At 51.0% G+C, this 59639-nt stretch overlaps 2 protein-coding genes and 1 long non-coding RNA gene across 11 annotated transcripts; 1 reads left to right on the forward strand and 2 right to left on the reverse strand.

Moving 5' to 3' along the window:
* Positions 1-858: 858 nt before the first annotated feature.
* Positions 859-6934, reverse strand: NAIF1 (nuclear apoptosis inducing factor 1). 3 transcript variants are annotated; one of them, XR_004178012.1, is made up of 3 exons: positions 5924-6934; positions 3001-3527; positions 859-1448 (listed from the first exon to the last, which is right to left on the reverse strand). XR_004178012.1 is itself a non-coding variant. In XM_031654548.1 (2 exons), exons 1-2 carry the CDS (start codon positions 6432-6434, stop codon positions 3055-3057), a joined length of 984 nt encoding a protein of 327 aa, XP_031510408.1. In that variant the 5' UTR covers positions 6435-6934; the 3' UTR covers positions 860-3054. The 3 variants fall into 3 exon arrangements, 1 of the variants encoding a protein (XP_031510408.1); XR_004178011.1 differs by having other exon boundaries at positions 860-1448; positions 1537-3527; XM_031654548.1 differs by having other exon boundaries at positions 860-3527.
* A 594-nt stretch (positions 6935-7528) lies between these two features.
* On the forward strand, positions 7529-51390 carry SLC25A25 (solute carrier family 25 member 25). Of its 7 annotated transcripts, none has more exons than XM_009189098.3 (11): positions 7536-7907; positions 42913-43039; positions 43126-43213; positions 44204-44239; positions 44487-44598; positions 45845-46003; positions 47828-47980; positions 48280-48387; positions 48483-48650; positions 49172-49322; positions 49403-51390. In XM_009189098.3, exons 1-11 carry the CDS (start codon positions 7650-7652, stop codon positions 49585-49587), a joined length of 1545 nt encoding a protein of 514 aa, XP_009187362.1. In that variant the 5' UTR covers positions 7536-7649; the 3' UTR covers positions 49588-51390. The 7 variants fall into 7 exon arrangements, with proteins under 7 accessions (XP_003911951.1, XP_009187362.1, XP_031510407.1 ...); XM_031654547.1 differs by having other exon boundaries at positions 7634-7652; XM_003911904.5 differs by lacking the exon at positions 7536-7907 and adding an exon at positions 31802-33156.
* On the reverse strand, positions 32615-35525 carry LOC103878495. Its single transcript, XR_638719.3, has 2 exons — positions 35385-35525; positions 32615-32658 (listed from the first exon to the last, which is right to left on the reverse strand). It is a non-coding gene; the product is annotated as an uncharacterized LOC103878495 (long non-coding RNA).
* Positions 51391-59639: the final 8249 nt, after the last annotated feature.

Genomic DNA, 59639 nt, shown 5'->3' on the forward strand with positions numbered 1-59639 from the left:
TCTTGAACTCCTGACCTCGTGATCTGCCTGCCTCGGCCTCCCAAAATGCTGGGATTATAAGCATGAGCCACCACGCCCGGCCAGATCCTGTGTTTAAAAAAAAAAAGAAAAAAAAATTTCTTAACCTACAGAAAGTATCAGGATTACTGAGGGCTTGTTTACAATGCATAGTCTTAGAGACCTCCCTCCAGGTTTTGAGTGAGACCTGGGATTGGGTACACTTAACAAATGCCTCAAGTAATTCTATTTTTTTCTTTTTTTGAGATTGAGTCTTGCTCTGTCACCCAGGCTGGAGTGCAATGGCATGATCTCGGCTCACTGCAACCTCCGTCTCCCAGGTTCAAGCGATTCTCCTCCTGCAGCCTCCTGAGTAGCTGGGATTACAGGTGTGTGCCACCACACCCAGCTCATTTTTGTATCTTTAAGAGAGATAGGGTTTCACCATGTTGGTCAGGCTGGCCTCATAAAACTCCTGACCTCGTGATCTGCCCACCTCAGCCTCCCAAAGTGCTGGGATTACAGGCATGAGCCACGGTGTCTGCCTCAGGTAATTCTTCAAAGTCCCAAACACTGCCTTAAACCAGGAATAGACTGATTTCTACTGTAAATGGGCCAGAGAGTAAACACCTTTGGCTTTGTGGGCCAGATGTCTCTGTAACTACTCAACTCTTGCTTTGGTGGTGGGAAAAAAAAAAAAAAAAAAAAAAAAAAAAAAGCCATAGGTTCATAAATGAATGGGTGTGTTCCAATAAAACTTTATTTATAAAAATAGGTGGTGAGCCTGATTCAGTGTGTGGGCCATCGTCTGCCAGTCCCTGTTCTCTTCTATATATAACCAATAAAGACACAGAGATGTACGTATAAAAAAGTGATATGTCTTTAATTTAAAATTATGACCTGGAAATAACTAGTCAGTTTAAGTGATCCAGACTTCCTCCTCATACCCAAATGGAACAGACACAATATTGGCTCAGATTTCCAACCCCAGAACAAAACCAAACCGAATCCTTGGGAAGTCCCTGCAGTGACCTTGCTGGGGCCATCAGACTGCACAGAGTGGAGGCGTCCAAGCTGCTGGGCTGCTGTTCTCCAGCCACACTGAGAAGAGCTTTCCTTCTTCCAGCAACTCCCTTGCTGGGTCCGATATCCCCCTTCACCTCCCTTTTAGCTGGCACTGCACGAATGCCTCCACAGAGAGGCTGACAGTACAGCAGTCACTTCCAAACTGTCTTCGGTGCATCTTCAGGGCCACCTTCCTGTGGTCACAATAGAGGAGCTGAGCATTCTAAACGTTTGTGCCCAGGAGGGCGGCGTCTTCACTTTTTAGCTGAGGTCTGGAGCCCTGAGTTGTAACCATTGGTCACGTGTGGCTGAGGCACCGGCAGCAAATCGGCAAACTTGGGAAACGATCTGGGGAGATGTAAGGGCCTTGGTAATTGATGGTAAGTCTGAAAATGAAACAGACAAATGGCATCTGGGTAAAATCCTTACAGACATGTCAGAAGAGAAAGTGTAAAATGGAACAGGGAACAGCACCTCCTTCAGCACTCCAAGGCTCTGCCTGCTCTTCCCTGAGCACAGAATCCAAAGGGTCCCATTTCTGGTGTGTGTGTGTGTTTTGTTTTTTTTTTTTCTTTTTGAGATGGAGTCTCGCTCTGTCGCCAGGCTGGAGTGCAGTGGCGCGATCTCGGCTCACTGCAACCTCCGCCTCCTGGGTTCAAGCGATTCTCCTGCCTCAGCCTCCTGAGTAGCTGGGATTACAGATGCACACCACCACGCCCAGCTAATTTTTGTATTTTTCGTAGAGACGGGGTTTCACCATGTTGGCCAGGATGGTCTCGATCTCTTGACCTCGTGATCCACCCGCCTCGGCCTCCCAAAGTGCTGGGATTACAGGCTTGAGCCACCGCACCCGGCCAGGGTCCCACTTCTTAGGTTGGCTTCACCTCTTCCTCCTCCTACATTCAGGGTCAATCATGGCTTTGGATTCACTCAGCCACTCAGAGAGTCTCAAGAGAGCAGGAGGCACTGAGGGGTGTGGCAGGGGAAGAGTCCAGCGTGTGATGCTCAGCAGGGCTTTTTTTGCTGAATTTTGGAAATGTGGAGTCAGCAGAGGAGGAAGGGTGTGGCCACAGGGCGGCCCTCCTGGAGGCCTTCCTAGGAGGGGTTCACACACAGCACAAATACAACTGGCTGGAAGCAAGCCTCCGCGCAAAGCCAACAGGTCACTCAGACCCACTGCAGTGGGGCAGCAAGCTTCCACACTAGTTGGCTTTCTCGAAAATTTACAGCATTCAAAGCTTGACCTGAGTCCAAAGCTCTAGGGGCAAACCACCAAAGGGCTACCCAGAGATGCTGTGGAAATCCAGAGAGTGGCCAAACCGTCCTCACCACACACAGTATTCCTGAACCAGACTGGCTGCACACTGCATGTATTATGGAGGCGTCCCAGCGCAGTACCTAACAAGGGCCTGCGCTGTGCCTGGGGTGGGGTCAGGGGAGAGCACAACAGTCATTGGAGTCCCCTGAGAACTGAGGCACAGTGAGAAGGAGAAAAGGGTGGGGTTTCCTCCTCAGGCAAAGTCACACTGCCTCCCAAGGGAGGAAGATATTATTGCTCAACTGCCAGCACCAGTGACATGACCCCACTCGAAAGGATGGCATCTGGGGTAGGGCAGCTCAGGAGAGACCCAGGCTGGGCGACGGCCCCCAGTGACAGCCCGCTGTGTTGTTCCTTACAGTTGTCCAAGACCAAGGCTGGGTCATGTCACAAGCCTGGGGTCGTGACAACACGTGTCCCATCACATGTACCTGTGACCCCCAGCTAACCAATCTTCTGGGTCTTAGCAAGGCAGCTCAAGTAGGGGGAGTAAGAGTTTGGGTCCCGGGAGCCCAACAAATTCCTCTTCTCAAAAACAGTGCAACCCCTAAGCGTTTATTAAAGAGGGAGCTGTGCACATGGCCGGCCTAAGGCCAAGGCCAATCACAGGACCCACTTACAAGACCATGGAGTTTTCATCCCATCATGGCAGAAGGCTGGCCTGACCCCTGCCCTCACTGGATGATGCTGTCTGGCTGCCCATTCTGGGCCACCTGCCCAGGGTCAGAGGTGGGGGCCGGGTTAGCTGTGTTGCTCTGCAGGTAGCGGCGGAAATCTTTGATCATGGGCCGGAGGACCTGGATGAGGACGCTCAGGGCAGCCTGTGTGCCCTCCATGGCCTGGGCCTGGCGCTCCTGGGCACAGGCCTGCACTTCCTGGGAGCGGCGGATCATCTGCAGTAGGTCGTTTTGCTGCTCCAGGTGCTGTGCGATCTCCTTCACATGCAGGTTGGTGACCCGCTGCTCCTGTATCAGCTTGGCGGAGTTGAGAGCAATGCGGCTCTTGAGCGCTTGCGGCTTGACCGACGTGTCTGCATGCTGGGCCATCATGTCCACAGGGGCCTCCGGTGGCAGCGGCGGGGGTGCCTCAGCCGTGCAGTACTCCACCACGCCCTCCTCCAGTGTGTGATACGTAGTCTCTGTGGGGACTGCAGGGTAGAAAGAACAGAGGCCAAGGGAGGTCACTTTCTGGAAGGAATACAGCTGGCTGTATAGGGTGGGGAAGAGGCCATAAAGGGGAATCCAGGCCTCCCCTGGCTGCATAGCTATTCAGGTATAAATCTAGAATCTAAGGGGTTCAGAATCTTAATCTACTTGGTAATCAAAGGGCCACCCCTGGATCTGGCAAAAGCAAAGATGTTGATCATAATACTAGCAAAACTTTTAGAGCAACTACTACATGTCAGGCACTTTGTACTCATTAGTTCAACAAATCCTCAAAATGACACCAAGAGGTCAGCGCTGTCATCTTCATTTTCCAGAAATGAGAAAACAGACCGAGAAATGTAGAATGACTTGCTAAGGTCACAGAACTTATTCAGCAGAGCCAAGAGGCAAACCCAGGTCTCCCCAACAGCAGAGCCCAACATGCTCCTAACCTCCACGCTGGGCTGCTCCTAGCTAAGAAAGGCACACCCTGCCGGGCGCGGTGGCTCACACCTGTAATCCCAGCACTTTGGGAGGCCGAGGTGGGTGGATCACCTGAGGTTAGGAGTTCGAGACCAGCCTGACCAATATGGAGAAACCCTGTCTCTATTAAAAATAGAAAATTAGCCAGGCGTGGTGGCATGCCTGTAATCCCAGCTACTTGGGAGGCTGAGGCAGGAGAATCGCTTTAACCTGGGAGACGGAGGTTGCAGTGAGCCGAGATCGTGCCATTGCACTCCAGCCTGGGCAACAAGAGCGAGACTCCGTTTCACACACACACAAAAAAAGACAGGCACCCCAGAGGCTGGGTCACATGCTCTCTGTGGTACCAGTGAAGCAGGCATCTTGGGTGGGACTCTACACATGCTCTTTGCAGCCACATTAGTCCTACCTCCTTTGATGCTTTCTGTTTTGTTTTGTTTTTCTTGAGTCGGCGTTTTGCTCTTTGCCCTGTCGCCCAGGTTGGAGTTCAGTGGCACAATCTCGGCTCACTGCAACCTCCGCCTCCCAGGTTCAAGAGATTCTCGTGCCTCAGCCTCCTGAGTAGCTGGGACTACAGGTGCCCGCCTCCAAGCCTGGGTAATTTTTGTATTTTTAGTAGAGACGGGGTTTCACCATATTGGCCAGGCTGGTCTCGAACTCCTGACCTCAAGTGATCCGCCCACCTCAGCCTCCCAAAGTGCTGGGATTATAGGAGTGAGCCACTGTGCCCGGTCCTTTGATGCTTTGACTTGACTTCCTAGGCCCTTGTGGTCAAGCAGAAAAGGAGGTGGGAATGGGGCAGCGGTAGCTTAAGTGCCCAGTCAATGTCTCCCCGTCTCTCATCATCTGGGTCAATGGGATACTTAAACGTTTATCCTTCCTGTTCCAGAGCAGCATCTGACTTGGACCCGTGTTTGTCCCCCTTACCCCACCCCAGTGTATTCTTGAGAAATACGCATTGCAAGGGGATGGCACTCACACATCCACCCAACTTCCCCAACCCCCACTGAGAACCACTGAATGATCCAGCTCACAGCCATCACAAGCGAGCAGAGGTAACAGTCACGGGTACAAATCCTTCTTTGAACTAAAAAATCCAACCAAAGTTAGCTCTGTTGTCATTCTTAGCTGAGAACCTTGGAAAGGATCCTAGCTGGGCTGTTTGGGCCTCCACACATGTGGGAGAGGTCAAGCTCCTCCACCCTTCAATGCCAATGTCAGCTATGTGTCCCCACGCCACCAAGAAGCCCCCTTCCTCTTCCGGGGCCTTAGATTTTCCCAACTGATGGTGAAGCTATTCCTATATGTGTCATCTCTGTCCTACTAGAATATAACTGGCCTGTATTTTAGACAACTTGGTAATCCCAGTGCCCAGCACAGGGTTGGGTACAGAATAAGTGCTAATGTTTGATGAATGGATGAATGAATGGAGTAGATTAACACCAGGAACCAGGAGGCTCCCAAGCAGCACCTGATCAAAGATCCCCCGCACTGAAAACAGAATCCAAAATCATTGTCTTACTTGGGCAGTATTATTCCCATCAATTTTTTCAACAAATATGGCCTGGCTGTCTACTACAAGCTGAGCCCTGTGAAAATCCTCTGGGGATACAGACACAATCTCTTGTCTTCAAGGACCACCCAGTTCGGCAAGTGGAGGTAAGTCATGGACAAACATGGTGGCAATGCTCAGTGGTGAGCTATCCAGCATATCAGAAGTCCAGCCCACGTGCTGAGGAAGTCCCAAAGAGAGCAAGATCACTTCTGTCTGGGGTGCTGCTCTTGGAAGGCCTCATGGTCTTCCAAGACCCCCATCTGACCTCTGACCCTTGGCAGCCAACCTTCCCCAGGCCACCCCAGAGCTTGCTGACCCTTCCCACTTATGCACGCCGCCTGGGCAGGAGAGGTCACTCACTCTGTGTCAGGGTGACCGTGGCTGCGGCTGCGGTGGCCGAGGGTCCGAGGGCCACAGGGTGGATCTCTGTGGTGCTGGGCAGGCTGATGATGGTGGCCTCGCCCAGCAGGTTGCAGATACGTTGTTGCATGGGGGTCAGCAGCACTGGGGCTACAGCTGGGCCACCGCCGCCACTGCCACCGCCTGTCCCAGGCCCCCCAGCTCCGTCCTCCTCAGTGGACCCCGGCGCCTCACCACCCTCCACGGCGGCCCGGACCTGGGCAACCTTGCGACGGACCTCAGTCTTGAGGTCAGACCACTTCTTCTTGACCTCAGGCAGCTCCCTGCGGCAGGTGGCCACAGCGTTGACCCTTCTCAGGATGCCGTGCCAGGCCGCGCTCTTGGCGGCCAGGGGGACCCCGGCGTTGAAGTGGTTCACCAGCAGGTGCTTCTTCAGCTCCAGCTCCTCCACGATGATCTCCACCTCCCGCTCCGAGAAGTTCATCTTCCTCTTCTTGGCTGGGACGGCCATGGCCTCTCCCCTCCCCTCTTTTTAAAGAAATTATAATCCCCTCAAGCGCCCCAATTCTCCTTCTCTTCTCCCTCAGCCTCGCCCCTCACCCACCCCCTACAGGGGATAGGCCAGGCTTGCTCGAGGCCAAGCACTAGGCCTTTGGTAACCCCCCTCGCTACGCAAAGTGCGTAGGGCCCAGCCCCAACCGGCCCGGCCGCTGCCAGCCAGCGGCGTAATGGCTTCCTGAATCTGCCTCTTCCGCCGAGGTGTGCGGAGATCCGCCCACTTCCCCTCTTCCCGCCTCCCAGCGCTTCTCCGGGAGAACCCGCCTTCCCGGTTGGTAGAGGCTCAAATATCACGTCGATCACTGGTTCTTTCGGTCTGTCGCTCAGCTACAGAGCACGCCCACTTACTGTAATTCGCCTGATCATTGGTTTAAAATTGTGTCTGTCACCCACAGCGCCCCGCCCACCTAACCTTTATTCACTTCCATTGGAAAATCATTCTGTCGTTCAATTATCAGTATTAAGACGATTAAGCCGTTAAATTCAGCTATTTTATTGGTGGTTTAGGGAGTTAGATTACCAAAACCATGCTTCCTGAGGATACTTCGTGCTTTCGGCCGTGAGCCATGAGTCAATTTTAAATTCCTCCCACCGGCACAAACTCTGCCCCGCAACTGCAGTTCATAAATGCTCTCACACAAATCCTATTTCCCACCGGAGGCTACGATCTCTGCGTACACGACCGCTCCTCCCATCCTTAAGATCCTGCAGTCTAAACAGAGTTAGTTCATCAATGGAAACTGGACACGGGGCCTTCCGCCTGCCAATCACAAGATTCCTGCCTATCGCTGCGTGATTTTCTCTCTCTTGGCCCCCGGCTCAGCCAATCCCCGCCTCCCTCAGTTTGAATCGGCCCCAGGCGGAACAGGGTGACCCAGCCCACCCCATTGATCCGGGTAGTCCGGGGCGGTGTGGGCTGCCCTTAGGCAGGCTCCGCCCCTCCCGGCTCTCCATCCGAGCCTGTGATTGGCCTTCGGTGCGCCAGGGGCGTGGCCGGTGAGGCGGGGCGTGAAGGGGCGGGGCTCCCGGAAGCCGCCCCTCCCGCCAGCTTGCCGGCGTCTCAGAGCCCGCGCTCGCAGCTCCAGAGCGCCTGGCGTGCCTTCCGCACGGTCCACGCCGGCCCGCCGCCCCAGCCCCGCCAGCGCCCGGAGCCCCTGCCTCGCACCCGATGGTGAGCAGTGTGTTGTGCCGCTGTGTGGCCTCCCCGCCGCCGGACGCCGCCGCCGCCGCCTCTTCGTCTGCCTCGTCGCCGGCGTCTGTGGGGGACCCCTGCGGCGGCGCTATCTGCGGGGACCCGGACCACCGGCTGCGCCTGTGGAGGCTCTTTCAGACGCTCGACGTCAACCGGGACGGCGGCCTGTGTGTCAACGACCTGGCGGTGGGGTTGCGGCGCCTGGGACTGCACCGCACGGAGGGCGAGCTCCGGGTAGGCTGCGCGCATCCTCAGCACCGGCGGGGAGGAAGCCCCTCGAGGGCCGGGTGACAGGTCTGGGCCGCTGGTGACAGGTCTCGGGGGACGGCCCCTTGGGCTGCGCGGGATCCCTACTGTCCAGAGGAAGGATGCACCCTGACTCACTGAGGGACACCCCACTTATGCCCTGATGGGAGTGGGGCTCTTTCCTGACTTCTTTGGGTGCTTGAGCCGGGTTCTTCGTGGACACAGGTGGGCACCCTCTGGGCTTTCTGATGGGTGAAAAGCCCTTTCTTGCCTGGGCTTTCCCCAGAGTAGAAGGCTCAGGAGTGTGCCTTTGTCACTTCCTGACCTCGAGGCCAAGCTGGACGCTCCCTTCACCCATGGATGGGTTCATCCATCGGTCCCCAGCAGCACCCCCTCCTTTCCCTCTCGTTTCCATGCCAGCCGTGGGCCCTGATCTGGTTCCTCTCAGGAGCATGTGGGAGTTGAAAAAAAAATTGGTATTGGGGTTTCAGGCTGATCCGTGTGGACGTGGGCGGTGAAGACTGACAGTTCTCATGATTTAGGCTCATCCCCATTGCCCTGTTTTTCCAGAAAATGGGATCGTGATCCCTGCGGGTTGGAGTGTGGATGAAGTGAAAGAATCTGGAGGAATTTTTTTTCTGAAAGTCAAAGCGAGATTGTTACTGTTGTGGGCTCTTGGCCGAGGTGTGGGAATAGGGGCGCAGAGAAATGGTCATCCCTGGGCCTGCCAGGAAGAGAAGTGCTGGCCTTTCTGTATGAGAACCTCAGAGCAGAGGCTGTTTCTTTCCCTTCTGTCTCTTCCCCTTCAGTCTGACTTGGCAGATGTAGCTGCCATTTTCCCAAGTATTTCATTTACTGTGGCTTAGCCTGATTTACAACCTGGAATAGGACTCCTGAGTACTTTACCTAAGAACCTGTTTCTCTGCTGAGTTAGTTTGGTCTATTTGTACACACGACAATTAGAGAATCTCACAGCCAAGTATGAAGAGAATCTGGTAAACCGCCAATGAATTAAATCAATTTGTTGGGTGGGTGTACATAGGTGTTGTTAACTCATGTACAAGATTATTGGATCAACATCCAAGGTGTTGAGCCGTAACTATTAGGATCAGCCTAGGAGGACCAAGAGTAACACTACGCAACATAGAATCGTTGAGTTAAGTCCAAGAGATTTAGAGACAGGGTTTTTTTTGTTTGTTTGTTTTGAGACAGAGTCTGGTTCTGTCTCCCAGGCTGGAGTGCAGTGGTGCGATCTCAGCTCACTGCAGCCTCTGCCTCCTGGGTGCAAGAGATTCTCCTGTCTCATCCTCCCCAGTAACTGGGATTACAGGCACATGCCACCATACACAGCTAATTTTTGTATTTTTAGTAGAGACGGGCTTTCACCATGTTGGCCAGGTTGGTCTCGGGCTCCTAACCTCAGGTGATCCACCTGCCTTGGCCTCCCAGAGTGTTGGGATTACAGGCGTGAGCCACTGCACCCGGCTAGAGACTAGTTTAAAAAAAAAATGTTTCCAGTCAGTTTTACACAAAATAGTGTTGTGAACTAGAGATTTTCCTGTATGTATCTGATGAATACTCACTTGAAAAGATAGAATGGCTGGCTGGGCACAGTGGCTCACGCCTGTAATCCCAGCACTTCCTGGGAGGCCGAGCTGGGTAGATCACCTGAGGTCGGGAGTTTGAGACCAGCCTGACCAACATGGATAAACCCCGTCTCTACTAAAAATACAAAATTAGCTGGGCGTGGTGGCGCATGCCTGTAATCCCAGCTACTCGGGAGGCTGAGGCAGGAGAATCGCTTGAACCCAGGAGGCAGAGGTTGCGCCATTGCACTCCAGCCTGGGCAACGAGAGTGAAACTCCATCTCAAAAAAAAAAAAAAAAAAGAAAGAAAAGGAAAGAAAAGATAGGAAGGCTAAACCCAGAGGGTTTCTGTGTCAAACCTACCCACTTGGCATTGCTGCCAGGCACATTGAGAACATCTGGCTGTGAGAGAATGTTAAATGTTTACACCATGCTTTGTGCCTCAACTAGAGTCACAGCGTTCTCAAGATTCGAGGCACATCTGATATTGATCCTAATCTGTTTTTTTAGTGGTGAATTTCTCGGGGCAAATAAGGAGAAAGTGATAATTTTTCTTTCTGGTTTTGAAAGAAAACTTTTGTTAACCAGAGAGCCTAGCCCCTTGGGGTCACTTTGGCTCTAAAATCTTTGACTCTGTGACAGATCTAAGTTCTCTGATATGGAGCATTTCTTCTTTATTCTTTTGGTGTGTGGGTTTAGTATAGTGTGTATTTCATTTATTTGTCTATTATTATTATTATTATTATTACTTTTCTGTGATGGAGTTTCACTTTTGTTGCCCAAGCGGGAGTGCAAGGACGTGGTCTCGGTCTCAGCTCACTGCAGCCTTCTCCTCGGGGGTTCAAGTGATTCTCCTGCCTCAGCCTCCTTCGGACTACAGGCACGCTGGGACTACAGGCGCGCGCCACCACACCCGGCTCATTTTTTTTTTTGTATTTTTAGTCGAAACGGGGTTTAACCATGTTGGCCAGGCTGGTCTCGAACTCCTGACATCAGATGATCCACCCACCTCGGCCTCCCAAAGTGCTGGGATTATAGGCATGAGCCACCGCACCTGGTCTATTTATCTTTTTTTTTTTTTTTTTGAGTTGGAGTCTCGCTCTGTCACCCAGGCTGGAGTACAGTGGTGTGATCTCATTGAAACCTCTGCCTCCTGGGTTCAAGCAATTCTCCTGCCTCAGCTTCCTGAGTAGCTGGGATTACAGGCACCTGCCACCATCCCTGGCTAATTTTTGTATTATTAGTAGAGAAGGAATTTCACCATGTTGGCCAGGCTGGTCTCGAACTCCTGACCTCAAGTAATCTACCCACCTCAGCCTCCCAAAGTTCAGGGATTACAGGCGTGAGCAACTGCACTGGGCAGTATAGACTGTATTTCTACAACTTTTTTAGCTTTTGAACAAATTCAGTTGTTATACAGCTTTGAGATCAGAAATAATTTATTAGGTCATTACCTGTAAAGGAGCACATGTTAGTCCTGTGGGGAATGTTTGAAGTATTGGAGAGAAGATCTGCCTTTTTGTAAATAACTGGGCAACAGGAAGACACCCTGCCTCTTGTGCTCCCGTACCACTTCCTGTTGAATTAGTATTAACTGCCTACAGAAAAAGCATTAGTATTAACTGCCTACAGAAAAAGCAGTGCTGTGGCTTTGCAGAGCTAGCTGGAGCCGAAAGAGAACTCTGGGGCCCTTTGGGTCAAAATGGGTCATCTGCCGCGGGAATAGATGTTGAAGAACACATCAGACTTTGGAAGATGCTTCCTATGGCCCATATGAAACCAGTGTGAGATGCTTGGGTTTGCAAAGGAATCAGCTGTGAGTGCTTATCAGAGGGTGATGGGTAAATCCAGGCCATGTGACTTCACAAAGCCTCTTCTTAGCTTATAACAGTCTGGGTCAAGTTTTCTTTAAAAGTAAACCAGCAAGTTTTGCCGTCTGCCTTTGTTTGAAAAGAGATGGGACAGTCATAAAAAATTGCTTAAAATGGAAGTGGGCAGAGAAACCGATGGCAGCCAGCCAGGGAAATTTTCTTTGTAAAGGGCATGTAAGCGAGAAGCTTGTTCTGGGACAAAAAAAGGGAAGAGTTCATTAAAGAAGAAAGCAAAAAGATGACGACAACAGTAGTGACTTGGGGAGATGAGACTCAGCCAGAGCTAATTATAGATTGCCTATTTAAGGCATTTTCATGTGACCAAATAAAATCTGGGTCTTAAAACAAATTTAAAACATAGGTTAGAGCTCAGGCAGCCAATTAGAGGAAGAAAGCAAGCTGTGTTACATGTAAACAGTTGTCTCTTCAGCTGAGGCTTTTGGGCTCTTGTAAGGGGCTGGTGTTTATTGCAGGTGAGGTTCTAGATGAGCTGCAGTTTGCTCATTTAGAGACTGGCATCCACACCATCTCGTTTGAGCCTCACACAAACCTGTGAAGTAAGCAAGTCAGTAAAATGATTTTTACTCCATTTTACTAGGGAAGGAACAACGGTTCAAAAAGAGAATGGAACAACGTCAAAGATCATTTGATCGCTAGGAAGTTGGACCAGAGAAGGAATTGGAACCATCTTCTGATTCCTGCTCCTCTCCTCGTTAACGCAGTTCTTTTCAGGAACATGAAGAGAATTCTCAAGTTCTTTTGGGGGAACTTGAGAAGGAGGAGGAGAGATCACTTAGAACCACATATTTTGCTCCCAAAGTATAGGTTTCAAGATTATCCACAGTTGACCCTGTCAAAGAACAAGAATCCGCTCCCCTGTTTCTCTCCCGGACCTGAGCAATGCACGTGAGGCAATCCCTATTGACTTGAAATTATTGAATGGAGATCAGTAATGTCAAGTTGGTATTGCTTAATCAGACAGACTGTTGAACTCTATACCTTTTAAATGTTTGGCCATTTGTGGATGTTTATCAAAAGAGCCAGACTTAGATAAGATAGTCTACAGAAGAAAGCTCCTTTCCAAGAGATAGACGTTATTTGCTATAATGTAATGGCCCTTTAAGAAAAGAAAAATGCTTTTTGCAGATTGGATTAAATTCATGTATTAAACTAATTGTGTTATATTGTTGCATAATCGGTCCCTGGCTCAAAGTCATAATCATCAAGTCAACTAGAATACTCTTTTTTTTTTCCGAGACAGAGTCTTGCTCTGTCTGGAGTGCAGCGGTGTGATCTCAGCTCAATGAGACCTCCACCTCCCGGGCTCAAGCAGTTCTCTGCCTCAGCCTCCCATGTAGCTGGGATTACAGGCATAAGCCACCATGCTTGTTCTTGAGAAGATTTTTTTTTTTTTTCTTTTTGAGATGGAATCTTGCTCTGTCGCCCAGGCTAGAGTGCAGTGGTGCAATCTCGGCTCACTGCAACCTTCACCTCCCTGGTTCAAGCAATTCCCCTGCCTTAGCCTCCCAAGTAGCTGAGATTACAGGCGCATGCCACCACGCCAGGCTAATTTTTTTGTATTTTTAGTAGAAATGGAGTTTCACCATGTTGGCCAGACTGGTCTCGAACTCCTGGCCTCAGGCAATCCGCCCGCTTCAGCCTCCCAAAGTGCTGGGATTACAGGCGTGAGCCACCATGCCCAGCTGAGATGATTTTTTTTTTTTTAAATGAGTTGATATTTGGAAAGATGCAGTCCCATACCCTGATCCTAAAACCAAGTAACAAATAAGAACAGGGCCAGGCACGGTGGCTCACATCTGTAATCCCAGCACTTCGGGAGGCTGAGGCAGGCGGATTACCTGAGGTCAGGAGTTCACGACCAGCCTGGCCAACATGGTGAAACCCTGTCTCTATTAAGAATACAAAAATTAGCCAGGCATGGTGGCACAAACCTGTAATCCCAGCTACTTGGGAGGCTGAGGCAGGAGAATTGCTTGAGCCCTGGAGGCGGAGGTTGTAGTGAGCCGAGATCGTGCTGACACGTGCCTGGCCAACAGAGCCAGACTCTGTCTTAAAAGAAAAAAAAAAGAATATATGAAGCTGGCCACAATGGCTCATGCCTATAATCCTAGCACTTTACGAGGCTGAGGTGGACAGATGGCTTGCACCCAGGAGTTCGAGACCAGCCTGGGCAACTTGGTGAAACCCTGTCTCTACAATAAATACAAAAATTGGCCGGTCACAGTGGCTCATGCCTGTAATCTCAACACTTTGGGAGGCTGAGGCAGGCGCATCACCTGAAGTGAGGAGTTCAAGACCAGCCTGGCCAACATGGTGAAACCCTGTCTCTACTAAAAATATAAAACTTAGCCAGGCGTGGTGGTGCATGCCTTTCTGTAGTCCCAGTTACTTGGGAGGCTGAGGGAGAATTGCTTGAACCTGGACGGCAGAGGTTGCAGTAAGCTGAGATCATGCCACTGCACTCCAGCCTTGGAGACAGAGTAAGACTTCATCTCAAAAACAACAACAACAAAATTAGCTGGGCATAGTGGCCCACACCTGTAGTCTAGCTACTTGGGAGGCTGGGGCAGGAGGATCACTTGAGCCTGGGAGGCTGAGGTTGCAGTGAGCAGAGTCTGTCTCAAAATAGATACAAATAGAGAGTGAGAGAGCACAAGCCTGTCTGATCTAGAGCTTCAACTGGATGAATTTTTTTGTTGTTCAAAGAATTATTACTGGCCAGATACAAAGGCTCACGCCTGTAATCCTAGTACTTTGGGAGGCCAAGGTGGGTGGATTGCTTGAGCTCAGGAGTTTAAGACCAGCCTGGGCAACATAGCAAGACCCCATCTCTGTTTTTTATAAAATTAAAAAAAATTTTTTTTTAATGAGGGTTTGAGTGTGGCAACTCACGCCTGTAATCTCAGTGCTTTGGGAGACTGAGGCGGGCAGATTGCCTGAGGTCAAGAGTTCAAGACTAGCCTGGCCAACATGTTGAAACCCCGTCTCTACTAAAAATACAAAAAAACTAGCCAGGCCAACACCTGGTGGGCACCAGTAATCCCAGCTACTCAGGAGGCTGAGGCAGGAGAATCACTTGAATCCGGGAGGCGGAGGTTGCAGTGAGCCAAAATCGTGCCACTGCACTCCAGCCTGGGCGACAGTGTGAGACTGCCTCAAAAAAAAAAAAAAAAAAGAAAAAAAAAGAATAGTTATTACTTGTTGAAGTCTCACATCCCCACAAGGGAATGATAGAAACAAATATTTCGCTGGTATTCATGCCTATTCCAGCTGACTCTTGAATTCCTGAGCTCAAGCAATCCTCTCATCTCGGCTTCCCAAAGTGCTGGGATTACAGACCTAAGCCACTGTACCCAGCCAACTTTTTATTTTACTTTATTGTGCCTGTGACACAGCCTCAGGGGTCTTGATGACATGTGCCCAGCAGCCAAGTTTTTATTATTTACGTATTATTTGAAACAGGATCTTGTTCTGTCACCCAGGCTGGCATGCAGTGGTACAATCACAGCTCACCACAACTTTGACCTCCCAGGCTCAAGCGATCCTCCCACTTAGCCTCCCAGGTAGCTGGGATTACAGGTGTGCACCACCATGCCCAGCTAATTTTTGTATTTTTTGTAGAGGCAGCATTTTCCCTTGTTGCTCAGGCTGGTCTCAAACTCCTGAATGCAAGTGATCCTCTTGCCTTGGCCTCCCAAAGTGTTAAGATTACAGGCATGAGCCACCATGCCCAGCCTAACTTTTTATTTTTAACCATTAATTATACTAATGTGAATTTGGCAGAACCATAGAATTAAGTCTTGGAAGGGTCACGGGCCATCATGGTCACTAGCCAGCCTTCCACCCAACATGGGGATAAGCTCTCCCGGAGCATCCCTTGCATATGGTCATCCGCCCTTTCTGTTGTGGACCTAATTGGAGTCACTGAGTTCTTTGTCATGTCAGACTGAAATCTTGTATGTGCTGCTGCCCATTGCCCCATGTGTACTTTCAGGAGCAAGACAGAAAAGTGATCCAAGGGTCCTTTATCTGAAATCTGTGGTCTTATCTTCCTATAATCTCTGCTGCTGCTAAAAAGAGGTATCATCATGCACTTCTCACATGACGTGCTGTCCATACCTCTTACAGTGCCCTTAGCTGAGACAATAACCCATGGGGTTTATAGTACAGACTTTCCTCAGAAATGTTACGCTGAGTGAAAAAAGCCAGTCACAAAGATCATGCACTGTATGTTCCATTTAGGTGAAAGTCCAGAATGGAGAAGTCTATAGAGATAGAAAATTGAGAAGTGCTTGCCTACCTGGGAGTAGGGTACTGGCGGGTAGAAAGATAGGAAGGTGATAAGGAAGAGAGATGAGGTTTCTTTTTGAGGTGATGAAAATATTCTCAAGTTGACTGGAGTGATGGTTGCACATATCTGTGAAGATACTGAGAACCACTGAATTGTATACTTTAAATGAGTGGTTCATGCCTGTAATCCCAGCACTTTGGGAGGCCGAAGTGGGCGGATCACCTGAGGTCAGGAGTTTGAGACCATCTGGCCAACATGTAGAAACCCCATCTTGGCCCGGCGCAGTGGCTCAAGCCTGTAATCCCAGCACTTTGGGAGGCTGAGGCGGGCGGATCACAAGGTCAGGAGATCGAGACCATCCTGGCTAACACGGCAAAACCCCATCTCTACTAAAAAATACAAAAAGCTAGCCAGGCGAGGTGGCGGGCGCCTGTAGTCCCAGCTACTCGGGAGGCTGAGGCAGGAGAATGGCGTAAACCCGGGAGGCGGAGCATGTAGTCCAGCCACTGCACTCCAGCCCGGGCAACAGAGCAAGACTCCGTCTCAAAAAAAAAAAAAAAAAGAAACAGGGTGATTTGTATGGTATGAGACCTGGGTTCAAATGTTCCTTCTCCTACTTGCTAGCTGAGTGACCTTGAGCAAATGACTCACCCTCTCCCAGTCTGTTTCCTTATCAGAAACTTGTTGTTATGAGGACCTTCTGCATAAGGGGGGTGCATGGGTTAAATTCGATAAAGCATAGAAAGAGCTCAGGACTGGGTCTGGCACATATTCACCAAGTGACTTCCTCATTGGTTCTTTGAAAATAAGATGCCCAGGATTGGTCAGAATCACCTATGTTTTGCACCTAGTTTGCTTAGGTGAAAAGTGAAAGGCAAGGGAGGGCGAAGCCTGGGGATATCAGCTTTAAAGGGTGTGTGGCACCCAGGGAGACATAGCCCCACCCCAGCAACCTGGAGAGGGAGAAGCTTCCATAGTGTGGAGGGGGATGTCCGCTGTGGGAAACCTGGGCTCTGTGGACATCAAAATGAGCAAATAAACAATAAAAAGTTGTAGTCGCGTCACTCACTCTATCTACACAAAAAGATGTCTTTGGCCTGCGTGTTTTCCCTGGACAGAAACGGGACCTCCTCATCTTGCAAGCCTGTTGCCCTCTCTTAAGCCATGGATCGTCTTTCCTAAGTACGGAGTTGACCTTGAAGTTGTGAAAGTGGAAGCTCAAGTAGAGCTTACTTCAAAGCTTTGGAGATTATCTCACTAACCAGCATTACTTGGCAGAAGTGGGACTAAGGCTTGGAAGCCGGGTTGCTTGGAGGCCAAGCCGGTTCCAGAATCCAGGATTTTGACTCTGCCCCATTTAGTTCAACACAGTGCCTCCTTCCTTCTTTGACTGTGGACACTTGCCTTTAAAACTTGGTCACATTGGTTGGGCGTGGTGGCTCACGCCTGTAATCCCAGCACTTTGGGAGGCCGAGGCGGGTGGATCACGAGGTCAGGAGATCGAGACCATCCTGCCTAACACGGTGAAACCCCGTCTCTGCTAAAAATACAAAAAAAAAAACTAGCCCGGTGTAGTGTCGGGCGCCTGTAGTCCCAGCTACTCGGGAGGCTGAGACAGGAGAATGGCGTGAACCCGGGAGGCGGAGCTTGCAGTGAGCTGAGATCGCACCACTGCACTCCAGCCTGGGCGATGAGCAAGACTCCATCTCAAAAAAAAAAAAACTTGGTCACATTTATTTTCATAGTTGATGACATTGACATACCTGTGCATAACGCTGTCTCAGCATTTTAAGGCCCTGGTGGTGCACAGGAAGCCGTGACTAAAACAATAGCTACACTGTTCCTAATATGGGATATAAAAGACTCAACACCATACCTGAAAAAAGAAGCTGTTGTCTTAAAGATGCATCTTCCTTTAAAGTAAATGAATAACAAAGGTAGGCCATAAGGAGCTTCTTATCTACTTTAAGCCCTTGGCTGGCTTTTCCAGGAAGTTTGAGGAGATGAGTCATGACTCATTTTCCGCAGGGTCAATGGGAAACTGGGAGGTGGCTGTCCCTGTTCCTGCCAGTGCCTGAAGCTTTCAGTGTTATTCATCAACCTCTGGCTCCATACCTTCTCCGTCTTCCCCTCCCCTCCCGCTGGCTGGAGTTCGATGTATACTCTTTCCAAAACACGAAACCGCCTACATTGTGTGAGAAGACTCTCAAAACCATTGATTGAAATGCTTCTGATGCAAAAAAAAAGAAAAAAACAAGTGAGAGAGGTAGTTTAGATCACCAAGAATAAGAACCTAACCACATAATGGGCCGTGGCTCAAGCCTGTAATCCCAGCACTTTGGGAGGCCGAGACGGGCGGATCACGAGGTCAGGAGATCGACCATCCTGGCTAACACGGGAAACCCCGCCTACTAAAAAATACAAAAAATCCAGCCGGGCGAAAGTGGCGGCTTCAGTCCCAGCTACTCCGGGAGGCTGGTGGTGAGAACATGGAACCCGGAGGCTGGAGCTTGCAGTGAGCCGGAGATCCCAGCCACAGCACTCCAGCCTGGTGACAGAGCAAGACTCCGCCTCAAAAAAAAAAGACTATCTCGGAGTTACGCTAGGGTCACGCCAGTTATCCCAGCATCTCAGGGAGGTTAAGGCAGGTGGATCACTTGAGGTCAGGCTTGAGACCAACTCTTACTAACCACAAAACCTTGTTTCTACTAAAAAAATACAAAAAAAAAATTAGCTGGGCCTGGTAGTGCATGCCTATAATCCCAGCTACTGGGGAGGCTGAGGCAGGTGAATCACTTGAACCTGGGAGGCGGAGGTTGCAGTGAGCCAGGATCATGCCACTGCACTCCAACCTGGGCGACAGAGTGATATCCCATCTCAAAAAAACCCAGGAGGTGGAGGAGGTTACAGTGAGCTGAGATCGTGCCACTGCACTTCCGCTTCTGGGTAACAGAGTGAGACTCTGTCTCAAAAAGAGAACCAACTGTCTGTTGAATCCTTTATCTATAGAGTAGATTGACACAGTGGAATGGTCCTGTTGGTTAAAACCAGCTATGGTGCACACTTTCATCAATCTTGTTGGCCTTTTTTTTTTTTTTTCTTTTTTTGAGATGGAGTTTTGCTCTCGACACCCAGGCTGGAGTGCATGGAGGCATGAAGTAGTTGGGATTACAGGCATGCACCACCACTGCTAATTTTTGTATTTTACTAGAGATGAGGTTTCACCTGCCAGTGCAGGCTGGTCTCTCTCAACTCCCGACCTCAGGTGTGATCCGCTTCCACCTCGGCCTCCCAAAGTGCTGGGATTACAGGTATGAGCCACTGGGCGCCCAGCCATTGTTGGCTTTTTTCTATTCCACGGCCCAAAACCCTGTTGCTTTTGGTTAAGGCTTTAGATTGAGTTGAACTATATAGTGTTAGAACTGAGCATTTTCAAGGCTGTTCAGTTCACTCCCTACATATTTTACAGGCCGAAGTTAAACACTTGTCCAGTGTCCTGCTAAAAGCATTGTAGGGGATCTTTTAGGGAGAAAGACAAGGTCTCAGCACCCCTTAGTGATGCATTTATGGACACAGTTAACTTTTTCCTTTTTTCATTTTATGACTCTAGTGTATTTTTTGTTTGCCAGAGTCTCTTCCTCTAACCTAGAAGAAGGAAAAATAGATCTAAGGTAGATAGTTCTATAGCTAAAGAATTCCTAGCTGGCACAGTGGCTCACTGTAACTTCAGCACTTTGGGAGGCTGAGGTGATCACAAGGTCAGGAGTTCAAGACCAGCTTGACCAACATGGTGAAACCCTCGCCTGACCAACATGGTGAAACCCCATCTCTACTAAAAATAATACAAAATTAGCCGGGAGTGGCGGGAGGCACACCTGTAATCCCAGCTACTCGGGCCAGGCAGGAGGACGCTGAACTCAGGAGGCAGAGGCTGCAGGAGCTGACCGCGGCTTCACTGCACTCCATCCGGGTGACAGAGCAAAACTCCTCAAAAAAAGAATTCCCTTTTTTTGTTTTGTTTTTGTTTGTTTGTTTTTTGTTTGTTTGTTTTGAGACGGAGTCTCGTGCTGTCGCTTCAGGCTGGAGTGCAGGGCCAGATCTCAACTCACTGTAAGCCCTCCCAGGTTCACGCCATTCTCCAGCCTCAGCTCTCCTGCTGCATCAGCCACCGGCTATTTTTGTACTCTTAGTAGAGACGGGTTTCACCGTATAGCCAGGATGGTCTCTGATCTCCTGACCCTGATCCCACTTCCATCTCGGCCTCCCAAAGTGCTGGGATTACAGGCTTGAGCCACCGCCAGCCTGGCCAAGAATTTATTAATTGAGTAACCAGTTTCAGCCTCCTAAACAATTCTCAAAAAAAAAAAAAGAATTGTTTAGAGAGCTGGCTTGGTTTAAACCAGTTATTAGCCAGCATTCTCCCAGCTGCCCTCCCACCCTGAACAACTGCTGCATGTAAGGCAGCCCAGGGAGGGTTTCACCCCCATGACCTCTCTTCTGCCTGCGGTCCTTGTGCAAAGCAGAGCAAGCAGCTGGTGAGAGTTAAGTTTGCGTTGATTCAGACCATCTCAGTGTGAGAGTGCAATCCTGAGATCAGTTTCCAGAAACTAAAAACATTTTGTGTTGCTTTAGTAATAAATGTGTTGGTTTGCTTTTTCACGCGGGAGAATGAAAGGAGAGGATACGGACAGGGTGGATACAACAAGTAGGCTCACATGGACGAATTGCGTGGCTCCCACTGGCCCGTGTTGGGTTGCTTCAACATTTTTTGAACATTTTAGGTGATTGGGTTGTCGCATGCTGGCCTCCATACCTTATTCACCCCCTGCTCCTTACGCTTGGTGCACATGTCTAATCTAAAGGAGAATCATGCTCTTATAAGTGCAGAAAAAGAAGAAAAATTAGGCCGGGCACGGTGGCTCATGTCTGTACTCCTAGCACTTTGGGAGGCTGAGGTTGGATGACTTCTTGAGGCCAGGAGTTCGAGACCAGCCTGGGCAACATAGAGAGACCCAATCGCTACAAAAATTTTTTAAAAATTAACCAGGCATGCCTGTGGTCCCAGCTACTTGGGAGGTTGAGGTAGTGAGGCTGCAGTGGCCATGATCACACCTGCACTCCAGCCTGGGTGACAGAGCCAGACCCTGTCTCAAAATAAAATAAAATAAAATAAAGTAGAAATGCCATGTTTCCACGCGGAGTCTTGCTTCTGCAGAACTTGACTTGTTACATCTTAAAATCCTACACTTAGGGTTGTGTAAATTTTGTATGCCTCTCACTTTCTTGTAGAGAAAAGAAAAAGACATCTTTAATAGGCATTCACCTTGAACTTAGAACCTTGAGGGGGACTGGCTTTTCACCAGGAGTAAACAGAAGCCATCCACAAGACAGGGTTTTCGTGCCAGACTTCTCTTTTCCTTCCACAGTTACAGGAGTTTTCTATAGGGAGTTTTTGTCAGAGCTAGATTTTCCAGTTCTATTTCCTGAAATGGAAATAGATCACAGATTTCCTTTTTTCATTATTGCAATTCTGTCATCTGCCATACCTTTGTTTCATTGGTGCCAAATGAGGTGAGTTGTGGCTCTTCATTGTCCAATTGTTGCTGAGTCACACCAGGTGGGTGTTTAAGAGTCCTGCCTTACAGCCTGAAACTCCAGCCGCCCAGTGCAGGCAGCACCTAGGAGCTGAGTGTTTCCGTTGGCTGATTGGTTCATTCCAGCAGAGACTGACATTCACCTGCTACAGTCCTGCCTCTGGAATAGACTGGCACTACCGTGTATCAGTATATAAAAGAGTCTTCAAACTCTTGCCTCCTGTACCACCCAAAAATAATTTTGAAAACAGCATATCCCCTTGCACGTTTTGTACATCTGCTTTATTATTTTTATTTTATTTTATTTTAACACAGAGTCTCGCCCAGGCTAGAGTGCAGTGGCGCAATCTTGGCTCACTGCAACTTCTGCCTCCCGGATTCAAGCGATTCTTCTGCCTCAACCTCCCAAGTAGCTAGGATCGCCACTCCCAGCTAATTTTTATATTTTTAGTAGAGACGTGGTTTCACCATGTTGGCCAGGCTGGTCCCCAGTTCCTGACCTCAGGTGATCCATCCATCTTGGCCTCCAAAGTGCTGGGATTACAGGTGTGAGACACCGCACCCGGCCTGTACATCTGCTTTGAATGTTTTTGTTTGAGGCCGGGTGCAGTGGCTTACACCTGTAATCCCAGCACTTTGGGAGACTGAGGTGGGCAGATCACAAGGTCAGGAGTTCAAGACCAGCCTGGCCAACATGGTGAAAGTCCATCTCTACTAAAAAATACAAAAGTTAGCTGGGCATGGTGGCAGGCACCTGTAGTCCCAGCTACTCAGGAGGCTGAGGCAGAAGAATCGCTTGAACCCAGGAGGTGGAGGTTGCAGTGAGCTGAGATCGTGCCATTGCACTCCAGCCTGGGCAACAGAGTGAGACTCTGTCTCAAAAAAAAAAAAGTTTTTGTTTGTTGGTCTTGGTTTGGGTTCTGGTTTTAGTCAAAATCTTAGAGCTGCAGATTTGACTCATTTAATTCATGGAAAAGGCTTTCTATATGACCATATTGGCTGTGCCAGTCCTCATCAAATCAGTCAGCCTAATCATTCTGACTTTCTGTCAAATAAAATCCCACTTCATCTGTTAACTTTCTAAAAAGTGTTAATACTCTTCCCTCTCATGGCTTCTGAGTGTTTTAATGTTTCTTTTTTTTTCTTTTTCTTCTTCTTTTTTTTTTTTGAGATGGAGTATTGCTCTGTTGCCCAGGCTGGAGTTCAGCGGCGCAATCTCAGCTCACTGCAAGCTCTGCCTCCCAGGTTCACGCCATTCTCCTGCCTCAGCCTCCCGAGTAGCTGGGACTACAGGCGCCCGCCACCATGCCCGGCTAATTTTTTATTTTTGTATTTTTAGTAGAGACGGGGGTTCACCGTGTTAGCCAGGATGGTCTCAATCTCCTGACCTTGTGATCCGCCCGCCTCGGCCTCCCTAAGTTCTGGGATTACAGGCATGAGCCCCTGTGCCCGGCTGAGTGTTAATATTTCTAAGATGGGTACTAGGCAGTTAAGCAAGGAGGTGAGGAGACTTGGAGATTGCTGTGGAGTCGGTCAGTCATGAGAACTCGCTTTCGCTTTCTGCATTGTTCTTCTAAGACTCCCTTGGGATTCTCCCATTGTCTTTGTGTGTGGTACTCCAGGCACCTTTGTACTCTGGGCATTTTATCAGGGTAATTTGGAATAAGTCAAGTGCCCATGTTTCGACTCACTACTTCCCTCTAGAGGTGTATTCCATTAGAATCTGTTCTCTGAAAAGTACCGATTCTAAGCTCCAGCAACCAACTGAATGGACCTCAGTGGGCTAAGGGCATTCCAGGTAAACGCGAAAAACTAATTCAGGCCATGATGGGAAGGGAGGGACATGCCTAATTATACCCTCCTCTCTGCAATTCAGGCACAAGCAACCAGCATTAACATTAAAACAGATTTTTTTTTTTTTTGAGACAGTCTCACTCTGTCACCCAGGCTGGAGTGCAGTGGCGCCATCTTGGTTCACTGCAACCTCTGCCTCCTGGGTTCAAACGAGTCTCCTGCTTCAGCCTCCCAAGTAGTTGGGATTACAGGAGCCCACCTCGGCCTCCCAAAGTCCTGGGATTACAGGCGTGAGCCACCACGCCTGGCCTGACACTCCTTTTTATTGATTCCAGGTCTCTAGATAATAACCCTTTCAACCCCAGTTGCCAATCAGAAAATTTTTGAATCCAACTATGATCTGGAAACCCCCACCTTCAAGCTGTCCCACCTTACCGGGCTGAACCAATGTACACCTTACAGGTATTGACTGATGTCTTCTTGTCACTTCTGTCTCCCTAAAATGTATAAATCAAGCTATAACCCAACCACCTTGGGCTCGTATTCTCAGGACCTCCTGGGACTGTATCATGGGCCTTGGTCACTTATATCTGGCTCACAATAAACCTCTTTAAATATTTTACAGAATTCGACTCTTTTCATTGACACCATCAAGCCTCTATTGTCTAGATTCTTAGAGCAGTGGTTATTTCTGCAGGTATTAACCTCCTCTTAACCGGGTTCTATTGATGTTTGTAAGCTACTTTTACAAGAAGGTTACACTTGGCAGTCTGTCCCTGAATGTGGGTGATCCATCCTACCCAAAAAAGCTAGATGTGAAAGGAAAGAAATGTACTATATTGACCCACAAGGAAATCAAAGACACAAGAAAAATGTTTTGAAAAATATATATTGGGCCGGACACAGTGGCTCACACCTGTAATCCCAACATTTCGGAGGCCAAGGTGGGAGGATCACTTGAGGTCAGAAGTTCGAGACCATCCTGGCCAACATGGTGGAACCTCCATCTCTACTAAAAATATAAAACTTAGCTGGGTGTGGTGGCGGGCGCCTGTAATCCCAGCTACTGGGGAGACTGAGGCAGGAGAATCACTTGAAGCCAGGAGGTGGAGGTTGTAGTGAACCAAGATCACACCACTGCACTCCAGCCTGGGCAACAAGAACAAAACTCCATCTCAAAAAAAAAAAAAAAAATTGGGACAGGTGGTGAATTACATCTGTAATTCAAGGTGAGGAGGCCAAGATGGGAGGATCACTTGAGCCCAGGAGTTCAAGACCAGCCTGTGCAACATAGCAAAACCCTATCTTTACCTATATGCAATATATATATTTAAATACATATAGACAAGATATGCAGTGAACACATTCCCGTCGATTCCTGTCTTAGGTGCTGGTCTAGGGAAGTTTAAGATAAATAAGACATGATTGCTAACACGTATTTTTTTTTTCTTCTGCTTGCTTTAGGTTTAATTTGTTCTTTTCTGATATCTTAAGTTGGAAGCTGAAGTCACTGATTTGAGACCTTTCTTTTCTAATATAGGTATTTCCTTCTAAGTACTGCTATGGCTGCATCCTACAAATTTTAATATGTTGTGCTTTCTCATCATTCAAAATACTTTCTAATTTCCTTTTTGATTTCTTCTTTGACATATCACATGAATCATGTACAGTTGTGTTATTTAATTTCCAAATATTTAGGTATTTTCCAAATACTTTTTTTTTTTTTAAAGAGACTGGATCTTGCTATGTTGCCCAGGCTGGTCTTGAACTCCTGGCCTCAAGCAATCCTCCCACCTCAGCCTCCCTAGTAGCAGGAACTATAGGTGCGTACCTGTCATTTTTTTCCAATTTAATTGCACTGTGGTCAAAGTACATACTTTGTATGAGTTGAATCCTTTGAAAGTGATCGAGACTTGTTTTATGGGTGGAATATGTTCTGAGTGCACTTGAAAAGAATGTGTATTCTGCTGTTATTGGGTGGAGTATTTTGTAAATGTCAGTGTGGTCAAGTTGGGTGTTTTTTTGTTTGTTTTTTTAGACAAGATCTCATTCTGTTGCTCAGGCTAGAGTGTGTGATGTGACCATATCTCACTGCAACCTTGAATTTGTGGGCTCAAACAGTCCTCCTGCCTTACCCTCCTGAGTACCTGGGACTACAGGTGTGAGCCACTATACTCGGCTAATTTTTTTTTTTTTTTTTTTTTTTTGAGACCGAGTTTCGCTCTTGTTGCCCAGGCTGGAGTGCAATGGCGTGATCTCAGCTCACTGCAACCTCTACCTCCCAGGTTCAAGCAATTCTTGAGTAGCTGGGATTACAGGCTTGCACCACCACACCTGGCTAATTTTGTATTTTCAGTAGAGACGAGGTTTCTCCATGTTGGTCAGGCTGGTCTCAAACTCCTGACCTCAGGTGATCCGCCTGCCTCAACCTCCCAAAGTCCTGGGATTACAGGTGTGAGCCACTGTGCCTGGCCACTTGGCTAATTTTGCTATATTTTCTAGAGACAGGATCTTACTTTGTTTCCCAGGCTGGTCTCAAACTTCTGACTTCAAGCAATCCTTCCGCCTCAGCCTCCCAAAGTGCTGGGATTGCAGGTGAGAGCCACCATACCTGGCCTAGTTTTAGAATCTTAAACAGTATACTTTCATTTCTATCCTCCCAGCCTTTGAGCTGTGCTTCTCATGCATTTTACTGTTACACATATTATATAATCCCACAGTGTATTGTTTTATTTTTGCTTTAAATAGTCACTTATCTTTTAAAGATACTTAAATAGACTGGAAATAGTAGCTCATGCCTGTAATCCCAACACTTTGGGAGGCCAAGGTGGGTGGATCACCAGAGATCAGGAGTTCAAGACCAGCCTGGCCAACATGGTGAAACCCCATCTCTACTAAAAATGCAAAAATTAGCTGGGCATGGTGGCGGGTGCCTGTAATCCCAGCTACTTGGGAGTCTGAGGCAGGAGGGCAGGATAATTGCTTGAACCCAGGAGGCGGAGGTTACAGTGAGCTGAGATTGCACCATTGCATTCTAGCCTGGGCAGCAAGAGCAAAACTCCATCTCAAAAAAAAAAGATACTTAAATAATAAGAAAAAGGTCCTTCATTTATCCACATAGTTAGCATTTCTGGCGTTCATTTCTTTGTATAGACTCAGTTTTTATCGAGTATCATTTTCCTTGCACCTGAAAGACTCTCTTTAACATCTCTTGTAAATGCAGATCTGACCTGCAGGTGATAAATTCTTTTTCACCTTTTGCATGTCTGAAAAAAATCTCTTAATTTGCTTTTCTTTTAGAAGATATTTTTCTGGGAATAGAATTCTGGATTGACAATTTCTGATGGGACATCCCCAGTCATTCTTAATTGTTTTTTTTGAGACGGAGTCTCACTCTATAGCCCAGGCTGGAGGTGCAGTGGGGCAATCTCGGCTCACTGCAACCCCTGCTGCCCAAGTTCAAGCGATTCTCCTGCCTCAGCCTCCCGTGTAGCTGGGATTACAGGTGCCTGCCACTGCACCCGGCTAATTTTTGTGTTTTTAGTAGAGACGGGGTTTCACTATGTTGGCCAGGCTGGTCTTGAACTCCTGACTTTGTGATTCACCTGCCTCGGCTGCCAAAAGTGCTAGGATTACAGGCATGAGCCACTGCATCCAGCCTATTTTCTTTTTTTGTTTGTTTTGTTTTGTTTTGCTTTGTTTTTTTGAGACGGAGTCTCGCTCTGTCGCCCAGGCTGGAGTGCAGTGGCCGGATCTCAGCTCACTGCAAGCTCCGCCTCCTGGGTTTACGCCATTCTCCTGCCTCAGCCTCCCGAGTAGCTGGGACTACAGGCGCCCGCCACTTCGCCCGGCTAATTTTTTGTATTTTTTAGTAGAGACGGGGTTTCACCGTGTTAGCCAGGATGATCTCGATCTCCTGACCTTGTGATCCGCTCATCTCGGCCTCTCAAAGTGCTGGGATTACAGGCTTGAGCCACCGCGCCTGGCTCTAGTTTCTTGTATTTTTTTAGTAGAGACGGGGTTTCACCGTGTTAGCCAGGATGGTCTCGATCTCCTGACCTCGTGATCCGCCTGTCTCGGCCTCCCAAAGTGCTGGGATTACAGGCGCGAGCCACCGCGCCCGGCCTATTTTCTTTTTTTTTAATTCATCACCTGTATTTTGGGCCGGGCGTGGTGGCTCACGCCTGTAATCCCAGCACTTTGGGAAGCTGAGGTGGGTGGATCACCTGAGGTCAGGAGTTCGAGACCAGCCTGGCCAACCTGGTGAAACTCCATCTCTACTAAAAATACAAAAATTAGCCAGGTATGGTGGCTTACACCTGTAATCCCAGATCCTCAGAAGGCTGAGGCAGAAGAGTCGCTTGAACCTGAGAGACAGAGATTACAGTGAGCCGAGATCATGCCATTGCACTCCACCTAGGACGGCAGAACAAAACACAGTCTCAAAAAAAAACAAAATAAAACAAAAAAGTCACCTGTGTTTCACTCAGGAACCCAGTCATTCTTTTTTTTTTTTTTTTTCTCCCAAGGCGGAGTCTCGCTCTGTTGCCCAGGCTGGAGTGCAGTGGCTCAATTTCAGCTCACTGCAGGCTCCACCTCCCGGTTTCACGCCATTCTCCTGCCTCAGCCTCCCAAGTAACTGGGACTACAGGTGCCTGCCACCATGCCTGGCTAATTTTTTTTTTTTTTTAGTAGAGACGTGGTTTCACCATGTTAGCCAGGATAGTCTCAATCTCCTGACCTTGTGATCCACCCACCTTGGCCTCCCAAAGTTCTGGGATTACAGGAGTGAGCCACTGCACCTGGTCATTCTTTTATTTTCATTCTTTTATTTTATTTTTATTTATCTTTTTATTTTTTTGAGATGGAGTCTCGCTCTGTCGCCATCTGGAGTGCAGGGCAGTGGTGCGATCTCAGCTCACTGCAACCTCCACCTCCCAGGTTCAAGTGATTTGCCTGCCTCAGCCTCCTGAGTAGCTGGAACTACAGGCATGAGCCACCACGCCCAGCTAGTTTTTGTATTTTTAGTAGAGACAGGGTTTCACCATGTTGACCAGGATGGTCTCGATCTCCTGACCTCTTGATCCACCCGCCTCAACTTCCCAAAGTGCTGGGATTATAGGAATGAGCCACCGCACCTGGCTGGAACCCATTCTTTTTTTTTGGAGACGGAGTCTCGCTCTGTCACCCAGGCTGGAGTGCAGTGGCCGGATCTCAGCTCACTGCAAGCTCCGCCTCCCGGGTTTACACCATTCTCCTGCCTCAGCCTCCCGAGTAGCTGGGACTACAGGCGCCCGCCACCTCGCCCAGCTAGGTTTTTGTATTTTTTTAGTAGAGACGAGGTTTCACCGTGTTAGCCAGGATGGTCTCGATCTCCTGACCTCGTGATCCGCCCGTCTCGGCCTCCCAAAGTGCTGGGATTACAGGCTTGAGCCACCGCACCCAGCCAGAACCCAGTCATTCTTGTCTGTATGTAATGGGTCTTGTTTTCTCTGTCTGCTTTTAAGATTTCCTCTTTATCACTGGTGTTCTGAAATTTAGTTGTGATGTGTCAGAGTTAGTTTTTTTGATGTTTCTTGTGCTAAGGGTTTGTTGAGCGCCTTAGATATGTAGATCTGTAGCTTTCAATAAATGTGGAGAAAAATTTGGCCATTATTTCTTTAAATTATGTTTTCAGCCCCCTCCCCATGGACTCCAGCTATGGGTGTTAACCTGTTTGGGTCATCCCACCGCTCACCAATGCTCTGTTTTGTTTCCTCTGTGTTTTATTTTAGGAAGTTTCTATCGCTGTGTCTTCAAGTTTATTAATCTTTTCTTCTGCAGTGTCTGATCTGTTAAAATCATTTTTCATCTGAGACATTGTAGTTTGAGGTGGGGCTTTTTAATCTGCGGAGTCTCTACATGACATACTTGATCTTTCCTTTCTTGTGCATAGGAAGTACAATTATGATCATTTTGAATGTCCCTGTGTCCTAAGTCTATCATTTCTGCTCAGTCTCTATTGATTTCTGTCCTCATTATGGGTCTTTTCCTGCTTCTTTGTAGTTCCTATTCATTTTTTTACTGGAGTTCACCCTCTTGGGTGCTGGTTATTAGTGTATTCCTATGAGTATTCTTGAGCTTTATCTTGGAGTAGTTTGACCCTTGCAGGGCTTGCTTTGTTGGGCAGAACAAGGACAGCATTTAGCCGAGGGCTGGCTTTGCCTCATTGTAGAGGCAAAATCCTCTGAGCGCTCTTTCTAAACCTCCCTGTATTCTGAGGTTTTCCACTCTGGCTGACGGGAACGGGACTATTCCCAGCCCTGTGATCCTTTGGGATGGTTCTTTTCCATGCTCAGGTAGGTTCCTCCCACCCATGCGCTGTGACTCCCTGGGGACCCTTGGGGGAGCTCACCCTCTGTGCAGCTCCCTCCTCTCCAGTGCTCTGTCTTGCACACTCCAGCTGCCCTGGCCTGGCCTCCCCAGCCTCCCAGCCCCATCTCTTGAACATCAGGAGGCTGCTGGGTTCCACCTGGCTTCTCCGCTCTGCACCTAGACTGGAAGCTCCAGGCAGGAAGCTGGGGCAATGGGAAGCGCTCCTGGCTTCATTTGTATACATTTCTCAGGAATCAGTGTCCTTAGCCTGTTGTCCAGTGGCTGGGAAAGATGGTTTTCTATGTTTTGTCTGCACTTGTAGTTGTAGGCAGGAAGGTGACTTGGTCCCATCTTGGCTGGAAGCCCCTGAACTCATAACCCAGTTCTGTGGTAGGAGGAAGTGCATTAAATTAAAAAGCGGTAATCTAAATAAGGGATTTCTCTTACGTCTGTAGATGGGAAGCCAAAACATCACTATCCCTTCCATCTGGCCAGACTTTCTGTGCCTAAAAACAGGGTTCACATTCATTAAAGGATTGATTTATTTATTTTTGAGACAGGGTCTCACTCTGTCACCCAGGCTGCAGCCTCCACTTCCCAGGCTCAGGTGATTCTCCCACCTCAGCCTCCCGCATAGCTGGGACTACAGGTACGCACCACCATGCCCGGCTAATTTTTGATTTTTTTGTAGAGACAGAGTCACATTGTATTGACTATGCTGGTCTCAAACTGTGGGCTCAAAAGACCCGCCTCGGCCTCTCAAAAGTGCTGGGATTACAGACGTGAACCACCACTCCTGGCCAAAGGATTTTTATTTCCTTAGGGTTTTTGGCTGTGGACTGGCTCTTCTTTAGTATTAAAATGACCTAGTTGGATGACTCACAATCATTTTGTAGATAATAATAATAATAAAATAGCTAATAGCTCCATGTACTGTCCTAAGAGCTTTATATATTCTCTAATTTAGTCTTTAACCCATTCTATGAAGTACTAACCCCGTTTTGCACATAAGGATAGTGAAGCACAGAGAGCTGAAGTAACTTAGCCAAGACTACACAGCTAATAAGTGAAGGCCGGGATTGGAATATGGGGTCTGGCTCCAGAGACTGTACATTTAATCAACATGCAAAACTGCTTCTGGACAAGTTCTGTTTATCTAGTGAGAGGGCAACAGATACAGGCTCCTTCAGCTTTCAGAACAAGCCTTAGGACCCCATCTCAACCATCTTGCTTTCTCTCCATATCGTCTTTTTTTTTTTTTTTTTTGATACAGGGTCTCACTCTGTCACCCAGGCTGGACTGCAGTGGCACAGTGATGGCTCACTGCAGCCTCGACCACCCACGCTCAAGTGATCCTCCCACCTCTCAGCCTCCTGAGTAGCTGGGACTACAGTATGCACCACAGTGCCTGGCTGATTTTTTTTTACTTTTTGTAGAGGCTGGTTTCTCCACATTGCCCAGGCTGGTCTCAGACTCCTGGGCTCAGGCAGCCGGCCCACCTCCATCTCCCAAAGTACTGGGATTACAGGTGTGAGACACTGTGCTCGGCCTTCTTTTTCAATAATTGTTTTATTTACGTGTGTATGTGTGTATGTCTGGGTCATACATGCTTATGGTTCAGTTTCGCAAGATTTAAGAGGATGGTGAAAACACGTCTCTCATCTGCCTTTCGTCTCTCAAAGCCGCAAGTGCCCTCCCTGCCGCACACCCTCTCTTCAATTTGATTGTCTTTCCGGAGGCCGTCTTCACAAATACAAGCTAGGAATAAATAGCAGCACACAATCCCCTCTCTTCTATACTTTGTCTTTTAACAAGTTGATTTTATGTTTTTTTTTTTTTTTTTTAATGGAATTTCACTCTTGTTGCCCAGGCTGGAATGCAATGGTGCGATCTTGGCTCACTGCAACCTCCGCCTCCTGGGTTCAAGTGATTCTCCTGCCTCAGCCTCCCAAGTAGTTGGGAATACAGGCGCCTGCTACCATGCCCGGCTAATTTTTCTATTTTTAGTAGAGACGGGGTTTCACCATGTTGGCCAGGCTGGTCTTGAACTCCTGACCTCAGATGATCTGCCTGCCTTGGCCTCCCAAAGTGTTGGGATTATAACCGTGAGCCACCACATCCAGCTTTGTGTTTGTATTTTTAAAATAATGGTTGTGGGGCCATGCACGGTGGCTCACGCCTGTAATCCCAGCACTTTGGGAGGCGAAGGTGGGTGGATCACTTGAGGTCAGGAGTTTGAGACCAACCTGGCCAACACGGTGAAACCCTGTCTCTACTAAAAATACAAACATTAGGCAGGCACGGTGGCGGGCGCCTGTAATCCCAGCTACTCGGGAGACTGAAGCAGGAGAATTCGCTTGAACCCGGGAGGTGGAGGTTGCGTTGAGCCGAGAGCCACCCACTGTACTCCAGCCTGGATGACAGAGCAAGACTCCGTCTCAATCAATCAACTAATCAATCAATCAGTAAAGGTTGTGAACACTATGAGAGGGTCACTGCAGTGAGGGATGACAGTAGCCAGTGCCTTTATCTGTTAGTAAACTAAGAAACAAATGACCAAAGATTAATTCCTTTTTATTTATGACCTTTTACACAGTTCAGTCTACAGACTTAATCTGTGCCTAGTCCTAGGGGCAGAAAGATCTGTGACTTGGTCCCTGCCCCGAGGCAGCTCATCTTCTGGAGGTAGACGCAGCAGAAGTAGCTGCTGTGATATGGCGTGGGCTCTGTTGGAGAAAACTGGATCTTGAAACAAGGAAAAATGTTTCTAGAATGCTCTTAGGACGTGCTGCCAAGGACTGTTGATGATGTTGCACTTGATGGTGAATGCCTTCTGGAAGCAACCCGGGTGGAGGACACGGAGTTACTTTTGCTAAGGAGCCAGCTCAGAGTGGATTCTGTAAGCTGAGCCTCATCTGGAGCTTGAGTCTGCACCTCCCTGCAGAATTGCCGGGCTTCATGCAGGCAATCAGCTGCCTGTGATTGGAGGGCTGGTGCTGGTGGGGATAATGAACTTGGTAGTGTCGGCAGAGGTGATTGGCCGGGCTCTGCTGCAGTGAGAATGCAGACTGGATGCTCGGGTCCTCGGCTTGGGTGATGAGCGAGGACAGCTGAATAACTGGGAGCTCGAAGTTGCTTGCTGCCTCTGGGAGTGGTCTGCTTGGCTGTCGCGTTTTCCTTTTTGTTGTTGTTGTTTTTTAAAAAAGCCAAACGTTTGCTCACCATCACCTGCAGAAGTGAGTTTTTATTGAAGAAGCTCCAGCTGCTTTCTCCTTATTGCCGGCAGCCCGGCAAGGCTCCCTTACAGTGAGCTACTTCTCAGGCCGGGCACGACAGCAGTGCTAGCACATTTGAAAAAGCAGGAAACCGCCCCTGCATGCAGAGCTTCCAGCCTGAGAACTCCCAGGCCAGTCTTCCCAGCAGCTGTGTAGCCAGAGAGCCTTGGTATTGTGGTCACATCCCTCAAAAGTGAACAGTCACCATCGGAGGCGTTTGGAGGAGACTGTGATGTTGCAGATGCTGTGGCATTTCCTAGCTAGCTTTTTCCCCAGGGCTGGGTGCCAAGGCTCCAGAGAGGGGGACGATCATGAAGTCAGAGGCACCCCAGCCCCTGCCCGGACAGACCAGATGGCAAGCTTTTTGGGGAAACAGGACGGAAGGGCTGAGGCCACGGAAAAGAGACCCACCATTTTGCTGGTGGTTGGACCTGCAGAGCAGTTTCCTAAGGTAATGTTGGCCTCAAGAGGACCTCCTAGTTTAGGGCCTGGTCTGGGATCATTTTCCTGGGGAAAAAAACGAGTGTGGGGAGGAAGGGAGTACTCATAACGTTAGTTTGGGGTTCAGGGAGAAGTGGTAGGCAATGAGGAAGCCCACAAATTCAATCTAAAATCTTTCTGTGGCCCCTGTGAAAGCTGCATTACCCACTGCAATCACCCCAGTGTGGCTGTTGAGGGAAGGAAGGTTGTGATAGATTTGCCTTAGGATTTGTTAGTTTGGCTGAAGAAGGCCATTTGAAAGTGAGGGGCAGACTGTGAAAGTGTGCCTTAGCTTATCTGAACAGCTCAGGAAGGGCGAAGCTAAAGGGGCGAGAGTGCGCCTCGACCTTGGAACCCAGTTGCTTGGAGCTGTGGGGGTGGTCTTGGCATCCTGAAGGTCACAGTCCCCTTGCCTGGGTCCGACCCATCTCTCCTTTGGGTCTGGGAGGAAGAGTGAAGGCATGAGACTGGGTCTGAGGAGAGGCTGGAGTCATGAGGCACAGAGGCTGGTGCCCCTCTGGAAATGACTGCGGCCGCTGCATGTCTGCCAGCTCTGGGGTCTTTCATCCCTCCTGAGCCCAGAACCTGAGTTACCATCCTCACAAGAGCCAAGGTAAGTGGTAGTATCCCCATTTCGTAGATGAGGAAACTGAGGGGCAGAACGGTTACATTATTTGCCCAGGGTTAAACAACTAAAGAGAGGTAGAGCTGAGATTTCACCCCCAAATCCTTGTCCTGTGCTGCCTGGTTGTCTCCTTAGGAAAGCAGTTTTTAACGAGACTAATGGAGTGCTCAGTATTAGAAAGGAACTCGCCATTTGGCTCAGATTTCTCCTCCCTGCCTAAGGAGTGACCTTGTTCACCTCCTGAGCTTTGGTTATTTTGAATCTTTTTACTCAGGATAAAAATTAGAGAAGAAAAGGAGATTCTGCCCTGTTTGGCACATTGTAGATACCACAGAAATGTTAAGTTGAATTGCTGCATTTAAGAAATAAAAGTTCATTTTGCCTTTGCTACTAGAGACTTTTGATGTAATAACACTTGCAGTCATGTGGGCACTGGGGAGAAGTCTTAGTCTTTGATGGGTTCCTTCTGAGCAAAGCAGCGGGTCTCTCAGAGTCTGTTTTGCCTGAGATGTGCGTGCTTAATATGCAAAGAGAGGGTGTCACTTTTTACCTTTTGATTGTTTTAGGCAAGATTGGAATGGCTGTGGCACTAGCTTTGTGAGGAACTTTTATCTGTAGACCTGCTTGCCTTATTACTACCTCGAATGGCTGGCTGCCTTTTAAAATCACCTATTTTTGTCTTTAGCAATTAGCTGCTCTATTTTTCAGCATCATACAATACCCCCTTGCCAGCTCTCCCTCCAGGGACTGCCTCAGGGTAGGACTGTCTGTTCTGAGCAGCTTAGTTCCTGGCCTGCAGAATCAAGAGACCCACACCTTTTACTGGCTGATCACCACGGAGAGACAGTTCAGCTGGCTGCAAATGGGGGGAGCCCCAAGTGGGATATGGAGCAGCTGGTTGGGTTTGAAGCCAGAGAGAAAGCACATCTGGAAAGGATAGACTCTCAAAGCAGATAGATCAAGAACTGGAGCAACAGGAGCATGGATGCAGCCCGCATCCTTTTCCAGAGCAGTGCTCTGAAGGTGTTTGGGGTTTGTGATCACTGGCTAATTGGGGCTGGCCTCACCAAATCACAAAAAGGACCCCCAGAATGTTTTGGAAACGTTTTTGAAAAGTTCACTTTAGGCCAGGCGCAGTGGCTCATGCCTGTAATCCCAACACTTTGGGAGTCCGAGGTGGACGGATCACGAAGTCAGGAGTTCGAAACCAGCCTCGAGACAGTGAAACCCTGTCTCTACTCAAAATACAAAAATTAGCTGGGCGTGGTGGCGGGTGCCTGTAGTCCTAGCTACTCAGGAGGCTGAGACAGGAGAATCGCCTGAATCCAGGAGGCGGAGGTTGCAGTGAGCCAAGATTGCGCCACTGCACTCCAGCCTGGGTGACAGAGCGAGATTCTGTTTCAAAAAAAAGAAAAAGAAAAGTTCACCTGGATTCTCGGGCTTCTCAGCATCCCAGAAGCACTACTTTGTTTTGCTCTCACTTCCCCTGTTTAAATATGTCTGCTAGTGAGTGAGGTTCCTGCAAGCTTTTATTCTAGGAACTGTTCCAGTTTTCCCCTTTATCTTTGTCTTACAGTTAATCTTCAGTTGGAGAAGAAAGCCATTACTCTGGAGTGGGAGGTGCCCTCAGCGGCATGCAAGCTTTCAAATCCTGAGGGGCTGTCTTCTTGGAAGCACAGAGAATTTTGCTCATTGTGTGTGTAACTGCCAAGTGTAGGCAGGTTTCATTGGAAACCGGCTACACTAGGCTGTCATGGCAACCTGATCATCAAATGACACTGTGGCCACAGCCGCCAATGAGGTTTGAGAGCCTTAAGGGTGGGTGGGGCTTGAGCGGCTGGATGCTGGCAAAGCTGCCTCACATGTTAATATTTCTGGCTAAGTATGAGTCATTGCAGAGGAGGGAGAGGAACTTTCTGACCTAATGCTACACTCCCAGAGGCACTGTACCTGCCCTGTTCTTATTCATGGTATTCCGGCCCTTACCTGAAGCACCTCCTTTCTTCCGGCATGTAACATAGTGGTAGAACAAGGAAAACTTTTGGTGGCATTGGCAGATTTGCTGTGAGAAGATGCTCAGGAGAGGAACTGCTACTTTATAGATTAATTGCAATCTGAATCCTAAGGGTCCTAGTGTTGCTGTCACTGTTTCCGAATACTAGTCATAGGAATGGACGTCGGAGGAGCTGAAACCGATGAGGGTCTGTGCCACACAGTCAGAATAATAAAGAGCAGTGAGGCATCGCATACAATGCGCATTGTGCCCAGATCTTGGAGTGTCAAGCAGGCCGGTGTGAAGCATCAGGGCTAAAACCCGAGGCCTGCTTTAGTTCCTCCATAATCTAGTTCTCACAGAGGCGTTCAGAAGCTGTGACACAAACACCGTTTTTGGTTGTATTTAACTAGGGCTCAACTTGCTCAAGTTACACCTTTCCCACACACCTGCCGCCTTCCAGTATGAGGTATCACCTACTGTCATTCCCAGTGTCCAGCTTACCGGCATCCTTTGGGAACTGAATACTAAAATCTGTTTTGGGTGCTGTTTGAAGTGGATATTGTAACAAGAACCCTGGGTGCAAGGCCCTGCCCTGCCATTGACAGGCTTTGGGAATTGGGCAAATCAGGTCACCTCTCCCAGGCCTGTTTGCTTAACTTGGAGATTAAGGGATGATCCCAGAGCCCCTCTAGGCCCCCACAGTCTGCAATTCCAGGCATAGAGCAGTTGTCCTGGGCACTAGCACCTAGAGATTGTCTTATTTGGGTAGAATTCTCCATTTTTATATGAAAATGGAGTCCTGAGTTACCTGTGAAACTCAGTAAGATGGATGATTTAAATAAGCAAACGCCAATTGAAGTTTATCCAATGAAGACATTCCATGGGACTCAGTCACAGCAGCAAATAAGTTAGAACCCTTTTAAAAATTAGCCAGGTACTCCAGCCTGGGTGACACAGCGCGAGACTCCGTCTCAAAAAAAAAAAAAAAAAAATTAGCCAGGTATGCTGGTGGGCACTTGTAGTCCCAGCTACTCGGGAGGCTGAGGCAGAAGAATCGCTTGAACCCAGGAGGTGGAGGTTGTAGTGAGCCACGATCACACCACTGCACTCCAGCCTGGGTGACAGAGCAGGACTCCATCTTAGGAAAGAAAAAAGAAGAACACAGGTTTCACTTTTATTTAGTATCATTTTCAAATCTTTTCTCAGATTTCTTTTGTTAGATACATTATAAAACTCAATGGTACAGTAATATGTGCCATAATCATTTTTAAAATATACTTTATTAGAAAATGAAATCTTCAATTGAATTTATTCGTCAAAATATTTGCTTTTTTGTATTAGAATCACTGCAGTCATCACTAAAATGAGATACTCAACAGATCTGTGTAATTTAGTTTCAGAAGCAAACAATAATTTAACAAAGGAAGACCAGCATTTTTTTTTGTAATAGGGCAACATCTCATTTTATAAAATAGAATGAGCATTCCTAAAGACCAGCATTTTAAGGTTCAGCTCTTTTGTTTATAAATGTGAACCTCCTTTAAAATAAAATAATAGGCCGGGCGCGGTGGCTCAAGCCTGTAATCCCAGCACTTTGGGAGGCCGAGACGGGCGGATCACGAGGTCAGGAGATCGAGACCATCCTGGCTAACACGGTGAAACCCCGTCTCTACTAAAAAATACAAAAAACTAGCCGGGCGAGGTGGCGGGCGCCTGTAGTCCCAGCTACTCGGGAGGCTGAGGCAGGAGAATGGCGGGAACCCGGGAGGCGGAGCTTGCAGTGAGCTGAGATCCGGCCACAGCACTCCAGCCTGGGCGACAGAGCAAGACTCCGTCTCAAAAAAAAATAAAATAAAAAATAAAAAAATAAAATAAAATAAAATAAAATAAAATAAAATAATAGAGGCTAGGCGCAGTGGCTCATACTTGTAATCCTAGCACTTTGGGAGGCCGAGGCAGGCAGATCACTTGAGGCCAGGAGTTGGAGACCAGCCTGGCCAACATGGTAAAACCCAGTCTCTACTAAAAATACAAAAATTAGGCTGGGCGCGGTGGCTCAAGCCTGTAATCCCAGCACTTTGGGAGGCCGAGATGGGCGGATCACGAGGTCGGGAGATCGAGACCATCCAGGCTAACACTGTGAAACCCCGTCTCTACTAAAAAATACAAAAAACTAGCTGGGCGAGGTGGCGGGTGCCTGTAGTCCTAGCTACTCGGGAGGCTGAGGCAGGAGAATTGCGGGAACCCAGGAGGCGGAGCTTGCAGTGAGCTGAGATCCGGCCACTGCACTCCAGCCTGGGCGACAGAGCGAGACTCCGTCTCAAAAAAAAATCAGCCAGGTGTGGTGGTGAGTGCCTGTAATCCCAACTACTTGGGAGGCTGAGGCACAAGAATCGCTTGAACCTGGGAGGCAGAGGTTGCAGTAAGCCAAGATCATGTCACCACACTCCATCCTGAGTGACAGAGTGAGAGTCTGTCTCAAAAATAATAATAATAATAATGATACATTATCTTGTTCATTGGAGTATAATGCCCTGACAACTCTATTTGCAGATGCTCAGAAAAATAGGCCTTCATCAAGTATGGTTATGAGTTTGTTTATTGGGGTGTTAGAGGCCCCCTGAGCTAATTCACTCATTGGAAGCTATTCATGAAGCACCTTATTTGATCAAGGCAAAAGGTTAGTTCCAGACAAGGAGGTTCAAGGGTTTGAAGCAAGAGCCTTCTACCTTCAAGGACCCTGGTGGTAGAGATAAGATACGTGTTAAAATAGCCCAAGGCAGAACATTCTGGATTGGGCAGCTTAAGAGACAGCTGAGTGTCATGGATTTAGTGGCAGCTGAGCAGGAATCTGCCTGGATAATCCAGTGTGACCTCATAGGATCCGTCGCTAGGGTAGCCCAAGACCTGTTCTCACAGACTCGTTATCAGATCTCCATTAGAAGGGCCCAAATGTCATATCACTTGTCATGATCTCTGCTTCATAATGTTGTGTGTTAGTATCAACATCTTGTAATACCCTCTTTACAAGTTAACAACAAGCTTTTTAGTGCATTAAGAAGTCCTTTTACTTCTGTGATCCCCAAGTAATAACTATCCATTTTTATCCATCCCGGTAGTGGGAAGATGTAGTCTATATTAGGAAGTGGCGCGCTGTAGAAGGAACAAGGGTGAGACTGAGCCTGTTCTCATCTTGGTGACGTGGTCTCTTCCTCCGCAGCACGAATCTGGGGGGAAGGAATGAGTGGAGAATTCAGGCCGACCTGCGGAGAATCGTCCTGCGCCGAAAGAGTCGTTCTCGAGCTGTGTTGCCCAGTGACGTTCCCGTGGTGGCAGAAATGCCCAGTGACCACGTGTGGCTATCCTGGGGAACTGAGTTTGTAATTTCATTTCATTTTAATGAATTTACTTTTTTGTTTGAGACACAGTTTCACTCTGTCGCCCAGGCCGGAGTGCAGTGGCACAATCCTGGCGCAGTGCAACCTCTGCCTCCTGGGTTCAGGCAATTCTCGTGCCTCAGCCTCCCCAGTAGCTGGGATTACAGGCGTGCGCCACCACGCCTGGCTATGACTTTACATTTAAAAAGCTTCTGTGTTGAACAGCAAAGTTCTGGCTGTGACTAAGACTGGGCTCCTACGTGTTCTGAGTGGACGTGGGCATTGAAGACTGTGGATCTCGTGTGAGGCCTCGGCTGACCCCAGATTGATGCTTCTGGGGGGTCCTTCGGCATGGTGTCCTCTTCCTAACCCCATCGTATCAGCTCCTGGGCACTCTGGGGCCCCTAGGTGAAGGCTGGTGCTCACACTGCAGAATGGCCTGGAAGAGGTTTCAATGCAATGTGGGCTGTGGAGGGCTGCAGGTCCCTGGAGCAGGAGCCAGCTAGAACTGTGCCTGGAGCCGTGTGTGGCCAGGGCAGCTCCCCTGCGGGATACACAGGCCCATGGTGGGGTCCACTTTCCAGGGTGACTGGGCACCTGGCTCTCAGCCATCCCTCAGCCTCCTGTCCTCACAGCTGAACTGGGCCCGTTTTCTGTGGCAATCAGCTCTGTCTCCATCTACTGATTTTTCAGTTGGGAATGATTTACTAAAAGGAGAAAACTGTTGTGTTGTGTGACACGTGTGTTGTGTGACACGTGTGACAGGCCATAAGCTGTTTGTTCATTTGGAGGGGTTGGCAGCCAGAGCCAGAGGGTGAAGGTTTGTTTGGGCTCTGTACCTGGTACCCAGGCAGGCAGAACGCGCCACCCGGCCTCTTCTCCAAGAGTTAACTGCAGGGAGGGAGCGGTGACGTCAGCCCTCATCTTTGTGCCTCTCACTTGAGCAACCCGATGCCACCTTCTCCCCCGGGCTCTGTGTTCATTGGCTGTTGGCAGGACTTGCCGTGGGAGGGTTTTTTTCTTTTTTTCAATTAAGTAAAAGGGCAGGGCTTAAGCAGCCAATGACAGCTGAGGCCGGGCTTGTCTTATGCAAGTTTCCCTGGGACCGGCAGCATTTAGGGAACTTGCTCCCAGTGGTGAGGGCAGTGGAGCACCCAGCAGGCTGCCAACATGCTCTGTCTGTGCCTGTACGTGCCGGTCATCGGGGAGGCCCAGACCGAGTTCCAGTACTTCGAGTCCAAGGGGCTCCCTGCCGAGCTGAAGTCCATCTTCAAGCTCAGCGTCTTCATCCCCTCCCAGGAGTTCTCCACCTACCGCCAGTGGAAGCAGGTCTGTGGGGTGACCATGCGGAAGGGAGAGGCGCGTTCAAGTGGTATCTGTTGAGTGAATGGCTGAGCATGCATGAACCATCCCCCACCGAGAGGAAAAAATGTCTGAAATGTAGAGTTTTTTCCCATTGTCATGTGGCTATGGCCGGCACGTGTACGTCACAGTAGTGACTGGTTTTCACGTGACTTCCCGGGAAGGCTGGAATTCTAGCGAAGGCTGTTGTGAGAAATGGACTTCCAGAAAGGAAATTCCTTTTGCTGGAATGAAGCGGGTGTTCCTGAGAAGTACAGAGCCAGAAAGGGGTCTGGGGGGCCAGGCCATAGTGCAAGGGAGGAGAAGGCAGGGAGGCCCAGGAGTTGAGGGTGCTGGTGGGGGAGCTGCCCATCCCTGGTGTGGGGGTGAGGGAGCCTCCCACCTTCTCGACCCTTAGACATCCCTGTGGAGCAGGGCCTGTGTCCGCCCTGAAGGTGGGGAAGCGGAACTGCAGAGTCTGGAGGCCCCTTGCCTCCTCGGCTTCTCTGTTAATCAGTTTCCCTGCTACCCCCAGTGCCCACTGTGCACCGAGGGGGATTTGCAGATCCAAGGAAGGAGACAGAAGGAGACTCAGGCCCCGTGAGGCAGAAGCAAGCACTTTGAAAATGCGTTGAAGCCAGCTGCGGTGAGCACACCCTCTGCTCTGGGTGTCTGTGCGACAGCACCCACCCCAGGGAGGCATGTGGCTCACCCTGGCAGCAGTGCAGGTGGCTGGGTCCCAGAGGGCTCCATGCCTGATGTTCACCTGCTGCCTAAATGGCTTGTCCACTCTATTTCCATTCCTGTTAGAGATCTGGAGCAGTCACTGTATAGGTGATTTATGTCACTCTTGGCTGAGAGCACAGATGTCCACAGGAAGTTAAATGTAACCTCAGATAGAAGATAAAATATGTACCAGCATCTGTCCCACATTCCAGCCACACCCCTCGCATTAGCCTTTTGAGCACGCCAGGTCATGGGGTATCTGTCATGGGGTATCTGTTCAGGCCTCCCTGCCCCTGGCACCCTTGGCAGCTGAGGAATCACAAGGCACCATCAGTAATGTGTCTAAGAGAGAGGCGCGGTGGTGATCCTTTGAGGATGTGAGCTAGCCAGTGGGCCATCCAGTTCCAGACTCCAGCTGGCTGTCCGTTGATTTCTCCCAGTGAGAAAGCTGGGGGACACAGGAAGACTATACCATCTTCCTTGGGAGAGTCTCGGTTCCAGTTTTGGGTTCTGGATTCAGGGCGTTGCTGAGTTGGGGTGACTCACTTTCATCCCCCATGTTCTGGAGGTTAGCCTTGAGGGTGGTGGCAGGATCTGCAGGGAGGCAGCTTGGGAGGACCACAGCCCGACTTGCATCCCGCCCACCACTTCCCTAGCTGTCTGGCCTTGTGTAAATGTTTAGCCTCTCGGAACTCCTGTTTCCTTCTCTGTAAAATGGGGGAAATAACATTTCCTACCTCCTAGAGCTGTTTGCGAGGGGTTAGTGGGTCGCTAAAAGTAAAGCATTTAGCATGCCCTGTGGCCCGCGCTAGGTGCTGGGGAAATGTGCGCTCTCATGGCACAGTCCCAGTTGCTGAGCATCCACAACCATTAACAACTGCTGAACAAAGCCCACCTCCTGGGAGGTAGGGGTGGAGGGATTACTTTTGGAACCTCATTGCCAAGGAACAGTCTCCCAAAGCCTTCTTGGGACACTAAAGTGCTTTTCAGTGACTGACTGACAGAGCCAGGGCGGCTCTATCACCTGGCTTCCCTGAGAGCAGGGACTGGCAGTACCATCATACACATGCCCTTGGCTCCTTATACTTCCCCGGCCTCGGGTGCTGTGGCAGAGTCTGGCTCTGCCCCCGATTTTCACCCTGCCCACCAAATTATTCTTGGACCAATGCCAGTTTTAGGAGGGAAACAGCGAGCTGCAGAATTCCTGTCGGAAAAAACTCCATGGCCATCCCCACGTCTCACCAGGGAGCATGTGTGGTTGAAGCCTGGGTCCAGGGACCCAGGGATGGCACTGCAGCAGAGCCACACTGCTCACCCTGGCTGTGCGGCACGCGGGTCTTCAGACTGACAAAGTGCCCAGCTGTCCCTGTTGGCCTCTGTCCAGAGGGCTCTTCCTGGGCTGCTCGTTTCCTCTCTGCTTGGGAGGGAGACAAGATTGGCACTTGCCTGGGTTCTGGCCAGCACTTGGGGCTCTAGGTGATGGCTCTGGCATGTGAGTCAATTGCCATAGTGGCTCTGGGAGTGGAGCAGAAGCATCTTGGGTCCTTGGGGCCAGCTCTGCTCACGGATTAGTGCAGTCATTGCCTGGGAACGGGGCCCCACAAGGGACAAGGAAAGGCTGGTCCAGGAGCCAAAAGACAAAACCTTACTTTTCTTTTCTAGAAAATTGTACAAGCTGGAGATAAGGACCTTGATGGGCAGCTAGACTTTGAAGAATTTGTCCATTATCTCCAAGATCATGAGAAGAAACTGAGGCTGGTGTTTAAGAGTTTGGACAAAAAGAATGATGGTAAGTGTTGCCTTCAGAGCTGCAGCCGGTCCAGCCTTGGGCCTCCCTGTGCGCCTGGCTCCTGCTCACGGCCTCTTTTCTTGTAGGACGCATCGACGCACAGGAGATCATGCAGTCCCTGCGGGACTTGGGAGTCAAGATATCTGAACAGCAGGCAGAAAAAATTCTCAAGAGGTGAGTGCTCAGCCAGCCTCTGTGTTTGGTTTAAGTGTGATGAAAGGAAGGCTCTGAGACTAAGCCTGCGATGCCATTCCCTATGCTGACCCTGTTTCTCTGAACTTGGCCTTCTCGTGGTTTGAAAGGATGAATAAGTAGGCCGGGCGCGGTGGCTCACGCCTGTAATCCCAGCACTTTGGGAGGAAGAGGCGGGCAGATCACAAGGTCAGGAGATCGAGATCATCCTGGCTAACACGGTGAAACCCCGTCTCTACTAAAAATACAAAAAAATTAGCCGGGCGAGGTGGCGGGCACCTGCAGTCCCAGCTACTCAGGAGGCTGAGGCAGGAGAATGGCGTGAACCCGGGAGGCGGAGCTTGCAGTGAGCCGAGATGGCGCCACCGCACTCCAGCCTGGGTGACTCTGTCTCAAAAAAAAGAAAAAGAAAAGAAAGGATGAATAAGTAACCCCTGCGGGAGGCCAGCCCCTCCCCAGCGTTGCAGGCCAGCTTCCATTTGAAGAATCACAGATCACCTGGAATGTTGCCCATCGGCCAGCGGCCCATGAAGGGAAAACTAATTTGGGGGTGGTTCAAGTAGGTAAAAGGCCAGCAAAGAGCACCTGTGTGTGGTGGGGGCAGGGCAGGGGGCTCACACTGCAGCCTCGATCCCGGGTGAATTTCTTCCCCATGCTAGTAACTTGCGCTTAACAATTTAGTCAGAGGCGCTGCCCCGCAAGATAGCTCCCTGGTGAGGGGTGGCTGCCAGGAAATCTCACGGAACAGCCCTGGGAGTTGCCGTCTGTCCTGGCTGGAGCTTCCCAAAACCCTGTGGGCCAAACGCTGGCTGGTCCTCGGGGACGGCAGCCCCGGGCTCAGCTGCTGTGGGGCTCGTCTCGTGCCGTGCTGTGCCCACGTCTCTGGGTGTGTGCTTGCTTCACTAACATGGCTCCGAGCACTTATGCGTGTTGTTTCTCCTCTCTCCTCCGCATCCTTTGTCTGTCTGTCAGAATACGAACGGGCCATTTCTGGGGCCCTGTCACCTAGTAAGTATCCGTGTCGCTCGTGACTGCCTCCCTTGACTTCCATGCCTGATCCGAACGGGGTTCTTGTGGGCCATTATATTGCCATTGTTGTGCTCAGTGGGGTGTGCAACCCCCTGCTCTTTCACCTGGGGGCAGAGGCGCCTCGTGTGGTTTCTGGGCATCCGAGGTGCCTGCCCTCGGCTCGCTGGGAGGTGGGGGGACGCAGCTGGCGGATGGGCAGGTGGGCAGCCTCGCCTCTGTCTCGCAGCATGGATAAAAACGGCACGATGACTATCGACTGGAACGAGTGGAGAGACTACCACCTCCTGCACCCCGTGGAAAACATCCCCGAGATCATCCTCTACTGGAAGCATTCCACGGTGAGCCCCACACACCCGGGGCCCTCACCTGCTCCCAGGGCCTGGCCCCGAGTCACCCAGTTGTCCCCATCCCAGAGTGCAGCTAGGGCTTTCCAGCCGCCGCCTCCTCCACAGGAGACTGTCCCCTCTTCTGCCAGGTGAGGAGCACCTCTGGCCTCCCCTCCTGGAGCGGATGGTCCAGGGGGACAGGACTGCACAGCAGGACTCAGAGAGGGAGAGTAGAGCTGTCCGCATGTCCCCCTGTTCTGGCCACTGGCCGCCTGAACAGCCCCATTGTTCACACACACGGGGGTCGTCTTCCAGGAACACCCCCCGTCCCCACGTGCTCCTGCTCATGGGCCACTTCAGATACCCTTCCCATGATGCTGCCTGTTCTGCCAAAGCTGGTATGACCCTTCCCCCTGGTGGGAGGGGGCCGAGGCAGAAGCTACTCTACAGAGAGCACCTAGGCAGAGCTGTGAGGTGTCCCCACGGGCACACACTTGCTGCCCTTTCACCGCTGCCCCCTGTGGTTTCATGTTCGGAAATGTGAGTCTGTACTGGTCTCTGGCCCTGAGCCCCTCACGCTTGGCATGTCCCTCTCTGAGTCCTGGTGTGCAGTCCTGTCCCCCTGGACAGTCCCCTCCAGGAGGAGAGGCCAGAGGGGCTCCTCACCTGCCTCTCACAGTGCCAGACCAGGGCTTGTTGGGTGAAATTAAGTGGACACCTCCAGGGGTGGGAGCAGCTGGCCCAGAGCTCTGGCCTTTAGCCCTGGGATCAGAGCAGAGGTGGCTCTAATCAGCCCGGATGCCACCCGGAGAGAGGTTACGCAGGCAGCGAGCCTTCGTGTTTGCTGAGGCCTTGCATAATGTTCTGCCAGCGTGATCTGGTTACACATGAGGTTTCAGACGGCTCTTACCCCAGCTTGATCCCTTCAGTGCAGCCAGCCTGGCGATCTCACACAGGCCTGTGAGCTGTTCTTAAAGAGCTCCCTGGAAGCTTTGCAAAGGGCCGGTGAATGGTTTTGTACCTGGCACCTTCCGGCTGTGTTCAGCTGAGGTTCTCTCCAGGCCCCCAGCTGGGGTGAGAACTCTGCTACCTTCAGAGTGAAGGGGAAGGCCCCAGTCCACTTCCCACCCAGGATCGTTGGCCTTCTCCCTGTCCTGTGGTCCCTGGCCTGGAGCCATCCTGGAGGGTAGAAGGCGACAGGTGCCAGCAGCCTTGCCCCGAGGGTCCTGAGTCAGGCTTATGCCATCTTTCCTCACAGATCTTTGATGTGGGTGAGAATCTGACGGTCCCCGATGAGTTCACAGTGGAGGAGAGGCAGACGGGGATGTGGTGGAGACACCTGGTGGCAGGAGGTGGGGCAGGGGCCGTATCCAGAACCTGCACGGCCCCCCTGGACAGGCTCAAGGTGCTCATGCAGGTATGTAGGGAGAAGGCCCCAGAGCCCTGGAGGGGCCAGTTTCCACTTGGGGGATGCTGCTTGGCTAGTTTTCCCTTTCTCTGGCTGGTGCCTGCTTTGGGCCCAGACTTTTCTAACCCAATAAATTAGACTGGAATTATTGCTCAGACAGGGGGTACCAAAATGTCACTCTAGGTGACATTTTGTGCAGAGCGGATCTAATTTTATCTGAGGCATCACATTACAGGGGCATAATGTGGACAGGTGAAGCTACCGAGACTGGGGTGAGGCAGGAACCAATTTCTGTAAGCACGTCTTGTGTACGTTACCCCACAGTGGGGTCAGCAGAGCCTCACCTGACCCAGATGCCAGTGGGAAGCCACACCATTACCTTGGCCAGGTACGCAAATCCATGTCCACACAGCAGAGATAAGCTGGGCTGATGTCAAGGCAGAATTGTGAAACCCACACAACACTGGTGGACTTTGATGTCTGAATGGTGACTGGCCACCACCTATCCCCTTGCTCGTACCTAGTACTTCTTGTGCCAGGAGCCCAGCTTGGACGAGCTGCCTCCTTTCCCTCCCCCGCCTGCCTTGCTGGGCCTCCCTGTGTCGCACAGAGACAAAGGAAGCAGGTGGTTCAGGGCAGAGCGCCTTGGGCTTGGACTCTGTCCGGGGCACCACCACAGCGGCCTCCCTTCCTCTTGTGGCCTTGAGCAAACCCCTTTCCCTCCCAGGACTTCCCCTCCTCTGTGAAAACAGGGGCTTGAACAACTGCCTCATCCTTTTGTTTTTTTAGCAGAATTGTCAGGAATGTTGTAGAGATTGAAAGCAGGCCTTGGGTGAAATCAAATGCCTGGGATGTGCCTTTAAACCAGCATGGGTGGGGCAGCAGGAGAGAGGTTGGCTGTGGTTTGATCATTGTTTTAATATGTTTTAAGTTTTTTTTATAATGAAAAATTCGATTTTTAAAAATTATTATTATTGTTATTTTTTTTTTGAGACAGTCTCGCTCGGTTGCCCAGGCTAGAGTGCAGTGGTGTGATCTCGGCTCACTGCAGCCTCCCCCACTGGGTTCAAGCAATTCTACCACCTCAGCCTCCCTAGTATCTGGGATTACACCCACACGCTACCACCCCTGGCTAATTTTTGTATTTTTAGTAGAGATGAGGTTTCTCCATGTTGGCCAGGCTGGTCTGGAACTCCTCACATCATGGGATCCGCCCACCTCAGCCTCCCAAAGTTCTGGGATTACAGGTGTAAGACACCAAGCCCAACCCTTTTTTTTTTCCCCCCCTCTAAGATAGAGTCTCACTCTGTCACCCAGGCTGGAGTACAGGGACACGATCTCGGCTCACTGCAACCTCCACCTCCTGGGTTCAAGCAGTTCTCCGTGCCTTAGCCTCCCAAGTAGCTGGGATTACAGGTGCCTGCCACCACGCCTGGCTAACTTTTGTATTTTTAGTAGAGACGGGCTTTCACCATGTTGGCCAGACTGGTCTCGAACTCCTGACCTCAAATGATCCACCTGCTTCGGCCTCCCAAAGAGCTGGGATTACAGGCATGAGCCACCGCACCCGACCTTGATTTTTTTTTTTAAGTCATCTTTATGGAGATGTTCAGGACAAGGCTGGCAACCAATAGATACCCAGTACAATGGAGCTGAACCTCACTGAGCCGTGTTGGGTTACTTTGGCCTTGTGATTCCAAGCTCATCTTCAAAACTCACAGAAGAAAGAGCCTTCGCTTTGGCCACAGCCAGTTGGCCAGCAGAGGCTCTTGGCTGGGTGAGGCAGCCTATGGCCCCCCCGGGTCCGTCTAACTGCTTGGTCCTCCCTCCCAGGTCCATGCCTCGCGCAGCAACAACATGGGCATCGTTGGCGGCTTCACTCAGATGATTCGAGAAGGAGGGGCCAGGTCACTCTGGCGGGGCAATGGCATCAATGTCCTCAAAATTGCCCCCGAATCAGCCATCAAATTCATGGCCTATGAGCAGGTGAGGACCCAGCTCCTCAGGGAGGGTCACCAGCCAGTGGCTATTCACTGTCTGGACTTGCTGGCTTTCCCTGGACTGAGCTCCCTGACACTTGGAGCCAGCCATGGTACCCCAGGGACAGCAGGGCGAGGCGGGAGGCCCAGGCTCGCCACCAGTTCCTTACATTTCTGGGCAGCATAAAATGTGCCAGGGACTCCAGGGCTCAGCTGAGACTGCCTGGCTCCAGGAGGAAGGGAGGGGCAGCAGCGGGTGCCTCAACCTCTGGGTATATCGGGTGGTTTGTTTGCTCCTGGTTCTAGATCAAGCGCCTTGTTGGTAGTGACCAGGAGACTCTGAGGATTCACGAGAGGCTTGTGGCAGGGTCCTTGGCAGGGGCGATCGCCCAGAGCAGCATCTACCCAATGGAGGTGAGGGGCCACCTGGGTCGTGGGCCGGGCAGTGGGCACGGGACTGGGGAGAGGTGCAGGCTGTGCTCACGCTTCCCGCCGCTCCTGTTGTGCAGGTTCTGAAGACCCGGATGGCACTGCGGAAAACAGGCCAGTACTCAGGAATGCTGGACTGCGCCAGGAGGATCCTGGCCAGAGAGGGGGTGGCCGCCTTCTACAAAGGCTATGTCCCCAACATGCTGGGCATCATCCCCTATGCCGGCATCGACCTCGCAGTCTATGAGGTGAGGCCCAAGAGGGCTCAGGCCCCGGCCCAAGCCAGACAGGTTTAGAAACCCCCTCCCAGCACACCTCCGCCTGCTGTCTCTCTCCTTGACGGACGCATGCCTAGTGCAGGAAACTGCATCAAAGACTGCGTCTCCTTCCGGCTCCTGTGTTTATTGCAAGCTTTCCTTCATCCTGCCTGCCTCTGGCAGCCCCTGTGAGCCCTGCATCCAGGCTCTGCGTCCCCAGGGGCTCAGCAGGCAGATCCCCAGAGCAGGGTGGCCCCTAGGGGCTTGCAGGCCCCAGCACACTCCAGACAGACCCCAGAAGTCAGCCCTTCTGTGTGGGGTAGGCGGTGTTCCCTCTACCTTGTCCTGGAATTCCCAGTGACAGCAGAAACAGGACAGCCAGGCTAGGAGTCCAGCCAGGCCCCGGGCCCGGCAGTTGGGTTCCAGTGGCCTGAGGACCCAGTAACAGCCCCATTTCTTGCTGCCTCGCTAGCCCTTCCTGGGGCTTATCCCATGCTCCCTTCCCCTTCTAGACGCTCAAGAATGCCTGGCTGCAGCGCTATGCAGTGAACAGTGCGGACCCCGGTGTGTTTGTGCTCCTGGCCTGTGGCACCATGTCCAGTACCTGTGGCCAGCTGGCCAGCTACCCCCTGGCCCTAGTTAGGACCCGAATGCAGGCACAAGGTAAGGCTGGCCCTGGGCAGTCCCGTGGGAGTTCGGAGGGTGCGGAGAGAAGCATCTGACTGGTGGCCTCCCTCCTGCAGCCTCCATTGAGGGCGCTCCGGAGGTGACCATGAGCAGCCTCTTCAAACAGATCCTGCGGACCGAGGGGGCCTTCGGGCTGTACAGGGGGCTGGCCCCCAACTTCATGAAGGTCATCCCAGCCGTGAGCATCAGCTACGTGGTCTACGAGAACCTGAAGATCACCCTGGGCGTGCAGTCGCGGTGACGGGGGGAGGGCGGCCCCGCTGTGGACTCGCTGATCCTGGGCCGCAGCCCGGGGTATGCAGCCATCTCATTCTGTGAATGTGCCAACACTAAGCTGACTCGAGCCAAGCTGTGAAAACCCTAGATGCACCCCAGGGAGGGTGGGGAGAGCTGGCAGGCCCAGGGCTTGTCCTGCTGACCCCAGCAGACCCTCCTGTTGATTCCAGGGAAGACCACAGGCATTCCTTAGGGTCCAGGGTCAGCAGGCTCCAGGCTCACATGTGTAGGAACAGGACATTTTCTGCAGTGCCTGCCAATAGCGAGCTTGGAGGCCGGCTTAGTTCTTCCATTTCAGCTGCTGGGCACGGCCCCTGCCCTCTGGCCTGCCGTGCATCTCCCTGTGCCCTCTGCTTCCTGCCTCTCAGCTGATGTAATAAGGTGGGAGGAGGGCTACAGCCCACATCCCACCCCCTCATCCAACCCCGTAGTCCATGGTGAAAGGTGAGGTCACGTGGCCTCCCAGGCCTGACTTCCCAACCGAAAGCATCGACGCCAACTTGGCTGTGCAAGGAAGAGGAAAGGGTCTGGCCTTGGCGCTCGCTGGCATCTGAGCCCTGCTGATGGCTGGGACTCCTGGGCATGCATGGGAGTGCATGGGGCTCGGGCTGCCTGGCCTGGCTGCACAGAAGGCAAGTGCTGGGGCTTATGGTGCTCTGAGCCGGCCCAGGCCCCGTCAGGATGGGCACCACCTCAGAACCAAACTCACTGTCCCCACTGTGGCACGAGGGCAGTGGAGCGCCGTGTTTGAGGGCGAAGGGCAGAGCATTGGCGTGTTCTGGCAAGGGAAGGAAAAGGTGTTGGAGGCCTTAATTATGCATTGTTGGGAAAAGGGTTTTGTCCAGAAAGACCAGCCAGACAAATGAGCGACTTCTGTGCTTCCAGAGGAAGACGAGGGAGCAGGGAGCTGGGCTGACTGCTCAGAGTCTGTTCTGACGCCCTGGGGGTTCCCGTCCAACCCCAGCGGGGGCGCAGCGGGACCAGCCTCACATTCCACTCGTGTCACTGCTTGGAACCTATTTATTTTGTATTTATTTGAACAGAGTTATGTCCTAACTATTTTTATAGATTTGTTTAATGAATAGCTTGTCATTTTCAAGTTCATTTTTTATTCATATTTATGTTCATGGTTGACTGTACCTTTCCAAGCCCACCCAGTGGGGTGGGAAGAGAAGAAGAAGGGGGACCTTGGGCCGCCGCAATCACGTCTGTCCAGAGAAATTCCTTATGGGACTGAAGGCAGAAAAGCGGCCAGAAGGCAGCAGCCCTGGGTCCTTTCCTTTGGCAGGTTGGGGAAGGGCTTTCCCTAAGCCTTAGGATTTCAGGGTTTGACTAGGGGCCTGGAGAGAGAGGGAGGAACCTCAATAACCTTGAAGGTGGAATCCAGTTATTTCCTGCACTGCGAGGGTTTCTTCATTTCACACTTTCTGAATGTCAAGGCAGTGAGGTGCCTCTCACTGTGAATCTGTGGTGGGCGGGGGCTGGAGGAGAGGGTGGGGGGCTGGCTCCCTCCCTCCCAGCCTTCTGCCGCCCTTGCTCAACAATGCTGGCCAACTGGCGACGTCACGGTTGCACTTCCATTCCACCAGAATGACCTGATGAGGAAATCTTCAATCTTCAGTAGGATGCAAAGATCAATGCAAAAATTATTGTTATATATGAACATATATAGTTATAACTGGAATCGTCAAAAAGCAAATTAAGAAAGAAATGGAAGTTGGAAGTTGTCATTTAAAGCAGCCTTCTAATAAAGTTGTTTCAAAGCTGATGACAGAGCCAGTATTTTTCTGACACCCCGGACCCTGCGTGGTCCAGGGTTGTTGACATGTTAGAAAATGAGCGCAAACGTTTCCCCTCTGGAGCCTGGGTGGCGCCCCCTTTCGGCTTCTTAGAGGCACTCCCTCTTTAGTGGGTGTTTGTTCGATTTGGGGTGCTCTGACAAAGTCACCAGTGCCCTGAGTTGCTGTAGGGTTGTTCCTCAGCCTGTCTCAGGCGGGGGGGTGTCTGTCCCTCCGCCAGAAGTGCCGTCTTCACAGAGACACCAAGGACATCGCTGGGCTTCTCTCCCCTCCCCCCAGCTGCCCCTCCCAGCCTCACCCCGCTCCTGCCTCCCCACACCCTCTCAGTAACCTCATCTCACTGAGGATTACCTTCAATATCTATATTTAGATGACCCTCCTTTTATACTTGAACCAATTCCAGCTTCATCAGTACAACTGTGAAATCCATATCCACTTAAACAGCACATCCAGTTCAGCGAGTCAGAAGCCAAACCCTTCATTTTCCTCCCAAAATCTGCTTCTCCATTTTCCTCATGCCAGCAAATGGCAACTCCTTTCTTCTATGAACTTAAGCCAAACACCTTGTAGTCAACCTGACTCTGTACTTCCCTCTGGTTCCAGGGCAGTCCAGCAAATACCGTCAGCCTCACCCACAAAATAGATCTGCTCTCTGGCCACTTCTCCCAACCTCCACCCCTGCCACCGGTCACAGGCAGTGTCATGTCTCACCTGGACGATTGCAAGACCTAAACTTCCCCCTGCTTCCCTTCACTCTCCACCCCAAGCCCGAGGGGCCCTTCAAAAACCTAAGTGGATAACCAGGCGTGGTGACAGGTGCCTATAATCCCAGCTACTCCGGAGGCTGAGGCAGGAGAATGGCTTGAACCTAGGAGGCAGAGGTTGTGGTGAGCTGAGATCACGCCACTGCACTCCAGCCTGGGTGACAGAGTAAGACTCTGTCTCAAAAAAAAAACCTTAGTTGTTCATGTCACTCAAATCCTCCAATGAATAGAGAAGCTGGCCGGGCACGGTGGTTCACGCCTGTAATCCCAGCACTTTGGGAGACCAAGGTGGGCGCATCACCTGAGGTCGGGAGTTCAAGACCAGCCTGGCCAACGTGGCAAAACCCCATCTCTACTAAAAATACAAAAATTAGCCAGGTGGCCGGGCGCGGTGGCTCAAGCCTGTAATCCCAGCACTTTGGGAGGCCAAGACGGGCGGATCACGAGGTCAGGAGATCGAGACCATCCTGGCTAACACGGTGAAACCCCGTCTCTACTAAAAAATACAAAAAACTAGCCGGGCAAGGTGGCGGGCGCATGTAGTCCCAGCTACTCCGGAGGCTGAGGCAGGAGAATGGCATGAACCCGGGTGGCGGAGCTTGCAGTGAGCTGAGATCCGGCCACTGCGCTCCAGCCTGGGCGACAGAGAAAGCCCCCGCCAAAAAAAAAAAAAAAAAAATTAGCCAGGCGTGGTGGTATTCACTTGTAATCCCAGCTACTTGGGAGTCTGAGGCAGGAGAATCGCTTGAACCTGGGAGGCAGAGGTTGTAGTGAGCCAAGATCACGCCACTGAACCTGGGTGACAGCGAGACTCCATCAAAAAAAAAAAAAAAAAAAAACGAAACAGACAAGCCACAGGCTAGGAGAAAATCTTTGCAGTACATGTAATCTAACAGAGGATCTGTATCCAGCATGTATTAAGTGTCTTAACGCAAAAAGAAGAGGACAAGCCAGTTAACAACTGGCATTTCCAAAAGCAAGATGACTTAATGGCCAATAAACGTGAAAAAGAGCTTAACTCCATTACTTGTCAGGGACAAGCAAAACATTGAATGAGGCCCAGAGCAGTGGCTCACACCTGTAATCCCAGCACTTCAGGAGGGTGAGGCTGGAGATCACTTGAGGCCAGGTGTTCAAGACCAGAGTATGCAATACAGCAAGGCCCCATCTCTACCAAAACAGTTAAAAGCATTTAATAAGATACCAGTGCGTACACACTAGAAGGACTAGAACTAAAGATGTCAGCACTGTAGTTTGATGAGAATCTGGGAGCAGCCACACTCCTCAGACTCTGCTAGCACAAAGTAAAATGCCAATCATTTTGGAGAATTCAGCCTGGCCATACCTGAATTTTTTAAAAAGGGAAGCAAAAACCCTCTAGTATTTCCTTTCTCACCAGAAGACAAAAGTCCCCATGTGGCCTTCAAGCCCTGCGTCACCAGCCTACCCCCTGGCCAGAGGTGGATTTGCCAGAAAGCAGTAAAGAAATTTGGGTCACCTTAGAAATAGAGAAGCGAGGCCAGGCACGGTGGCTCATGCCTGTAATCCCAGCACTTTGGGAGGCCGAGGCGGGTGGATCGCCTGAGGTCAGGAGTTCAAGACCAGCATGGCCAACATGGCGAAACCTTGTCTCTACTTAAAAAAAAAAAAAAAAAAAAATTAGCTGGGTGTGGTGGTGCACACCTATAATCCCAGCTACTCAGGAGGCTGAGGCAGGAGAATCACTTGAAGCCGGGAGGCGGAGGTTGCAGTGAGCTGAAATCGCGCCATTGCACTCCAGCCTGGGAAACAAGACTGGAAAAGGCCGGGCGCGGTGGCTCAAGCCTGTAATCCCAGCACTTTGGGAGGCCGAGACGGGCGGATCACGAGGTCAGGAGATCGAGACCATGCTGGCTAACACGGTGAAACCCCGTGTCTACTAAAAAATACAAAAAATTAGCCGGGCGAGGTGGCGGGCGCCTGTGGTCCCAGCTACTCGGGAGGCTGAGGCGGGAGAATGGCGTGAACCCGGGAGGCGGAGCTTGCAGTGAGCTGAGATCCGGCCACTGCACTCCAGCCTGGGCGACAGAGCGAGACTCCGTCTCAAAAAAAAAAAAAAAGACTGGAAAAAAAAAAAAATAGAGAAGGGCCCATGTGTCATTCTCCATCCGTCTTCTCTTTCTCCCCTGCACTTTTCAAGTCATTACACTACTTATTTTCATTGCCGGGTTTCATCTGTTCCCTCGCCCATGAACGTGAACTCCTTGAGGGTGGAGGTGTCTGTTGGCTTTGTTCACTGCTGCTCCCAGCACCTGGAGCCTGAACAGTGTTCGGTGAATGCTTAACATCCAAGTGTTTCTTGGTGTTGTCGACAGAATTATGCCCCCGCCACAAGATGTCCGTGTCCTAATCCCTGGAAGCTGTGAATCCCATTACGTGGCCGGGGGAATGAAGGAGGCAGATGGAATGAAGGTTGCTAATCAGCCGACCTTCAAACAGGGAGATGGATTATCCTGGGTCACCGGGGGGCCAGTGTGATCACAAGTGTCCTCCAGTGTGGAGGAGGAGGCAGGAGAGAGAACAGAGAGATGGCATGAGAAGGACTCAGGTCTCCGCTGCTGTCTTGAAGGTGGGGGAAGGGGCCACGAGCCAAGGAACGCAGGCAGCCTCTAGAAGCTGGAAAGGCACAGACTGGATCCTCCCCCTCCTCCCCTGGAGCCTCCAGAAGGAACACGGCCCTGCAGACACCTTGATTTTAGCCCCATGAGGCCCATTTCAGACTCCTCTGACCTCTAGTGAGATTATAAACCTGCATTATTTAAGCCACTTCCCACCTACTGGGCCCCTGGTGGAGATAAAATCCCCTTAGTCAGGGTTTACAACCAGAGTCCTGGGCAGGGGAGGGCACGGTGGGAGCAGGGGGCACATCTCAAAGTCTGACTAGAGGCACGGTGCTCCTACAGACCCACCTGAGTCCGGCTGGCATGGTAGCTCCAGGGGAGCCCTGGGGCCGGGGTGGTGCAGGTGGCTGGCAGATCCCTCCTTGTCCTCCAGGAAGCCCAAGCTCTGTGGGGCCCCCTCAGTCACTCAGGTCTTTGGGGACAGAGTCACAGGTTCCTGTCCTCCGCGAGGGGCCCAAGAGCCTGGAGCTGTGCCACCCTGGTCCAGGCAACAAGGGGTCAAGGCAAGGAAACAGCGGTGGGGCACGTGGTGGGTCAGGGCAGCTGCAGAGCGGCTTCCCATAAACAGACTGGGACAGTGGGTGTCCCTGTTCCACAGCATCCAAGCTGAGTGACCTTGGGCAAGTCACGCCCCCTCTCTGAGCCTGTGTGCTTGTCCATTGGATGAGAGCAAGACGAGCCAGGCAGTGCTGTTGGAACGTTGACTTGAAACGAGGCAGGAAATGGGATGCAGCCGGGCCTAACGGCTTCATCTCCCAGCTGCCCTAATTCCTCCGGCATTCAGTCAGTAATCCCGCCTTAATCCTCTCGGGCCTGGGATCTCAGGCACCTGCGAGGAAATCCAGAGCCAATTGAGCCGTGTGGTCCGGTGGGTCCTCCTCGCGGGGGCACTGCCCACGCAGGACTTTACTTAGCAATCAGCAGGTGTAGGAGGTGTCACTGCCGCCAGGTCCCCATTTCACAGACAAGGAAACTAAGGTTTAGGAGGGGAGGGGACTTGCCCAGGACCTAGCATGCAGCGGACCCCAACTGGCAGGCGGCACGTAGGGGAGTGAAGCTGGGGTGGGCTCTGCTGGGGCTGCCCACCAGGAACTGGGGGGAAGGCAGAGAGCTGCTGCCCACACCAGACCCTGCAAGCTGGACTCATGCCACAACCCACCCGCGGGACCTTCACCAAGTTAGACGTGCCCAAGGGACGGGCACTCTTTGCCTCACCTCAGAAGGGTGGCACCTGGTCCCTGGCTGCCTCCTCGCAGCCAGGAGGCCACAGAGAGCCTGGGAAACATGGGGCAGGCCTGCGCTTGAATCCTGGGTCCCGGTGGTGTGATCTCGGGCAAGTCTTCTGCCTCTGTGAGCCTCAGTTTCCTCACTAGCAAGACAGGCACGACGCCTTCTGACAGCTCGCGGGGGAAGCGAGTGTTCTTGTTCACATAAAGAGTCAATGAGAAACAGATTCAAACCAGCTCTGTTGACACGGAAGCCCTGTTCTCACCTGGGGCTCGCCCTGTGCCGCCCTAGTCCAGATTTCACTGGTCTGAGTGCGTTGGAAAGTAGGGGAAGGGTGGGAACAGGTGGGGCGGGTGTGCTGGGCCCAGCTGCCCAGGTGTGGACCTTGCTCCCTACAGCAGCAGCAGCAGCAGGCCGCATGGCCTGGGCTGGCCAGGAGGGGGCAGCAGGGAGGGCATGCTATGATAGAACCTCCATCCTGCAGATGGGTAAACTGAGGCCAGGGAGGGCCCCAGGCCTGCCCCAGTTCCCCAAAGGGCAAGATAAACCTAGGTCTCCTGCTCTCAGCTCCTCCGAACACAGGGGCTGGCCAGGGAACAGCCGCAGGACATGGCTCTCTTGGTCATTTGCTATCACCCACCAGCACAGCCCCGTGGCCCAGGAGAAGCCGTTATCTCCCATGGCAGCTGTTGAGGCTGATGATTGATGGAGCGGGCCCCACCCATGCTAGACAGTACGGGGCACCCTTAACTGAACCGAAGAGCCCAGCCTCCCACCCCATCTTACAGATGAGGACACTGGCACGGACTGGAAACCCTGGGACTTCCCAGGTCACCACATGCCCCATCGCTGTTGCTCTTCCCTGACTACACCTGGCTTAAATCTAGGTATTAGTGTCCTGGGGCAGCTGTGACCAATAACCACACACTTGGTGACTTCAAACACCACAAATGGCTGGGAGCCATGGCCCACTCCTGTAATCCCAGCACTTTGGGAGGCTAAGGCAGGCAGATCGCTTGAACCCAGGAGTTGGAGACCAGCTTGGGCAACATAGTAAGACCCCATCTCTACAAAAAATACAAAAGTTAGCCGGTGTGGTGGCACACACCTGTGGGCCTAGCTACTTGGGAGGCTGAGGCCGGAGGATCACTTGAGCCCATGAGTTGGAGACCAGCCTGGGCAACATAGTGAGACTCTATATCTTCAAAACATTAAAAAAAAATTCTCCAGGCACGGTGGCACATGCCCATAGTCCCAGTTAATCAGGAGGCTGAGGTGGGTGGATCACTTGAACCTAGGAGTTCAAGGCTGCAGTGAGCCATGATCCTACCCCTGTACTCCAGCCTGGACAACAGAGCAAGACCCTGTCTCAAAAAAAAAAAAAATGAACAGACACACAAAAGCAAACCAGCACCTTCCCCATGAGCTCACTCTCCCCAGGGAGGAGGGAGCTTGCTGTTCTCAGGACTCTTTCCATTCTTACTTCCTGGAGTCCTTGACCTTGAGCTCTTGGAGCCAGTGGGGAACACAGCAGAGCGTGTGTTCTGAGAACAGACAGCAGACCCTACCAGCTTCACAAAAACACCCCTCTGTGTATCATCATCCACAACACCTTCCCAGCCCTGGCGTTACCCGCCCGTGGAAGTTTACGGATGCCATTTCCCAGTTGGGATGGGGCTTGCCCAAGGGCACAGTTGGCAGTGGCCAGGTCCTGAACTCAGGTCTTCTGAAGCCATCAAGACCACAGGGAGCTGTGAATGGTGGCTCACACCTGTAATCCTAGCACTTTGGGAGGCCACGGAGGAAGGATTGCTTGAGGCCAGGAAGTTAAGACCAACCTGGCCAACATAACAAGAATCTGTCTCTACTTTTTATTACTTATTTGTTTAGAGATGAAGTATCCCTCTGTCGCCCAGGTTGGAGTACAGTGGCACAATCTCGGCTCACTGCAGCCTCCATCTCCCAGATTCAAGCGATTCTCCTGCCTCAGTCTCCCGAGTAGCTGGGATTACAGGCATTCAACACCACACCCGGCTAATTTTTGTATTTTTAGTAGACACAGGGTTTCGCCATGTTGGCTAGGCTGCTCTCAAACTCCTGACCTCAAGTGATCCACCCGCCTCAGCCTCCCAAAGTGCTGGGATTACAGGCATGAGCCACCGCTCCTGGCCTCTATTTATTTATTTTTGAGATGGAGTCTTGCTCTGTTGCCCAGACTGGAGTGCAGTGGGGCAGTCATACCTCACTGCAGCCTCAATCTCCTGGGCTCAGGTGACCCTCCCACCTCAGCCTCCTGAAGTGCCGGGCTTACAGGGATGAGCCACTGTCCCCATCCTCAAGAGGCATGTTTCTTCCTAGCCACTCATCTTCGGACCGTTACAGCTAAGCCCATTTTTATACAGATGGGCAGAGTCGCTGGGTAATGAGGGTGCCGAGATTCATTCCTGGAATTGGCCGCGAGGTGGCAGCAGCAGGCCTTGTTTCCATCTCCTACGCGGCTTGGCGGGCTCTGGCGCCCTCTGGTGGCTATGGGGAAAAACGCCAAGAGGTGTGACGGAGAAACATTGGGGAAACTGAGGCAGAGTTGTCACCTCTAGGGAGAGAGATACTCGCGGGGAGAAGTTGGGCCTAAGTGGTGTCCTGCGGTGGCCTCAGGCTGACTGGCCATTCTCCAGCCTGTCAGGTCTGGTTAGCACAGTCCTGGGCCCTTTCATCAAGGTGAGCACTTCGGGGAGGAGGATGTAGGCTCCTCCCCAACTGCAGCAGCCCCGGGGAAAGAGCCCTGGTCCAGGACTCAGGCCCCTGTTCCCAGCGCGGTTTAGCTGCCAACCAGATCTCCTTCTGTAAGAGGGGAAGCAGAAGGAAACTTTATTCCTGAGTGTGTGCAGCCAGGAAAAGGGGCAATGCCTGGTGGCTGGGGCCGGATCTACATCCGGGGCCTCCTAAGTAAGACCAGGACCTCGAGGGGAGGCTGAAGGGAGGAGCCACAGCCCGCAGTCACTGGGCTGAGCAGGAGGAACATTCAAAAGGTCTGGGAGCACACGGTGGGGTCCTCAGCAGTGAGATCCTCCCCCGGCCTCCGTGTCATGGGCAGAAGGTGGACGCCTTGTCACAAGCTGGCCACATCAGATGCTCTCTTTCGGGACTTTGGGACTGAGAAAGAGAGAGGTGAGTCTGTCTCCGTGTGCAGCTGGAAAGGTGTCAGGTAACCCCGGGCGGGGTCTGAGGATGGCAGGAAAAGCCTGTGTGTGAAGGGAAGGGAAGGGAAGTGAGAGTGGGGAGCAGGGATGGAGGGATGCTGGGATGGATGGAGGGTACAGGGATACAGGAATGGAGGGATGGAAAAATAGAGGGATGCAGGAATGGAGGGATGAAGAGGTGCAGGGATACTGCGGTGGAGGGATGCAGAGAACGGAGGCATGGAGGGATGTGAGATGGAGGAATGCAGGGATCGAGGGATGGAGGACGTAAGAGATCGAAAAGGAAAGAGATCGAGATCGAAAAGGAAGTCGAGAGATCGGATCAGAAGAAATGCGTCGTCGATCGAAAATTAAAGAGATCCGGAAA

The sequence above is a fragment of the Papio anubis genome, chromosome 13 (genome assembly GCF_008728515.1).
Source record: "Papio anubis isolate 15944 chromosome 13, Panubis1.0, whole genome shotgun sequence".
Taxonomy (NCBI): Eukaryota; Metazoa; Chordata; class Mammalia; order Primates; family Cercopithecidae; genus Papio; species Papio anubis.

Coding starts and splice junctions, on each gene's coding strand:
- NAIF1 (XM_031654548.1), bottom strand. CDS start 6,434: ATGGCCGTCCCAGCCAAGAAGAGGAAGATGAACTTCTCGGAGCGGGAG. Junction 3,528..5,923: donor CACGGTCACCCTGACACAGA/GTGAGTGACCTC, acceptor TCTACCCTGCAG/TCCCCACAGAGACTACGTAT.
- SLC25A25 (XM_009189098.3), top strand. CDS start 7,650: ATGGTGAGCAGTGTGTTGTGCCGCTGTGTGGCCTCCCCGCCGCCGGAC. Junction 48,388..48,482: donor GCAGCATCTACCCAATGGAG/GTGAGGGGCCAC, acceptor CCTGTTGTGCAG/GTTCTGAAGACCCGGATGGC. Junction 48,651..49,171: donor TCGACCTCGCAGTCTATGAG/GTGAGGCCCAAG, acceptor TTCCCCTTCTAG/ACGCTCAAGAATGCCTGGCT.